This window comes from Anguilla anguilla, chromosome 6 (assembly GCF_013347855.1).
Source record: "Anguilla anguilla isolate fAngAng1 chromosome 6, fAngAng1.pri, whole genome shotgun sequence".
Taxonomy (NCBI): Eukaryota; Metazoa; Chordata; class Actinopteri; order Anguilliformes; family Anguillidae; genus Anguilla; species Anguilla anguilla.
The window spans coordinates 27170617-27242705 of record NC_049206.1 but is presented as its reverse complement, the minus strand read 5'-3'; the positions used below and the strand labels follow the sequence as shown (position 1 = coordinate 27242705).

Here is a 72089-nt window from a genome sequence, read left to right as displayed (position 1 = left end):
TGAGTCGATAGTCAAACATGAAATCCAGTCAGCAAACAAATCAGAAGGACTCAATTAGAATCGAAAGTCGAACAAAATACAGTCAAACAAGTCAATAAATAATCACTTTCCACAAGTACAGAGCACAAATTCAAAGAGCTAGTCTCCCCTGGTGAATGGCAAATGGTGCCTTTTTCAAACTAAGTAACCAGAGATGGAAACAGCCAATTTGATGATGAACTAGAAGAACATGATACACACATGCTACAGATGTAAACACGAAACACGAAAGTACAGAGGTCGTAACAGTGTCATATGTCCCCTTAGAACTATCTTCTCAGTCTGGTATAAATTTGAAAATTTGTTTGATTCTGTAAAGTACATATGCAATCATGACTGAGAGCTGTCTAGTTAAAGTTGTATTTCACCTCTGTGTTCAGCAGCTAAAGAGAGGTCAGACCCCACTTTGGCCACACAGGGATTCATCTTGACAGTTGCAGGACTGTAGAACAGAGGAACCAATCAGCTTGCAGATAGCCTGCACCTTCCCCTCTGATTAATTAGTGCTTGTTGGTACCACATAAGGGTTTAGTGCCCTTTTAGAATCAGGGACAGATGGCATCCTTTTTGCTGCATTGTAACCCCCCAAGAAAAGGAAAAACACTGGAAGCATGAACTTTACCTTTCACCCCAAACAGATCATCTCTCTCTACCATCTGCAATAATAAAATATTGATTTTCTAAATAACCAATATAAGTTGTTATCATGATGACCAATTCTGCGGGATTTACTCGCCAATGAATTATTCATATATCGTCATATTTGTTACTGAAACAAAATAAGAAAACAGACTGAGACCATTGATTTTAGTTTAAAGGTAACATTTCTTTTATTTCACGTTCACTAGCCATTACTGAGCTCTGTATCACATGAGGGTGTAGTCACTGAAGAAGAAAAAGACTGTATTTATCAGTCCTTAAAAGGCCATTCTGGCAGACAGACTTCTCCATGTGGAATCAGCGATGGAACTGATAAGAGTAGTAGTGCAGGGCTCCGACACCGATGCTGTTCACTGAGCCATTAGCGTTTGTTTCATGGGACGCTGTCTCTAACAGCTGTTCTGACAAAGAATACAGCATGTGATCCAGGTAAAGTCACGAAAGGACAAAATGAAATAGGATTCCTCGACCTAAGCTGTAAATGAACAAAATAGGACCATCATTTTTTCTCTTTTTCTGTGTGTGTGTGTGTGTGTGTGTGTGTTTGGATTTTGGGGGGAGGGCTTAAAATAACAGATAAAAGGGAGAATTAAACTGCAGATTGGTACACTGAAGAGCAGAAATGCCAGGCTATATTCTGGTAGCAGATGTAGCAGATTTGTATGGACCAAAGACCACATGCTGTGGTCAGTCAATGACCGGTGAAAGATCTGGTGAGCGTTTCCCTGCTTGTGTGCAGGAGTATGCGGTCACCAGTTTGTCTCCACTTGATTTCTCTCATGTACTTAAATGTTCTCCACCAATAAGAGTTCGACAGCCATTTTGTCAGTTATCCCAACTGCACCTCAGTAACTTGATAAAGTAATTACCACTAATTTAGCGCAAATGATAATTGATAGTAATGTCTACAAGTGACACCTTTAAAGGGTAAATTCAGTCCAATTATTTAGGACCAACGACACGCAGCAGTATTTTGAAATGTTGAACATGCAATGTTAGTTTTTGTTTTAAGCCGATTGAAATTCTCACTCCTCATTTTATCATTTCAGTAAGCTTTTGGAAAAATTTCAGTTGTGTCCTAGACTTCACTCAGTGACACTGCAGAGGAAATTTCTTTGTAAATAATTTGTAACATCTCAGATGAGATCTGTACTTCTTGTTGGAATGTGGAATTGAGTTTAGCGGGAGGGTTGTCATGTCAAGTCTGAACACTTTCTTGAGATCAAAATTTCAAAATTCCTGGCAGCCTTGAGAAATTAATGAGCTGCTTGACAGAAGTGTGGTGTATTTTTCAGATCAGTGCTGCTAATGCACTGTGAGTTTCTCTGCAACTTTGTTGACTGTTTTGACAAATTGGTGGCTGTTTTTTTGCCTGTGCTGTGCATCTGTTGACCCAGTATGTAATATTAATTTTCCATCTCCAACTGTAGTAACTCACAACAGTAAGCTGCAGCGTATTGGCAAATAAAATTTTCGTATCAGTTGCCATAGATGTTCTTCGAAGAACAAATAAAATATGTAAATCACAATTGTCAGCTCAAACTGTTGATTCGTCTGTGACCACAAAAATACTGTCAGCTGTTTTGATGAGTTCTTTCATTTTGATTGTATGCAAAGCAACAGCCTAGAGCCCTTACTTCTGGCAAAGCTGCACAGCTGATGGAATCATCCTGCAATTTATTGCTTGTTTAAAAGTCGCAAAATTTGGGATAATCCACTTTTTCAAGTGGGATATTTGCATTCATGAACCCATCTGTTAAATCTTAAATGATATTCAGCCACCAGCCAAGGTTGTCTTTTCCTCTGCAAACAGATGAACCCCCTCGGTGCATATCTTAAACCTTAATTGGCATTTGTTTGCTTTTGTTTGTCAGTCAATTGCTACCTTTTTTTGTGTAGTTTATTGTAAAGTAGCGAGTTGTGCAAATTTAATCTGTACAGGAGGACACTGCTACACTTAAAGACATGCTTAAGCCTAATGTGTGCATTTCACAGTCCATCCATGTTCACTTTTCTGTCATTCACTGTCCTAATATCAAATCAGCTAGTTGTTTTTGTAGAGTCTCTGGTGACTCAGTTATATAATTCATCACTTGATTGCACTGTTCAAATTCCTATAAAAACCCCTGGAAAATAGCAATTGAATATGATATGTAATATGATACAGATATTTTCATGATGACAGTAGAGCAAACAACACTAACCGTTAATGCAGTATTTTTGTCTCCACCAAGTTCGGTATAATTTCCAGAATTGCCCAACATAGGTGAGAATGGCACAATGGAGAGTCTATAAATAAATAAAAATTAGCCATATGCTAATTTGTTGTGGAATAATTCATTTTCATGTTTAACCCATACATACCACCTTTTAACTAAAATACAGATGCTCTCTGTTAATTTGGTGGCATGGCCAATGACCACATAATTATGAACACATGGGGCAGACAAATGGTCAGACAACATTTTATTTGATGGCTGTTGAAAGACCTTCTATACTCATGACAAATTATCTACGATAATATATAAGTATATATACTGTAGGTACAGTAGAAGCTCTAAAACATAAATGCATTGGAAATAAAGGCTGATCAGAACTGAGATTTTTATATTTACACAGATTTAGTGAAAAAGCCTCAGGAAATGATGTTGGCAAGACAACCATCAAAACTACAGGATGAAGATATGGCATTGTGGCAAGACTCGGTTTGCGGGAGGATTTAAAAAGTGTGCTTCTTTCCACAGTAGGCGTCTGAGACCAAGATTGCCCATGACGGCGAGCAAGAGCACGTACAGACAGAGAGAAGGCTGAAAAGTGACCTTGTATGATTTCATTTGTTTTGTCTTTGTTGTTTTAGTTTATTGTTTTTGTCCAGATCCCGTGAGAGTGACAGGCAAAGGTTTTTGCCTTTGTTTGAGATCGTGGGTGCTTATGCTCTCTCTTGCGATTCTAAACAAAAACACTGGAGTTATCCAGAAATCACGCGTCTCCATGTGTCCAGCTCTTCTGTCCCTACCACGGTGGTCACGGCGTGTGACAGGCATGCATCAGTTTAGTTTATATATTTTAGTTTATATACTTTGGAATTGTTGTTTGTATTTTTAATTTATCATCATAACTTGTGCTATTATAATTTATTAATTTGCAGCACAGTGGAACCCCATTATAACACAAAAGTCTGGGTCCTTGAGTTGAGTTAAAAGAGGGGTTGGGTCATTAAGAATTTCTGTGGTCAGTGCTAAAACCAGTGCAAAAAAGCTTCATATCTGAATGCCATTGGATCACACTTGCACAAAATACTATCATAGTGATATGTCCACTGATTCATCTACTGCTATTTACCTTTTTACATTGTAATCTGACCTCTTCACCTATTGCTAAAGATAGCCCTCTAAGTTTCTCTTCATTTTACCAGACTGTCCTGAAGAACTTCATACATAATCTCAAATATTGGGGAATTTCTTAGGTGCAAACACTGGTGCCCAAACTGTTACATAGTAGACAGATGCAAATATAGGCAATAGAAAAACGGCAAATAAAAAACTCTTTGAATGCTTTTCAACACATAAAACAGAGTAGATGGCATCTGCCCCGTATGCCTTATTTTTACAGAGTGTGTGTGTTTGAGTTAATTGGTGGACTGGGTGATATGAAAAGCAAACAAATTACTCAACACTGAGTTGGCACAGCACCAAATGTTTCTATTGTCAAATCTATTATTGTGCCTTCCAACCCAGGTTAGTACAAATTACTTCATTGCAGATCACCAAACTGGGTAGAGGAAAAAAATATTTGGTTGTGTGGGACGAAATTAACAATTCCACATGCGCCTTGTCAATATGTTCATAAAAATTGGACCCAAAGTCCGAAATAGGCTACCTTTATATTTTTTAATGCAGGCAAGAAAATGTGAAGTTATTTTCATTCAGAATTATTGCTTTGTTTGTTTTGGACACGCTTACAATAACAGATGTGATTAAATTGTAAATGGGGTGTTGATGACTCAGAAAAGATCCATTTTTATATGATGAGACACAGCAACATGGAATTCATTGTTGGAGGATTTCACAAAACAAGAATCATCTTCTTTACTGTCTTACTAAAAATCACTGCCGTCAGTGCCTATCAGTACAGTGCTCTCACTTTCACAATGACACGATGCTGTGTGAGTGGGTGACAGATGAGCATATTTTTCTTTGTCCCTGCAGGCCACGAAAGGTGTGAACCTGAACGCTTGGTTGTACCTCTATGGAAAGTAGTTTCTGATACCAAAGACTGCACAGTATGGACAGTACTGTATATTTCTTCTTTAAAATACACCTTAAAAATCAGTAGTTTCCAAGTATAAGAATACAAATCGAATGAATGTTTTATATTGTGCTTGGCTTCCCATGTTTAACAGCTTTGAGTACCATGTAAGATAATTATTCTACAAAGTCGTTGTCTGCATCACTAGAATACTAAATTAGAATTGAATCTGGATACAGTTGTGTATGCAAGTGCTTGTTAGACTGTAGCAAAATTATATAGTTGAATGCATTTCTGTTGGCAATTCAACCAACGTATGTGGTTTTAAATTAATTCACAGATAGGTCTAAGTCTCTCTGAGAGGTTTCTTATGTGTTCAATAAAACACTTGATAGAAATTTATGGAAACATGTGCTTGTGCTTTCCGTGCAGGTCTACATTGTTCTCTGAAACCAGCTTTGCTTTTTTCATCACAGTATACCCTGAGTGCTTTTCCCTGAAAATTTCCTTAGACTGCTGTAATCCATGTTGCCAGCGTCTATTGATTTGTGAGGGCTGAAGGGTTTAATGGCTGTATGGCTGTTAGGTCTGGAAAGGGTGTGAAAGGGATGCATTAACAATGACAGGATAAGGGTGACAAGATCTCTGTTTACAGAAATGTTTACAAATTTATCAGCTTGGCAATACAGAGTATAATGGTGTAGCTGTCAGGTGTCTCAGACAGGACACAAAAAGTGCACTTTATATCCTCCTAAAACCCAGCAATTCATTTTTGTCCCCTGTAGGGGATGAGTCTCTGGTCTTAATCTCAAGAAACATGAATTTTACTATGCAGAACCCTACACTACAAGGGGTATTCAATAAAAATAAAATGAATATTTTTGAAAATAATTTCACTGCAATGTGCTTTTGTCATCCAAGACCCTTGATTGCATCAAAAAATTAAGATACTTTCTTCCAGGTCTCAAGAGTTTGTATGAAAACAACTGAAAGTCCAACTGCACCACTAACACACTATTGATTATTGGGGGCTGTATAACAGTCCCTGAACTGTCTGTTTGGTACATTTTTCATATAGTCTGTAAACTGGTTTGTTATGGAATCTTTTTTGATTTAGACTCAAAGCCACTTACGCGTTTAGTAATAATATTGCACACACAGCATTACAATAAATCTGTAGTTGGATTTCAGGAGAGTCACACTCAAACCACCTCATGACTGGTGTACTTTATTTCAAGTTATTTTGTTTCTGTTGCTTGATTTCTGCCAGACAATGTGATTTGGCTCAGTGGAGACACCATCACTTGAACAAAATGTTTTTGCGTCAGCGGCCAACAATTTTCACATAAACAGTCATAGTAACATCAAAAACTGTAATTCTCTGATTACCTACAATCCCCTCACCAGCTTATGAAAATGAATTCCCACATTGACAGAAATCCTGCTGGATGACTCCTGATTATTTTGCTATACAGGTTGTGGGATCTTCCAGATACTAATGCATGAACATGTAGCACTCTACTTAAACTGAAAACTCACACACAGTCACACACACCCACACATACACACACACACACACACGGTCATATACTCAGGTATGTACGCATGTGCTTATCAGGCCAAGGGCATGTAGGACAGGTGGCAGAACCCAAGCAGCCTAGGGAGGAGTCAATGAATGAACACTGGCAGACTTAAAATGAATGAACTCAGAATACTGCACATTTAGACTCATTTCAATCACAGGATCAGAGATGCAGCTGATTGGACAATCTTATGCCATTTAAGATTAATTTCACCTATTGGTGTGGTAGTTATAATCTGTTATAATCTGCCTGAAATTGGCCCTTTGATAAGGGCTGGGGGGCGGGGGGGGGGTGGGGGGGCCCTCCTCCAGTTCAGATTTTCGAAAGTACGGACATGTCCAATTCCTGCCAGCAGGGCCCCAGGGAGTGAAGGGTTTAATTGGTGGTGTTGTCCAAATTTCTTCACTCAAGAGTGACCCCTCTGGTCAATCAGAGGTCTGCAGGCTGCCTGTGCTGGCAGGTCATGAAGTGTGCTCCACTGATGTGAGACCCGTGTGCTCAATTTGTGGACTGCGAGGTGAAAAGAACCGCCAATGCTTTAGCGAGGAAAGCAGACTCATCTGCACTCCCCTCAATTAAAAGAGGACAATGCAGTTGGCGAGTTGGGTTTACAGACGTAAATGGACGTTCCAAATTGAGAGAAAAAGAAATCTACTAAAAATGTATTTTAAAAAAAGGCTCCCTTTGTTAGGGGAAACACGGTGTGCAGTCATTCTGGGTGGCAACGGACGGGCCGAGGCGCTCCCTGTGACTCGAAACTATGCGCTTGATTTTTAATCACGGTGCCGGGAGGGTTGCTTTAGGTTTTCATTCGAGGCGTGAATGTTTTGGAGCGTCGCCTCTGAAATGAACCCCCTTAATTTATCGCGCCAGGGGGACCCCCCTGAGAGAGCGGAGCTTTTGCTCGGGCCCTTTATGTGCTTCTGTAGAGGGAGGAGCGGCACATTTCACCACAGTGGGAGAGAAGGCAAGCAAAGGACAGCTTTCTGAGGACGACAGCTTTAACAAGGTCTTTGTGTGGCCTAATTGCAGCAGAATGCAGGATTCAGAGCTTGCGCTGCTGAAATGGAAGTCTGCTTTTACTACGAAGGGGGAGCAAAATGACAGTGCAAACACACACAAGCAGATACACAGCAGTAGCCTACGCAAATCTGTAAATCTATGAAATCTATAAACACTTATCTGCACTCACACACATTTGTGGATACATGAACAGAAACACAGAATAACCCCCCACCTCTCTCTCTCATACACAGACAAACACACACACATAAACATACACAGTTTGACCATTGGATTCAGATCCATTTGGAAATGTAATGATACGTAATTAATTAATTAATTAATTAATTAATTAATTATATGTAATTATATATATTGTTAAACAAACTGTTATTCCTACAGTGACTGTGTGTTCCAGTAATTAATTAATTAAAATTATACTATATCAATGAACACACACTGTACGCAGGAAAATGTCCAGTGTTAACTCTAACAGAGTATGAGTCCAATAGGGACCATATGTACTCGGCAAGAGCTTGTTTAACACTAAAGATTTTTTTTTGGGGGATCTTGGGCAGTTCCCTTTGGCCTCCACACTTTCAATAAAAAAAAATAAATAAAAAAACAAAATAAAAAAAAAACATGTCTTTGTCCAAACATTCTGGAGCACACTGTATGCTGAGTTCGGTACCCAATGTTCTTTCAATGACTGTTGAGTGTGTACTTCTGGTGTTATCCTGTTACTATCCTAACCTACAGATGCTAAGTTAATTACCAAGAACATGGAACAAATATCATTGCATCATAAACGTTTTGTTAAAATAATTACAAAATGACGTCCATATGTGCATTGTATAGGTACAACTAACAGTGAAAAAGATCATAACTGATTATAAATATGTATGGATTTTTTTTTTATTGGCCCAAGAGCTTAGACCTGTTGGATTTCACTCCAGTCATGGATGTGTTAACGTTATTTTTGTCAAGGGTAATGCTGCTTGAAATTCATTTTGGTTATTGCTCTGCGGTTAAATGCAACTATAGCTTTGGCTCCGCGGTTAAATGGACCCTATCATCTGGGCTGGGGGCTGCTACCACTCGGTGACCTGCATAACTATGGTGTTCATCAGCTGTGACTCACATAACCATGACGTTCATCAGCTGACAGGAAGCTTCAGCCCGGCTTGGACGCTTATGCGGTGATGCTGTGGAACGCGACTCTCTTACAGAGAAGTTATTGCATTCAAATTAAAGCATGCTAGTCTTGTTTGTGTCCAAAAGGGCATAATAAAAACCAGATATATAATCGCAATTAAAATAAAGGCCAACAATGAATGGAAGTGTATCAGCCACTATTATTCTAAAACGGCAAATGCCATTACAAGAAGACTGTAGTTACTGTCATATCAATGCTAGAAATCAGGTAAATGGTGTAATACAGCAATGCGGACTCTCGAATATAAGTATGTTGCCAGAAAAGATGGAGGATAATCGAATAGAATAGAATAGAATAGAATAGAATAGAATAGAATAGAATAGAATTATTTAGTCTGCTATCTTAAACTGGACTGATGTAGCAGCATCATTTCGCCTGTTGAAAGAAGATTAAGCCAATTGTCTCTGGTCTCAAAGCAAATTTGTGACATTTGATTATCTGCGTTATAAAGCGTACCCTGTCTTCATAAAGAGCAATTATTTTCGCCCATTTAACATGACCATGTTTTGTATGAAAATTTGCAGGTGGGCGGAATAGAGTGAGGGTAGACCGTTGCCCAATTACACCGTAAGAAATTGGATCTTTATAGCATGTGGGTCTTATAATTACTGTTAATTTAACGCTCAGATTCCCCGTCATTGATTTTTACTCTTTCAAAAGTACTTTGGTTGCTGGACGACGGAAATAGATGATGGTGTAGCCTACGTGAGAACTTTCTGGCCATGTGAATGAATTAGCACAGACCTCACGGGCCAAATAACAAGACTCGCATCATTGATGCATTATTAAGCCATGTAATTGAACGACCGAGAGTTTGCATATTACTCTATTAAAATAATGTATTTTGCGTTTCCCTGTACACGACTGTTTAAGCCTTTGTGGCAAATTTGGTAATTAGGCTATTCGGATTACAGCCTAATTAGGTCTGCCACAAATAGTAGCCTATTTTCAATTGGGTGATTTTATTGTAAGGCGTAAAGATCTCTTAAATTATTTTTATTTTTAAATGTATGCTTTTTATTACATAAATCCATCATATGGAATCATATAGGCTTAAAACCTAACAAATGTGTGTTTTTCGTTTATAGCCTCCGTGATTCAAGTGAGATTCAAGATTTTTTTTTTTTAATTAGCTTATTTCAGAAAAAATTCTGGCAGCATAAATATTTAAATAGTTATTTATTGATGCTGGCTTTACATAAGAATTATACCTGCATATTAAACGGCACTTCTTTGCGCAGCCTATTTTTGGAAAATGCGTCCTTAAAACATAGGAACCCCACATTCTGGTGAATTCAGCTGCCTAAAATATTCACATAGGCCTCTCCTGAGGCTGAGGGTGAGCGGTTGGAAAACTATTTACTAACCCCGACCTCTCAGCTCCTAATGGCCTTTGCTTTGAGCTTTGTTCGGTCAGCGAGCCGTTTAAAAGAGTCTTTAGGTATAAAGAAGGGACGAAACCAGCTGTGACGCTGGTGCATTTACTCCTCTCTATAGCAACCGGCAGCGGCCCAGGAAGAATCCCCTTTCTGTGGACAATGTCGGATCCTTCAGAGCAACTCGCAGCTGCAGTATTCACGTACGCTCCCGCAAGCCATATGCATATGCTTCCTTGATGCCATTGATTGCTGGTGTTTTTTAAAGAAAATATATTTCGGCTAGAAACAAATCCATTTGGGTAATAATTCGCAGATATTGTGTAGGCCTGGTTAATTATTTAATTCACGTTTGAGAAAACTTTCGCCACGATGTATGGCCTAAATAAAGGTTGCATGCCCTCAAAGAAGAGAGGGGTCGTTTCAGTCTACCGTGGAGATAACGCCCAGTCACTGGAATGCAAAAATAGTTGGCTTCGCCCTTAATAACCTGTGATGTCGCTTACAAATATTTTCAGAAATAGTAGGCCAAAAATAATAAAATCTTAAGTAAGGAAAAATGAAAATATCACGTAGTGCCAATTATTTATTGAATTATTTATTTGCTTGTTTATATCTTATTCAAACTCTGAGGCTAAATACAAATGTATCCATTCATTTAACCGTAAATCCATTAGCCAGCGTAATGCTTTCAAAAACAACGGATTTAAGGAAGGTCCATTATTTTATAATTATTTTAGCCGGTAAAAAATTAAGTTTGTTTGTTCAAGCGGTGCTTCCAATTCAGATGATATGTAATATCACTAAAGTGTGATATTTTCTGGGGGGAAAAACGACAACTGAGCAGGCCTACACTTTGTCGATTCTAACTTATTAATAATAATAATAATAATAATAATAATAATAATAACACTAATAATAATAATAATTATTATTATTATTATTATTATTATTATTGTTGATGGTGTTGTTATTGTTGTTGTTTTAGGCCTACCAATGACTGATTAAAGCACAGGAAAAGGTTCAGAGTTAATTTGAGGTCACACGTCTAAAAGACGAATTAAATATAATTTAATGTAAATGTTACATTTCTAGAACTTTATCAAAATTTGTTTGACACAACATTTTGCTTTGTGGTGCTGTGTGGTATCGGAAAATAAATATTGCTGAAATTTAATTGTAAGGGAAAAACGCGTTGCGATTAGATTTAGCCTGATCTGGACATTCCTGCTTTGACTGTAGCTATCGCAGCTGATTGAATTGTTAAATTTGGTTAACACATTTTTAAAAAACATAAATCGGCTATGTCGTAATTAAATGTATTAGCCTATTTCTATTGGAATTAAGCACTTTCAGGCCTACTTAAAAAGTGTTCATTTACTTTTTATTTACTAAAACGACATTTAGCACAATTTCCAATGAAATAAGTAGGCTAAGTAAACAAATAAAATATGTTGCATGAAAATCTGGTGATTGGCCGCCACAGGTCACCGGCCTGTTGGGGTTGGGCATTTACACATTTGTGCAATGGCCGTCAGGTCAACAAAAGCGACAAATGAGAATTTTGCATATACACTGATGACGTCATATTTTATTATTTTCGTCAAATATTACATTAACAATATATAAGCTAAAGGCTATAGCCAACTTGTGTTTGGCTAAATCAATACTAGCCAATGGGAAACAAATAGCAAATTGAGCCATGGTACCATCTTAAAATATTTCGTACAGGTTCTCTCATACCCGCTTTTAGAGAACAAAATATATGATTTATAACATTTTATTGAATTCATCTTGAAACAATCCATCGATAAAACCCAATGTTACAAATCTCCACGTGTTAAATATACACCTGTTTTAGCTGAAAACGTGGTGAACCACTGTTGCCAATCTTAGACATGAAGGCATTTAACGCCAAGTTTGAGTGATACCACAAAAACGAAATCTGTTTCAATTTTCCACCTCAACCAAAAGCCCATTGCATGTCAAAGTAAATACTTGACCTGTATGCAGAAATAAAAAAACCTGTTTTCAGTTTGTTCATGTTACAACATCATATAAACCTTCAACCAAAGATACTTTTATTTTCCAATGAATGCTGTAATAAACGTTAAGTCACTAATCCAAATAATCGTGCACATCCATGAAGTCTGCGGGTTATATTTAATAACGTCATATTAGGATATTCTCAAGGCAGAGCGGTTAGCCTATTTTCTGCGGTTACGCAGCTACACACGTTTCTCTGCAGCTCATACAGTACCTTCCTGCGTCTTCGACTGATCCTTAAGATCCTGTAACCCTGTGTACCGTTCACAAGAATAGAGGCGGTTTGAAAAGAATGTCCAATGAGCGCTGTTCTCTCAGATATCAACACGTCTGTCAACCATTTCTAGCCAATAAAATACGGAGCAAGGCGGAGCTCTGGTGCGGGCATGGTGCCCGCTTGACAAGGAGGCTGTGAGACGCCGACGGGGATGTGTAACTCAAAATGTGCGGCTCCTTTAATAAGAATGATCAGACCAGCTCCGAGAGTCATGGCGACCACAGCATCTAATCGTTACAGTGCCCTCACTTCAAGCTCATCCATTGCGCACTCGGAGCCTGGGGGCATGCAGCAAGCAACAGTGTACAGAGACTCACAGACCTTGTTGCAAAGCGACTACACACTGCAGGGCAATAGCCACCCGCTCAGCCACGCGCACCAGTGGATAACAGCACTGTCCCATGGAGAGGGGGCTCCATGGCCCTCCAGTCCCCTCAGCGAACAAGACATAAAGCCCACGGTGCAGAGCGGCAGAGAAGAGATTCACAACTCTAACAGTTTGCAGCACCAGCAGCGAGCACCTCATCTGCCGCAAGAGTCACACGGGACACATCAGGATGCTGCAGCATGGAGAACCACAACAGCTGCTCACATACCGAACATGTCGACATCAAACGGGCAGACCCTTATTTATTCTCAACCGGATTTCGGTGCGAATGGTGTGAATCCGGGAAGCGGACATCACACACTCGGAGACACGAACGACGACCAGCACAGCCCACATCTCAGTGACCAAGGTCTCCAACCTTCGCATCAGCAACGCCTGGGACACCACGACCAATCCGACGAGGATACACCGACTTCGGACGACTTGGAACAGTTTGCTAAGCAATTTAAACAGCGAAGAATTAAACTTGGTTTCACGCAGGCGGACGTCGGACTCGCTTTAGGCACTCTATATGGAAATGTTTTCTCCCAGACAACGATCTGCAGGTTCGAGGCCCTTCAACTCAGCTTTAAAAACATGTGTAAGCTCAAGCCTTTGTTGAACAAGTGGTTGGAAGAAGCGGACTCTACCTCCGGGAGCCCCACCAGCTTGGACAAGATCGCTGCACAGGGGAGGAGAAGGAAAAAGCGGACTTCCATCGAGGTGAGTGTGAAAGGTGCTCTGGAAAGCCATTTCCTAAAGTGTCCCAAACCAGGGGCTCAGGAGATACATTCACTCGCGGACAGTCTTCAACTAGAAAAAGAGGTGGTTAGGGTTTGGTTTTGTAATAGAAGACAGAAAGAGAAACGAATGACGCCTGCCGGCGGACCGCTCCCTGGGACCGAGGATGCATATGAGGACACACCGCCCCACCATGGGGTCCAGACACCATGAGCAATCTATACAGTGGGAAAAAAAACACGAACCACTGTAACGGTTTTGTGTCTTTTTTATTTATGTGATGAAATCATTTACGGGGATACCCTGAGCGATAACGGATGTAGTGATTTTGTTTGAACTTCAAGGGGAGGATGGAGGCAACGCCGTGAGTATCATAACAATATATCCGAAACTGAGAGAAAATGGATTCACTGAAGAACGAAGAGAGTGTAGCCTATGTCATGTATGTAAATATGCTAAACACTGTGACACGGACCAGATTAATACAGGCTGGTTGTTGTAATTAAAGAAATAACCTCGATATTCTGTCACCCCATTTATGAATTCAACACACGCATACGCTTTATCTGCAAGAGACGATTGCACGTTGTAAAGCAGCAACGAGGTAAATAAACGCCATCTTTATGGTATGAAAGGGGAGGCTGGGGTTGAACATCACCTGGTTCGGGCGCATTCACCTGCCAGTCATTTGTCTCCAGTGACAATTCGATTAGCCTTACAGATGGGTAAAGATTATGTGTTTATTGCCCTGTATTTTATTGTTACACATGGTATTATTATTATTCTTCTTATTATTATTATTATTACTATTATTCGTGCCATGGTATTTGTTGCGCGATAAGAATTAATTAATGGCAATAGCAGACTTTCGGCAGGGCAAATGCCTTACACAAAGGCAGCCGACAACACGTGCCAACAGGTCATGGCAGGGCGGCGACAGAAACCTGGCACTTCTCACTTTTGGCAAGGTTCAGCCCTCTGACGCAGCTTGGCCAAAGATTGTATAGCCTCTAAAATGTTTTTTGTTTGTTTGTTTGTTTTGTCCCTTTCACACCGTAGTTTTTTAAAGTTACTGAATATTTCTTTATCCAAATATTTTAACGTTATTTAATTTTAGGATTGATGGCGCAATTTACAGTGCTTTTAAACCGGAATGAAAGCTTGTAGTTTGTTGTACAATATGTCGCCGGAGCTGCACCCTTCATATCATATGCTTTTTTGGCGAGAAAACGGTGTGCTAGAAGAAATGGCACAGTTGTTTCACTACCTTGTCATTTCATCTTCTATAGGTATTATGATCAAAGTGGATTTATTTTTTGATGGGGTGATGTTTTTTTTATCTTACATATGACAGCAGAACGATCTTATATTATATTGAAATGCAATGTGCCAGCGATTCCTTCACAAAATTAAATATTAACTACATTAAAATTGGAGAAGTCAAAGTTAATATTCCTTTTTGACTTTATAATACGTTTCACTTTATAGGATGATGATGATGATGATTATTATTATTATTATTATCATTATTATCAAGCCTTTTTTACTTTTTAATTGCGTGTGGGCCAAGGGAGAAACATGTCCTAAACTGACATTTTGCAGTAACACCTGCTGACTCTAACGGAAATGGACTGACACTCAGAGGAATAGGCCTAATGAGGGAAATATATGATGCACCGCCAACACAGTATAGTATGTATTATTTTTTATTATGGTATGTACTTTCAGTTTCTTGCCGAACGCCTATATATTTTCATTTCATTTAAGTTTTGTGCTGTTTCTTAAAACAGAAAATGTGAAAGGCAACAGGCATTGGTTTTCCACAAAGTAGCCTACATTTCATGATCGTATACTGTTTTGTTCGTGAGTATCTCTGTAAGTGAACTCAATATTATGTCCACGTGTGACATAGACCGGTTTGGCTCAAACAGAAAAGTGTGTTTCTTTCACAAATTGTTAAGGTTTTATGTACACGCGTTCTTGTGCGCATTAAATCGATGATCATCGTCCCCGTTGTATTTTGCTGCACTTGAATACAAGGTAAAATTATGGAAAGGTTAAACAACAGGGAAAGCTGTTAAGAAACAAAAGAAAGCCACCTGAGCTTCCGAAGTCTCGTGATTATTTATCGTGCAAAATAAGATAAGTACACAGCACATAGGCCATGTCAGTGTTAAGTGAATTACGTACAAGAAAGTGTGTACATTTCACACACACACTCACACACACCCACCCACCCACACACACACACACACACATATACACCACAGACTCCAGTATATTTGTGAAACTGACACTTTTCTGTCGTATTTGGGCATGACAGTAGCCTATAAGTAACCAACATATGAACGTGCTTCATGCACAGAGGTCATAACACAGTTTTGTAATGGTAATGCATTAATCCGCACAAAACGTTTTAAGTGCAATTTTGTCATTAAATGTCTGCTTTCGTTAATCGAAGTGTAGTGTCGATTTTTCTCATCTGTATAATAACTAAAATTAGATTCAATGATCATAAGCTGCGTCTCATTTCACATTTTTCATACAAAAAAGTACAGTCTCCGCGCTCTACACATGGCTGAATTGACATTTTGCAGTTCAGTTGCCTTCGATACTCTGATTAGTAGGCTAGATCAATAAATGTAAATGGCTCTCTATCTATCTGAGCATAGAATGAATGTGCTTTACTGCGTAGCCTTTTATTTTCTTCTTATTATTTATTTGTATGTGTCGTTATGTAATAATAATAATAATAATAATAATAATAATAATAATAATTAATACATAGGCTACACATGGGTTTATTAGCCTATAGGCTACATTTTATCTTGCGTGGAAGACAAATATCTACCTCTTCAGTGTTACCTAGAAGAATAATTAAAAAAATATATATTTATTAAATTTAACCTGAGCTTTACAAATTTTGTGTGTTGCATAAATAAACGTGAAGTTATTGCAGAAATTAAATAAGGTAACATTTTCAATTGTGCTATATGGGCAATGGCTACATAGTCATCGAAATGACGGTTGACAAATCATAGAAATGCTTCCGTCATGGGTCAGTAGAACAGATCTCTATTGTATTATCTCTGTAGCCTATTCAAGATTTGACATGCTGAATCCACATTAGCATCAGCATCAGCAAATTTCTAAAATTGAGAAGTAGCATACACACGCAATAAATTTTCCTTTGAAACCATGCTATAGCCTAACAGTCGTGTCACCAGATGTTTTTTAATCTGAATTGCCGTTCACTTGGTAGCCTATTCTAATCCTCTGAAAATGTATCACAAGACGGTTTTTCATCTGCACACGGTCTGTTGCATAAAGAGCTGGGCGAAAAAACAGCGATTTGTGTCAACGACAAGACCGACTGCACGATTAAACATGCAAACACACGCATACACACACACCACGGTTGCGCCAATCATTTAAACCAGTGTATTATTTTTTTTAATCCCACGGGCACCTGCATATCTGACTGGAATTCTCATAGACTCTCGAATGCCTTACACAATGGCGTCGCAAAGCGGTGGATAACTGAATTCTTTTCAACCAAAAAAGGACGGAACCGGAACCCCAGACAGAAACAAGGCTGCTCGGGCTGCTCACAGCCTCTTCAAAGGAGTCGGTAGGAGAGGCTGACTGCAGCAGCTGCAGCATCCAGAGATAACCTTACTGAGGTAGCGGACATGTTTGCCCCCATGCTAGACCGCGTTAACTTCACAAGCAATTCACCTTGAGTTCGCTGATAAAATGCAATTGATTCAAAACTGGATTAACTCCACTTCAACGAGGCTGCTGCTTCAGTAGAAACTGTAGTTTCTTGATACGTTTTGACTAATAGCTTTCCGGGGCATTGAGTCAGTGGTATTACCACGTTTTGAACAGACCTCTATTGAGTTTTTTAAATTAAAATGTAATACAATTTTGTATTTCTGTAAAATGTCTTGACCAAATATATACATATATATATATATATCCTTTCCACCATAATGTTGGGAACAAATGGATTCACAGGTGTTTCTGATTACTGATTAGTCAGGTGTGTTCAGTTGCTTCCTTAATGCAGGTATAAGAGAGCTTTCAGTATGTAATTTTGATTCTAGACTTTTGCCTTTGGAGTCTGTAATTTGCGTTTGTCAACATGAGGACCAGAGTTGTGCCAATGAAAGTTAAGGAAGCCATTATGAAGCTGAGAAATAAGAAGAAAAAAACTGTCAGAAACATAGGCCAAACCTTAGTTTTTCCAAAATCAACTGTTTGGAACATCATTAAGAAAGAGAGCACTAGTGAGCTTAGTAATTGTAAAGGGTCTAGTAGGCCATGGAAGAAAACCTCCACAATTGGTGACCAAAGAATTCTCACCATAATGACGAAAAAACCCCAAACACCTGTTCGACAGATCAGAAGCACTCTTCATAAGGCAAGCGTGGATGTGTCAGTGACTACTGTCTGGTGCAAAAGACGTTACACTGCAAGACGCAAACCACTAGTGGGCCACAAAAACAGGATGGCCAGGTTACAGTTTCCCTAAGAAAATAAAAGAATTGGCAGAGTTCTGGAGAAAGGTCTTTTGGACAGATGAGAGGAAGGTTCACTTGTATTAGAGACAAGAGCAAAGTGTGGAGGCCAAAAGGAACTGCCGACGATCGAAAGCATACCACCTCATCTGTAAAATGGTGCTGGTGTTATGGTTTGGGCATGCATGGCTGCCACAGGTACTGGCTCATTGTCTTCACTGATTATGTAATAATAATAATAATAATAATAATTATTATTATTATTATTATTATTATTATTATTACTATTATTAGTATTATTATAAACTTTATTTCAAACAATCTAGTGCAAATACAATATGCTTTACAGAAGATAAGAAGCAAAAAACGATTCCGGGGGCCGAACAGCAAGTGCAAAATGACGCTACATGCAATCATCCATGGTCATGACTGCTGAACAAAGAGGTCATGTTCCAAATGTCATGTAATCAGAGACTTATGCTTCAGGATAGGAATATTTTGAAATATTATGCAGAATATTACATTTTTTCATTGAATGTGAAAACCTTATTAGCGACAATGTTGTTCATGCTATTGGCAAGATTCAAAAAAATTCAGAAGAATATGCCCTTGTATTCAAAACATGACCAAAGGCCAAAGACCTAGCCTGGAATTAATTATACCAAGAATTAGTCCTGTGACTTAGCATTGTATGCTAATTTTCATGTACTGAAATATGGTTGGCTGTAGTTTTGCCGTCATTGAACATAGAAACCTTTTTTTGCAATTTATTTAAACAGTTCAACAAACAGTTGATGTTTGTTTTCATGATGGCAGATTTATCAATTCAAAGTGATAATGGTTAAATTAAGTGCTGTGGCATTTCTACTCTTAATTTCTTATTAACTAGGATACTGTAGCTAACCTACAAATGGTAAAATCTAGGCCTCCACTAAAAATTCTGATATCAAAATGAGACCAAGTTACAATAAACAATATTGGTTACCTTTTTTGCACATACAAATGAAACAAACTCTATTCCAAAGCAATGCTAGCCAGTTTTTCCCAAATTATTTCAAGTAACTTGGCCCTGTGTTTTGCCATCTTAACATCTGAAGAGAATGTGGTCATTCAAATGTTTGTCACACCAAAATGTCAACACAAAAATTGTCTCATGGAAGAAGCCATTTAAATGAATGTTTTAAACAGCTGCTAAAAACTTACACTTCTGAAATGATATGTTTATACTTGGTTGTCAAGTTAATTTTACAAAATGTATGTTACAAAAAGTTGTATATTTGCTATATAAAAGCTGATTGTAAATTAAATAGTTTACACAGATACATATATAGAATATTTCATTATCCCCATGGGGACATTTTTCTCATAGCACATAACAGTCCACATTTACTAATTAAAACCAATAATAAATTATAATAATAAATAACAAAAAGGGGGGGGGGTTGAATGTATAAATACATATACAAGTGCAGAGATAAAAATTACAAAAATCTTTTAATATACAAATAAATCAATATTAAAATATAAAAAAAATATTGTACCATGTATCAAAAGTGTTGTAATTTCTACATGGTGAAACAAATATGCATAAAATACAATTCAGTGAAAGTTGAGAATTTGCATTTTAACCACATGTGAATTGTTTGATTACCGATTACAAATCTAAACATGTGGTAGTACAGAGCCAATTCAAGAAAAAAATATGTCTTTGTCCCAGACATTATGGAGTGCACTGTATGATACATTTGATACCCAAAAAAACATCCTTGTCTCTTGGCAACAATGTCCAATGAATATCCAATTGACCGTTTTCTTCCTCAGGAAAACAGTGAAACTTGAATATGTCTGCTTTTGTTTGTTATTTGCATTCAGGAATAAACACCACTTTTTTCTGTAGCTTTGCAAATAGTGGAAAGAGAAGTGGAAGGCCAAAAATCATGAAGAGCATCCCAGAAGCAAGAGAAATCCCAGTGGTGAGCCTTGAAAGAAGTAAAAGGAGAGTGAGGAGAGACCAGATGCATTACTTCTTTACCCATTTTTTTTCTAAATTAAATAGTGAAAGTTGTTCACTATTTAATTTGGCCACATAAGCAAAATAAATGAATGAACAACACTGGCTTCATGTTAACAGTTGTATGGAACTTCATTCAAGAGCAAGTCCAGCAGTCTAACCGAGGTTACAACTAAGTTGCACTCATAATGAAGATGTGACTCAGAGGTATGCAGTGTCATTTCAATCTAGGAAAATAAATATGTCAATAAAATCTTGGAGCAACACATATTTAACCTTGCAATTTATATGAAATACCACAGTATACCAACACGGTTATCACAAAGGGGAAAAGTATGTATGTTGTGATAACTTGAAATTCAGACACTGGATACCATCAAAATGACAGCCTGTTAACGATGTCCACCGAATTAGGAGGGCCTCACCAACAATTCCAGGAAGTAAAAAGGAGAAAGACTGTAAATTGTACTGTACAATTGTACAATTACAGAGGTAAGTACTGTATCAATTGCTAGCTAGCTCACATTGCTGACCAGGTCATTCACATTCTCATACTGCATTTAGATTGCTTATGGTTGAAGGCTTGCTTCGAATACCTATACAAATATCTACTTGTTTATTATTCAGTCACTAATAAAGACAGATGTAATAGCTGATAGTAGACCATTTTCTGCTGTCCAAGCATTCAGTCTTTACCTTCAGTCTTATCTTCAGCGAGTGAAATGCTTGTTCAATTGTATTCAGGTTAGTGATTGACTTAATCAGTCGATAACATAACAGTTTTTGGCCCAGAAAAACTTCTTTATTGCTTTAGCTGTGTGTTTGGGGTCATTGCCCTACTGCAAGGTGAAGAGCCACCCAATGAGTTTTGAGGCATTCGGCTGGATCAGAGCAGATAATATGTTTCTGTACACATGAGAATTCATCTTGCTCCTGTCAGCAGTCTCATAATCAATATAGGCAAGTCAGCCACGTCCAGTAGCAGCCATACATGCCAAAGCCATTGCATCTCAACCAACCAAACAAGTTTTTTGATGTTTGCAGAAAATAGCCACTGCATCTGCCTTCCTGACAGACTAAGGATGGATGTTCCACCATAAGTGGATGAGGGCAGAGAAGAGCCAGACCGCAAGGAGTGGCTGCTGCATGCTAGAAGATAGTCAGCTGGAAATAGGATGCTGAATAAGAGCTCTGGTTGGAGTGTACGGTGCAATCACTGTCAGCTTAGTATGCCAATGTGAATGATTTGTTTTGAACGTAGGCAGTGAATGGAAGCCAGTAAAGAGTGTTTAAAAGTGGCATGGCATCTATGAATGAAGGCAGACTGAAGACTAAGTGGGCAGCAGCATTCTGGAATGGTTACCTTTAATAGTAAATCAATGTTACAGGACTGGGAGGTTTAGTAGACGGTTTAAAATCTGGTCCTGAATGGCCACAGGGTAGGCTGCTTTTTATTGTCATTCAACACATTAATTAAAGCTGATGACACTGTGAACTGACCTCACCTGGTTTCTTTTGTCTGAACTGTTTGGTAATTGTAGAGCTATAATTATATTTAAGTACAAACCAGCACCCATTGTGCAGTCCTCCAGAATCAGGGCCTGTACTACAGTAATCCAAGATTTAAACCTGGCCAGTTAAAGTCCATATAATCAAATGTGAAGTTCTGCATGTGGGGTAAAAAAAAGAGATATGAGTGTTTTATGCAAGAAACATAATTAAATGTGTTCATTTTGAAAAAGACTTGGGAGTAGTAGTTCATCAAAGTCAATCAGGATGTAGGCACTGTTCTTTAGATGTATAGCAATGAGTATAAATCAAAGGTTACTGTAACAAGTCCCACAGAACTACACAGGCAGGGACAGGGTACGATGCACACGCTTATTGATTCAGCGAACCACAACACTGTCACCATCACTGTCATTGTAGTCGTCATCGCCATTGTTGTTGCTGCTGATGCAGATGCTGTTGTGGTTCTTGTACGTGATCGTGTGCATCCCTGGTCAACCCCAGTCTCACTGAAGGTAGCACAGATATAGGTTAGAACTAATCACGTAACTGCCCACAGCTGCAACTGCTGGCCAGCTAAACCACTCCCCTCCAAGAGTTCCCAGTCCAAAAAGTACTCCAAAAGTACCAGAGATTCCAGTCTATATTTCTGTGTTCCTACAATGTAATTAAGGGAACAACTAATTCACAGATGGGAAAAATAAAAATAATACTTTAAAATACTAATATTTATCATTTTCAAAATTACTAATTTACTGGACAACAAACAGAATTGCTATTACATTTATGATTTAGAATTTATAAAGGTTATAAAATTACCAAGACCAAGACAGGGTTTTAAAGGGCCAAAAAGTTTGCAGTTTGATTGTACGTTTCAAGAAAAGTATTTGTGATCCACATTTCAAATATCCTTCCTTCACAGTAAGCTTCCTTGTGGAAAATTTCAGAGACCAAGGAATTTTTGGTCCTAATGAACACAGAATGTCCCTGAAAAAAAAGGCTGTCTGATCATGACCGTCATAGGTGCTTGTAAAGTGAAAAAATCACCAAAACTTTTTTAGATTTATTCATTAATCCTGTGTACTTTTTGTTTACCATTTAATGCCTTCAGATTTTTATTAAAAGCACAATATAGTTAGAAGCTTGTGAATGAATGAATGAATGAATGAATCATTGCATTTATATAGCACTTTTCCGAACGCTCAAAGTGCTTTACAGTGATGAGTGGGAACGCCCCTCACCCACAACCAATGTGTAGCACCTACCTTGTGTAAGTAGGTATTCCATTGTCAGCACAGGTCAACTGTTCACCCCTCTGTGTGGGTTTCATTTGGTACTTTCTCTAGCACATTAAGTTAGTTTAGCAAATTCAGGATTACTTTAAGTATGGCTCATTCAAGTCTATGGTAGAGCTGACCCTCACAATGATAGCCCTCTAATGGAGTTCTATTACTACATGCGCAACATGAGCAGAGTAGTAGTAAAATTTAAACTTTCAGCTGGGTTCATTTCCATTTACTTTTAGTGAGTATGCCAGTGAATCAAACGTGTGGGTGCATTTTACGTTTCTCTCAACACTGATGGTAATTTGAGGTTCCAGAAAATTTCTCTGAAAGGGGTTCCTCAGTATAATTAATGATGTTAAAATCGAGCACAAAATGACCAAAACAGTAACAAATGCAACATAATACATATTAAAACACACAATTCGGGGTAAAATTATAACAGCTATATTTAATTAAATATTAGTTAGTATCATAGAGTAATCATTTCCATACAGCCACTCATCTCTGGTTATGGTACATTCATAGGAAGTCAATTAGTACATGGTATCTTACAGTGATTTTGTTCATGTACAGTTTTACACTCCTATGTACATTACCCAGTATAGTCCACAACTGTCTAAACATACACAACATTGATTCTGTAATATGGCTTCATAAACTAGTGGTACTGATTTGTACAAGGAAATGACACAGTGGGGTCCCTCTCTGGACCCAGACTGCCATTTTTGTCAGGTGTGAGCAAAAGGACACTCCAGAATACCCTCCTCAGCAGATTTCCACAGCACAGCCCAGACAGAACAAAGCCAAGTTATGAGGTATGATAACACAAAATCTTTCCATTTTAGTTTTCCATTTACCTCTCGCTGCTTTGGGTCACTTTCACGATGGGGACCACAAACATTGAAACGGCCACGCTACTGGGTGCTCACGTTTAAATGCTAGTTTGCAACTTTTCGAGTGCCTGTGTGTAAGTGGACCGGGTCTGGTTCATGCGGTTCTGCTCTTTACTCATGCTTCAGCCTTTACTCAGAGATGGCTGCATGAGGGCAATACTCACCCCGCTGCCTCTCTCAGTCAGGAAAACCTAGCTAAGCTAAGGACCATGATTACACAGACAGACAGAGAGACAGACACGGACAGACAATGGTGGCCCTCCCCCTTAAACATGCACACACTGGAAAGTGAGGGGAGGGGTGTGAATCCTGCTCTGGCACAGTCTAGCACACACTCTTCTCCTCGTTTATTTGGTTGTTTCTGAGCGGTGGCGAATGTTTCAGAGGCGGTAGCTCCTTCTACTTGCATACTGGTGTGCAGAGAGCACGTGCGGTCAGGCGTTCTTAGCACTGGAAGAAAACACACCGAGTCTCACTCTGTTGGTTAATGGCTGGAAAAATGCATTAGGAAAAAAAATTAAAGTTCATTTCATTTGTCAAAAATAATTCAACAATAATTTTATCAACGGAAGATGAACAATTAATTTAAAATAGCATAAAGTACTGGCTCAGGCATAACGTAAACACAAATCATAATCATAAGGCGGTCCATAGAGTCATCTCAGCGATTTCTGATCTAAGGCAAACACATGCGAGTGAAGTTGGCTGGTCTCATGCTGGGAAGATATCTCACTGTTTTGGACACACAGCCACAGAGGGTTTGTAAAGCCACACTGTACACTCAGACAGCTACAGAGAGGGTTTATACAGCCACACCGCACACCGATAATGTCGCCGCACAGTCGACCATTAAAGTGAATACAGCCGCTCACCGTTGGGGCAGCAGACGCAGCACGGGTCTGTTACCGTTAGAAACAAGGTTAATCTGCAGGAGCACATGAGCTGAAGCTGGAAAACAGCGCAAGTCCTCAGCACATGGACAGGGACCTCCGCAGTGTGCTGATTCTGCCACTGGCAGCCTGATCAGGAACTGGAATTGCAGGTACTCTTATTATTCATGAGATCAGACCACTGAATCCCTCCCAGAAGGAGCAATCAAAGCACTGCAGGGGGTTTCTTTGAATAGCCATCATTTCTTCACATTTCAGGTTCTCATTTACGGTAGTTTTAATTAAGGCTAGCGCTCATGCTCCAGAGAGCTTTCTTGCTTCTGCAGGGCAGAAACGGGAAGCTGAGTGATGCCGAGCTCCGACTGCTTTCAGACACAGCTCCGTTGTTTCCATGGCGAAAGGATCAACTGTTCTGCTGCACCATATTGCAGCTTCTGCATACTAATGACAACACAGTGGACCTTTATGCAGTCAGGTGATTGAAACTCAATAACGAATGATTTTAACATAGCTTCTCTGTCGGGAATAAGTAGGACGCACATCGAACCAGGTTATTTAGAAGGTCGGGTGGGGAAGTCTCAGACAGCAGGCAAATAATCCTCAGGGCCCCTGTCCTCTGCAGAGTTCTGTAGGAATCAGCTACCTCTGTGTGGCTGTTCTTCTCACTGAGTCTGAGAGATTCTGTGTGGAACCAGCGGCGCTGTGATAAACTCTCTCTGAGCTGCAGGACTTCTGAACCGCTCCGGATCGCATTCGACTCAATCATGACACCATTAGCTAACAAAGATTATTTGTTAGCTAATCACTTGTCCAAAAAAAAAAACATTTGAAAAAATGTTTTTGTTTTTTTTAAAAAAAAAGGCCAGTGTGCTTTGCTCTGCCACATATTTGTGCGATTCTTCAGACCTGGCCTCGTGCAAGATCCTAAAGAACACCACTCTGGCCTCGGAGAATTACAAGCCATTGCAAACACTGACACACACAAACTGTTTCTGTCAGAAGGCTTCACACCCTACAAGTGAAGAATCTTCTTCAGTATTATCTTCCTCCTTTCGTTCCAAAATGACTATTAAAAAGAGCTGTCGGGTCATTATTTAATCACTTTTTAGAACACGTGTATTATTAGTGCTGACTAGCGAAACGTATCGCTCTCTCAGTCCTGTTCGCACAGTCCTGTAGCTGAAGGGATGATGGGAGAGACACATGTCAATCAGCCCCTACAGGGAATGTCGAGAGTGGACTGATGGGCAGAAGAGTGAAGTTACAGGAACCAAACCACTGAGCCCGTCTGTGAGCCTGATCATACACAGCCGCCTTTCAGGAGATCCACATTTTCACTGCCTTTACGCATTTCATTACAACATCAATATATTAAGCAGAGGAATTATTTCACAGCTGTATTCTGATGAGGATCCATATTGTACATCTCCACACTTCCTCTGCAGTAGTATATTAATATAATATTTGTAACGTTGGTATCTGTGGAGAGATGGGGCGCGTGCGGATGGAAGGGCGCGCACGCGGTGCTGCGGCAAGGGGCCACGCCCCGCAACGACGTCACGCCCGGGCACTCCCACCTAGGCGCGCGCTCTCCTTCCTCTTCCCCGGTGTGCAGGGGGGAGGGGGGGGCGCTGGGGGTGCCGCTGAGGGGTTAACACTTGAGCGACTCCGGGTCGGAGCCCTCCATGTCCAGGTCGGAGTCCATCAGCGAGTGCGCGGTGCACTCGGAGTCCGGCGTGCGCGAGTACGAGAGGCTGTTCCCCGTCGCGTCCTCCTCGAACGTCTCCGTCCGCGAGTACAGGCCGAACTCCAGCGGGCGCGACGGCGTGCCGCTGCTCTCGCTCGAGCCGTCGTAGTAGAAGTCGTCGATGTCCACGTACCACTCGGGCCAGAATTTCCTGCGGATCCGCTCGCAGTACATGGCCAGGTTGATCAGCTCACCTGCATGGTTCACAGGCAAAGGCGGCCATCTTTAAATTAACAAATCAAAGTCTGTGTCCTACCACAAAATGAAAAAAATAAATAAATAAAAATAAAAAAAAACTCCAAAATTAATGTACCTATACACTAAAATCAAAACAGTTGAGACATTGGTTGCTTTGCAGATGACAATGAGATATAAACCATAAAAATGGGCAAGCAACCCATATTACATATGAAATAAGTAAATAAAATGTTGCATATCCTTTTCATACAATGACTGCTTGAAGCCTGTGACTCATAGACGTCACCAGGTGGTAAATAAAGTACCTAACATGGGAACTTTTAAGTACATAACATTAATATGTCCCAAACATTATGGCTCCCAATGGGGGGGGGGGGGGGGGGGGGGGCTATGCATGAAAAGTGCTGAAACCCAAGTGTATAAAAATACACTATAATGAAAATTCAGAACTTGTACTTGAATCGTTTGATTACATTATTCCATTTCTTTTTGCTAAATGGGAATATACGTAATCCATTTAAGATTTTTTTTTAAAGAGTTGAAGTCGATGAAGTTTGTAATGAGCTGTGCAGTAAGCTGTGCTGTGCTTCTTCATTTTAGTGATTTATTTTGTGATTATTTGCAGTGGTTCAGTCGTAGTAATTCGGCTGATTTTATTCATGAAATTTGTATGATTTGATGTCAGGTCAGAGGTCACAGTCAACTCTGACAGTCAAACAGTCATCAAATTTGTTATAGGACAGTGAAAACAGCAGGCAGTCATAGACGGTAACCGTAAGATCCAATCAGTGAAACATGAATAGAAGTGCAGTGGAGTTATACCAGTGAGAGATGGAGTGACATCACTGGCAGACAGGAAGTGCGAGTGACCTCACCTTTGATGAGCTGTTCAGGCCGGGTGCCTGGCAGCGTCCACATGGCCTGGGCAAGGTGACCGAACACTGTGGCGTCCACAGTCGACATCTTCGGACCCATGATATACTTCTTATCACCTGCAGTTGTATATTGATATGAGAAAACAATGTCAAAAAGGAGTAATGCAGAAAATCTATGCTGGTACTCATAAACTGAATCAATTGAACTGACAATTCTAGACTGTACACAGCTATAGTTACAATGCATCATCTCTTCCTTGAAGTCACCACAGCAGTTAAACTGTTAATGCTGTGAAATGCTGTCTGCAGTACAACAATTCAACCAAAAGAGGGCAGTTTCTACACGGACAGGTCCTGTTCACATCTATGGTGTTTCCATTTTCTTAAAAACACAATGCAGTCCTAAAGGAGCATTATAGGGCAGTGTATTTTAACCACTGTAGAACCTCAGTGATGTGAATCTCACAGTTGTCGACTGGCCAGTCAACTGAATGGTTATAAAATTGGAAATATCGTGCACAATCATACCTGATAGAGCTCCTTACTATTATTGACACCACAATGTAAAAATATACCAAAACATCGCATTCCACTGATGAAAACATATATATTATCAAAATATTATCAAAATTAACAATATTATCAAAAGAAGGGGGGAAATAGAATCAAATGGTTAGAATCAATGACAGTGGGTCACTGAAATGTATATGATGCATTTAGAAAAACAAATGAATGTTTGAATGAAATGACTGGTGGTTTGATTATTAGTTATTGGACTCTTCAAAAGAGAAGGATACCATAGTGTAAGTATATTCTAGGGATTCAAGCTTTCTTTCTTTTTTTAATCCCCTGCTCCAGGTGACTTTACAAAGTTAGAAAATTTCAGTTCTGAACAACCTCCATTTCCAATGCATTCATAATTTGGAGGTTCTACTGTTGAACTGTAAAGAGAATATTTTGGCTGCGTGTGTGAATTTTAGTAGCAGCCCGGATGCCCCAGCATACCCAGCAGGGTGGCCAGTGTCCGCATGTCTTTCTCCATCAGGGCGTACACCTCCTCCTTGGAGAAGCGTCCGATGCCGTGACCGTACATCTCGCGCTTCACGATGCCGCCAGTCAGGTGACTCAGGATCCACTTGAGAAGGTCACTCAGGGGCCCGCTCACCGCCAGCATCTTCTGAGTCTCCTCCAGGTTATCCACCCACTGACAGTACGCTATGGTCCTGCGACACACAGACATACAGACAAACACACACACACACACACATACACGTGCACATGCACACACACACACACACACACGCGCACACACACACACACACACACAAACGCGTACACACATGCACACACACACACACACACACATAATGTTACTTTTCATTGATAGAAACAGCCTAGTTTGTTGTTGCTGCTGTAATTAATAAGAATAATAAAAACAAGTGATAATAATAATAATAATAATAATAATAATAATAATAATAATAATTGACAAAAAACCACTTAGTTCTGAGCTGCTCAAGCACCTCTCAACCCCATTAATACAACAGAGAGAGGCAATCTTCTCCAGCAAATGATAATTAAATTTGGATGCAGCGGGTAACATTTAGATCACTGTAACCTATGTGCCCTTTTCAGGAGCCGGCACATCACCCTCAGTAGGACTGACGGTGCCTATATGCTGCAGGGTGCAAGGGTCACGTCCACTTGGAAGTACGCATTTAATCACACACAGCATCTCGGACGGACTGAAATGCAAATAAGTATTCCTTTTCATTCTCGACACTGAAGATGGAATCAAATAATTAAACACTGCCAAAATATCAAGCTGTCATTATTTCAGGCTTCACTGTGCAATCTGGAGCCCGACCCACAAAAAAACATTTTTAAAACTGCCAAAACACAGCTTCATATGTCATCACTTCATCAATATTCTGGAGAAACAGGAACATGAAACCTGAGGAAATGAGGAAGGAAGGATTGATCACATACTTAATATTTTATTATTGCAAGGCTAAATCTTACAGTGCAACTGAGACAAAAATGCAGAAGCAGCTCAAAGGAGACCAACCACAAACACGACTAAACAGCAGCAGTCCTGAGAAGGTAACTTAATTTACTGATGTACCAGTGTACCAACCACTGATGATTTATCCATCTTACTATTTTTATGGAAGATTAGCGTGGATATCACATCTTCTGTGAAGAATTCATGCCACACAATGACGTTATTCCCATGCACCTTTTCTCAGTTCAGAAACGCAGAATCAACACCATTGCACTTGCTTCCTGGCACTCTGGAGAACCTTTCTGTCTGCTATTTTTCCCAAGGCATATGACCTGTCATACTGAGAAATCTTACCTTTCAATACTGTGGAATTTCCTTCCTCTGAATAGACAGTTGCAGTGCTTTTTTTCCATTTGACAAAGCCAATTTTTGTAATACATTGTAATTTACCGTTAAATTGAGAGAAATCCATTTTGCTCATTCTCCTTGTTTTGTTTGTGACCCTGAGCCATGGAACACCAACTCATGGAAGCCAACTTTTCTATACTTTATATTTCCACCTTTAGCAGACTGTCCTCTAGAATGACTTATACAGGTTACATTTTTGCATACATTGCATTTATACAATGGACACTTTTACTGGACCATTTCAGGTTAAAGAACTTGCTCAAGGATACAACCACAGCACCTCAGCTGGGAACTGAACCTACAACCTTTGCCTTACAAGCCCAGTCCCTAAGCATTAAACTACACTGCTAAATAAATTCCTTCCAGAGTACAGAAGGTCCCCATTTTGATATGATATTCCTACTTTCAAAAGTTAAGCACATTAGCAGCATTAGCCTTCACAAATGCATTTTGTATGGATTTATCAATAAAACTCTGCTCTTTCCTTCCTTTGGTACTGCCGTATCTATCCTGTTTCTCCCTTCCTTCCTGTCCAAATAAAACAAACAAACACATCATTGGCTACATAAAGGACAAGAGCATAAAAATGACGTTTACAATAATACTAATGATGACAATAAATCATACTATTTATTTTTACATAATAATAATACCAATAATAATAATAATTTTTTTTCACATATAGGTAAGCTGAAACAAAGGAGTATTTTCAATCCTATGGCTTCTCACTCTTCCACTAAGTATTCATGTCCATGTTTGACATCCAGATGAGATCCAAAGTAAAAAGCAATGCATCCTTTCCCATTATGAAAGTTATTGATGATATGCTCTACTGGACAGGCATATTTAAAGAAAGGTACTACTGTTTAATATAATAAAGCATTTAAAGATCATTAAATTTCTACCTGTCATACTCAATCACAACTGATTTGTAGCTAGGAGAGTAAAACAGTTATCTTAATAAACACAAGAATAACTGGTGTATAAGAGGCACATATTACATCAAGCGCCAGCAGTGTTATTCAGTTCTATTTACATAAACATAAGTTAACACTTCCAGAAGCTGTGGTAGATCATATCCAATCATGAGTCATAAATGATCCTATGCCAGGTACAATGGCAGGCTGAGCAATGGGTGTTGTTATGATTATGATGATGATGACGATTATCATTATTATTATCATTATTATTATTATTAAGACCGGGGTCCTGTTTCACAAGGCAGGATTGCTGAATTACCTGGATAACTGCGCTGAGTAAATCCCGAAAATCCCTCAAGTCTGAAACATGGACTGAAGCAAAAAGAGCTGTTCTGGGTTTTACTCAGGGCAGTTATCCAGCTAACACAGTAATCCTGCTTTGTGAAGTACCCCCCTGAACAAGCCATTCAGCCATTCAATCTAGGCTCGCCATTTACCAGCAGGCCAGAGAGTATCCAGCACTGCATCGAGTCTGAACGTAAACACTCTATGGGCCTCTGCCACTACGACATGACGTGGAAAGCGGTTCCATGGGTTGTTCCTCCCACCATACTTTTCTGGGAGCATGTTGGATTGCTGGTAGGTGCGGACGGGCGGGCGGGCATTGGCGGTTGGCGTTGCGGGCAGCCATAGGCACATGGGTGCCGAGCTCCTTGTCTCTGTGTGCTCCCACGTGCTTGTGGCTGCTCGTGATGCTACTTGTTGATGCTCGCTTGTCTGTGCTTACGTGTCTTGTATGTTCTTTTATGCTGCTCGTAATGCACCTCGTTAATGCTCAATAGTTTTACTCACTTGTCTGTGCTTATGTGTTATGTATGTTCTTTTATGTTCCTTAAACCATCAACCTGCCCAGGGATTACAGATGAAAATTAGCCTGTACGGCTAAATCTGGCACATTTACATGGTGCATCTAAGTTCTCATGTTTATTAATGTGCACTGCCCCTTTCTTAAATAAAATAAACCTTAAACCTTATATGTATGATTTAGGGAACAGGTGCATGATTTTTGGAACATGTATTTGATTTAAAGAACAAGCATACAACACATATATGGTTTAGTGGAGACACGTATGATCTTGGGGACATAGAAACAAGCATACAATTTAGGGACATGCATATAATTTAAGTAAGATCGGTAATATTAAGAGAACATGTATAACATGGGGAATATCGATAGCTTTTAAGCAACACACATATGGTTTACAGAAAATACATACAATTTCAGATTTAGGGAGATTGCATGAGATTTAAGGGAAATAAATATGACTGGAACATATGTAATTTAGGGGCAGGGCATACACACATATTCTCCCATTTCAGATGCTTAATTTAAAACCAGAGACAACTGAGGAGTGCAAAGTCTGCCAAATAAATGTAATATTGTCATTATAACTGTGTACATTGTCAATCAGTGGGGCTTTCCTGGTAAAATATAAATAAAGCATAAATAAAAATCAAGTTAATTTAGTAAACATAATTTAGTGAACATGCAGTTTTTCAACAGACCAGAGTGATACACAATGGTATCTGCATGTCATCCATGTTAGGTACATTTTACTAATTTTCTTACAGTCTTGGCCCAGGGCACACAGGATGCTAATTTGCAGCCTCTTCTACAAAAAGCAGCACGTAACCGCTATAAATAATTCAATCAATAGCCGCATATGGGATTGCAAACCACATCACTCAGAGATGGAGAGAGAAAGGAGACAGATACAGATAAAAGCCAGGAACACAGCAACGGCCAGTGAAAGAGCGGTTAACCTTAAATGAAAACCCACATTGGCAGCAGGCAATAATGCACCAAAGCAATCTTATAGTTTCCATTGAACTATATTCCAACCTAATCATAGGTGCACAAATCTGACATTTAAATTATTATTATTATTATTATTATTATTATTATTATTATTATTATTATTATTATTATTAATAATAATAATAATAATAATAATAATAAAAATCAATTCGCAATTAAACTTAAGCCCGAAAACTCCATAAACCACACCTAGAATAGCAATAAAAATACTCATACACAGTAACTCTGGATTGCAGAAGGTCTTACTTTAGCTCTGCAGTTATAACTAGTGCTACTATGGAAGATACATTTTCAAACAAGCTCTCATTAATTTGTTTTACCCGCTAAATTGGTTCTCCCAATAAATATATATCATCACATGCGTCTACTCCCCCATTGTCAGCTGTTTCCTGAAATCCCCCTCATCTCCACATCCATTCATGCTTTATTTTACTGATTGGTGATTATTGTTCTCTGTTAGTTGTTACTGTAAGCGCATGTCTCACCAGTAGAAGTGCTCCTCCACCATCTTGGTGACGGCGCGGGACACAGCCTTCTCCTGCGGACTCAGGCTCTTGTTGAGGTTGACTCCCAGCTTCTCCTCCAGGAAGTCGATGATGAACTCCGTCCCGGACACCTGCTCATTGTTGTACTCGATCCAGGGCATCTTGCCCTGCGGAGACAGCTTCCCATCAAAGTAATTCTGCAAAGGAAGCAAAACAACTGGTTACATTTACTTCAGCACCACAGTCGCATATGCACTTTAAGGCTATCATAATCTTCAGTGTAATCACACTGCATTCATTGTGGTCACCGATGTGCTAGAATACTGTCACATTCAATGTGCTTTAACCTCCTCAGACCAGGCAATTAATTTTTGTCCGCTGTAGAGGATATGAGTCTCGGTGAATCTCAAGAACCACATACTACTTTGCTGAAACCTACATTAAATAAAATATATTTAAAAATATTAAAAAAGGGAAAAAAAATGTTTTAAAAATATTTTTACTGCAAAATGTTTTGTCGTCCAATACCCTTAAAAAATGAAATAAATAAAATATTTTAACTTTTTTTCCTACTGGGTCTCAAGAGGTTAAAGTAAGTTAGTTTATGGGTTTAATATAGTTTCAGCAGTCACAAATAACATTAAAGTTGGTGACCCTAATCATACAAAAGTAAAACATAGTAATTGCAAATCTAAATATTTCACACATACAGTTTATGCTGTATGATGTATACAGTATTAAGTCCCATAGATCTAATAAAACCATGCAGGAAGTGCACCCAGTACCTATGCTACCAAATGCACACATAAACACACATCTTATACACCACCATACCAATGCAATGCAGAACATATAAAGATGGAAGCACACCTGGTAGGGTAGGTCAACCATGCGCAGGTAGGTCTCCAACTTCAAACAGAAAGGGGAGAGGCTGGGAACCCCACTTTTGGGCCGAGAGAACTGGTGAAGAATGATAGCATCTTTGGAGTCCATCTCCTGCTCTTTCCTGGGGAAGCAAGCCAAGAGTTAACTCTCGATTGACCCAAGATTCAAGGAGGATCATTCCTTTGAGTCTGCTAAGCAGCCATATTATACCATCCCATTTCCAACTCAAACTCAGGCCAAGCCATTCTCCAACACTTACAAAAGTACAATTGATTTGGAACAGAAAAAGCAAAGAGTTTGTGCTTGAGGACATGTTAGCAATTAAACATTCAATGCTAGTTCTAAAGAAAGTGACCTTCAATAATTGCCATAAGGCTCTAGAATTATGTTATATTACTACTGCATGTAATTTCCACATGGTGTAGTAATATTTCCATTTACTACATCACAAATTGTTGAATGAGGTGCTTCTCTTGCATAATCACTGACAGCAGTGTAGTAATATAGCAGAGATATTAATATCCAACATCAAATGGGAGCATTCAAAAATGTGCTTTCCTCATTCCAGGCATCATAAAACCAACTTCCTGCTGACAGTCCCAGCTTCTGTCAGTACTTTCCTATTACAGGACTCCCTCGCCTTTCACACTTAAAGTGAAGGAGCTACCCTTTAACTGAGGCCCACAGGAACAAAGTCAGCTCCACAGTAAAATAAATATGGTGTTTGCCCATGATAACAATGCTGAGGTTTAGCACTTAATGGGTCTTGTGGTAAAGTCATTTTGCACATTGTTCATCTACTTACAGAAGGACCCACACAAAATTGGCAGTAACGCATTGTATGCACTTCAACCCGCACTTCAACCCACAGTGAGACAAACCAAGTCTACTCTACAGTGAGACAAATGTACACTACATCAAGGGGATAAATATTCTCTTCTCTGCTTACGCTACAGTTAAACAAACATACTACAGGTCTGTCTACTCCACAATGGGACAAATAGCCTATACAAACAGAAATGGGCCCTGCAACCCTGGTCCCAAAGAGCCACATGCTCTACTGCCTTTTGTTGTTATTCTGTACTTAATCAAGTAGAGAAGTTGATTACACAATTAACTTACTTCACTTGGTTACTTGGATCTGAACTGGGTGCTGACTTTGAGGTGAAAACAAAAACAGGCAGAGCTTGTGGCTCTCCAGGATCATGGGTGCATTATTGCTCTAAAATCTACTCAACAGCTATACATTCATACCTCATATATTTCACTCTTTCTACTCTGTAATGGACTATCTATAAAACTGTTGTTAGACCACAGCTTGGGAATCAATGTTGCAGTTTACTACTTTATCAACATGAAAACCTTAGTTGCTGCATCAATAATCACCGTAGAAGCATTCCAGTAACACAAGGTAATTCAACAAAAAAGGAACACGCTACTGACAATTCACATAGACAGTATGCTGAAATATATAGGCTACAAGAGGCCCACGCTGCCGTCGGACTGAAATAATATGACATGGCGGCGCTATCCACTCCACAATGGTACTGAACTGTTATGTACAAGGTTCGTCTATAGTACACGTCTTAAATATCAAGTTCAGACTTTTGGTGCTACACTATAAAAAAACAGATAGCATGGCGAAGTCAGCAACACAAGCAAAATATACAAAGATGGAATTATAACTTATAATGTTCCATTCAAAATTTCAATCGGACAAAAATGTGAGAACTCTCAAAAATTTTATTCAATAGAAAAATATTACGACAACAATCTTTTTGTTCACACTAGCAAAGCCAGCGCTAGTTTTTCGCTTTTCTAATTATTTTAGATGTATTAATGTTAACACTGCTTTCCCAAAACTCAATACGAAGAAACACATCTTATCGGGTTATCGGGATTTTAACGAATCATCACAAATGCAGGCATTAGCGATTACAAAAATAAATATTGTCCATGCCTGGTCTACATGCATATTTTCAAAATACCAATATATTTGGCCTACTGTGATGACATGTTTCTAGATTGTGCCAGATCACAATCAGAATGAACTCCCCACTCTGTCTATAATCTAACACGGGATTCAAAACATAGGTATCACGGAAAATGTTTATTTGAGGTCACTGACATTATTAGGTTACATTACGAGATGGCAACATTGCTCATCATTAACTAGCACACTGATGTATAGCCTACAGCCATCTATTCCATTCAACTGCTTTTCTTCTCTCTTTAGGTCTTATCTGAGCTCATTCATATTTGGGTTTTATCATACTTCACGTGCTAAATAAAGGTCATTCTATTACAACCGCAGTATTTTCTATATCTACCTGCCTTCAAAGACTCTACGGTCATTCGGCAGGCCACACACTGATGCCTGGTTGCACATAAACACCTAAGGTAGCGGTTGACGTGCCCTTGAAAGCTGAAACAAAACAAACGACTCGAATATTAACATGACTCATGCATCCCTTGGAAAATATATCATACAAACGGGACTTTTTGAAACTACTTTGAAAATGTACATAAACGCAATTTATATATCTGAAACCAAACCACTGTTTAGGAAAACGATTCCTGCACATTCGGTAGCAGCAACATAGAATATGGACGGCCATGAAGCTTGCACAATATGTGATGCCATCCTAGGGGCTCCTTCATATGGGCAGTTACATCACAATTCACTCACGAGCCTATATTCCCAGACATTTTCGCATTTGCATTGGTAGACTACACCCCGCCCAATATTCTCTGATTAGGTAACAAACCATCATAAAAACAGCAGTAGGCCTACAGAATTTTTTTTTAATTTTATGTCCGCAAAGATAATGTCGTCTATGTTTTCTGCCCATAAGAAGACAAGAAAGACATTAAGCTATCAGACATAGCCTAGTAATATGACAAATTATAACAATATAAAACATTAAGAAACATAAGTGGTGGAGTGTTTGTGAACCCCCTCCGTTTTAATATTACCTGATAGCTAGCAGTTCGTGCAGAAGATAGGCAGCGGCGGCGAGCAGAGCCCCACCGGTCAGATAGAGGGTTTTCTTCCACCAGGAGTCGGACCCGAGACCCGACATGATCCCGCCGTAGTCCTGCAGAGGGAAGGCGACAATGTACCCATAAAAGGAGTAGTGCTCATTGGAGCCACAGAGCCCGAAGGAGAAGCTCTGATTCCGGCCAAGATCAACCACACATGACCGGGAGGAGGCGAAGCCAACACCCCAGTACATTCTCCCTCTGAATCGCCACCTGCTTCCGCGCTCTGGTCTTTTTCGGCTTCATCAAAATGGCTGAACCGGGTGTTAGCCTAATGCAGGACGATCGGTAATTTTAGGTGCAAAATAGGAAAAGGGAACATTTTTGCCGGTGGTGGTCCCGGTGTAGGACTCGGCATCCTTCGCTGCTGCTCGCCGCCGCTTTGTCTATCCCAATGGCGACGAGTGATGTCACGAACGCTGTAGCTACCGGTGAGCGTTCTCCTCCCCCTGGAAGCGCAAGAAAACAACAGGAACACAGTGTGAACACCAAGCGTAATTGCAGGATTTTAATACCAATCTTGGATTTACCTATTCGAACAACGCATTGTTATAGGCCTAATATGCTATTGCAATATCAAACACAATAACTATAATAATAGTAACATATAGGCCCAATAATCATAATACCTCGTTATTATTATTATTATTATTATTGCTGTTGTTGTTGTTGGTGGTGATGTAGTTATTATACTAAAGCGCTAACCTTTCCTGCAAGTTCACAATGGATACTGATATTATACCAATTTAACCTGTCATGCTGTAAATTTAAATAACGATAACAACTGAGCAGCGTAAGTGCAATGGAGGATAACAAAATCAGTCAATGAAAAGGGTCTAAGCAGCATTGAGCAAATGTTATACAACTGCAGTCTTATGTATCATTTGTCAGGATGTAATGAATAACACCAAACCCCTGACTCTGATCAATCTTGGAATGCGACGATTTTGAATGTAGGCCAAGTAGGTGAGGAGGTGAATATTATGAAAAATACATGCTTTATCTGATAGTGGCACTGTAAAGAACAACTATGTGTACTCGATATGCTTTGTGGGGTTCATACAAACATGAGAATGTAAATTTAATCCAGATGACACGCGTTATTCAGTGGCTACGCCTCACATCACATTATAATAATAATATATAATATACATCCTTTTTTACCCATAGGTTGTTTGCCACAATTTTTAAAAGTGCATTGTGGCCGACCGCTTTGGATTACAAAAAAAAAAAAAATATATATATATATATATATATATATATATATATTATAGCTTACAGCAGCATACTCCAAAGTCATATTTCGTGAATATTATCCCACCGGTCTTAGAGGAGTTTATTTTGGCCATGGAATGCGCTATTTTAAATCAGGGGTTCCCACATCACTCCTTGAGTGCCCCCAACCAGATCCAGGTATTTGATGTGTGTTCCTCTTCAAGCACACCTGATACTGCTAATTACGGGTTTGATTAGTCACATCATGTGTACTTGATATGGAACACATTAAAAACCTGGATCCGGCTGGGTGTACCTGAGAAGAGGTTTGGGAACCACTGTTTTAATTCATGGAAAACGACTATGGCAGACATTAAACAACTGTATACATCTAGTTCAGCCTTCTTGACCCAACATTTTAGCCAAAGACTGCCAAAATTAGGTCAAAATAAATACACAAATGTGCGTTACCTTAAGATTGCGCTATAGATCATAAACAATGTGGTCAAAATCCCTCGTGGCCATCAGCCAAATACATTGGTGAAAGTTTTGTCTCATTCACATCACATGCAGCGTTCAGGAGCTACGCCTCACTTGGCAGAAATTGTAAATAATTAATGGAACTGGATTCTGCGTGACTAAAAAAAAATACCAGAGAAGATCATGGGGCTCATTCACAAAACGTGTATGATCGTAAACTGTGTGTAAGAACTTTTCCATTTCAGCATTCATATATTTTTTTATTTATCTTTATTTGTTCATTCCTGTTTCCTTAATCACACGAATAGGATTGCGCATAAAATTTACAAACAGTCAGCATTCATCATCTCATACACCTGAGATATGCACAAGAACAAAGGTCTGCACATTGTCGTGAATCCCATATTGGTTTTTCATCTGAATATTTTTAAGAACAAAACTAAGAATAATTTAAGAAAGGTTTTAAGAAAGGTGGACAACATGGACGGGATTTGGTGACCAAATTTGGTAGCTCTATGCAGGGCGGTTACTGACATACAGAATACAGATACTTTAAGGGCAGTAAAATAACCATGGGGCCTCCTAAGAAATTGATAAGCATATATGTGCGCTCCTCCGAGCCTATTGTGGCCAGCTCAAATAGTGTATGATGACGGACATGATGTGAGATGAACACAAGAGGGCACCAACCTCCTACCGCTGTCTTTTCTATTTTACTGCACATGCCAAGATTTTTTTCTACTTCTTATTCTGGGTGGCATCCTGTTGTTATTGTTTTATTATTATTCATCTGTTGTAGGTGTCTATGGCAGCACCCATTTTGGCTGATTTCTTCTTTTTTGTTGTTGTGTAACTTGGTATACTAATAGAGGGCCAAGCCTTAATCCCTTTCCCCCAATTTCAGGTTGATCAGTCTGTGCATCACCATCAGGGCAAATTTGCTGTTTTCAAAAGGCTGGTCCTCCCATGCCATGTGACATACAGTCATGAAAATAAATTTGCTGCAAGAACCCAAAACTTCTTCCATGATGGATTTTCCACCATGTTTGAATTTTCTGAACTTTTGTGAACTAGTTCTGGGTTTTTTGTTCAATTTGCACAAAATTTGCTTTGCTGGACAGTGTTTGTTGTTCCTCAGACAGTGACCCTATAAATAATTTCTAAAAACCTGAAAAAGTTAAACCAATATGGCCAACACAGACTCAAATGTAGCAGCAAACACCACCCTAAAAACAGGAAGTAGGTGTATGTCCTAAACACTTTGTCCGATTATCGTCAGTTCAGGCATACACTCTGAGGCTATGCCCACTTGTTTGTACAGAATGAACACTGCAATCATCAGCTGTGCATATCTCTGACACCGTCATCAAACTGGAACAATATGATGTGTCTTTCTATCCCAATGGGACTGACCAATAGGGTTCATTCCAATTGCTTATTTTATCTGTCCTCGCCTTTTCGGTCCTCATGTGACCCGGAATTTGATCGAGGTTCATCATCTTTAAGAACATGCAAATCGGATAAATCAGGGGGGTTAATTCCAGTCCTAGAGGGCCTGTGTGTATGCAGATTTTTTAGTTTATCAGTTTATCAAAGGTTACTCTGTTACTCCGGCTAAATTATCTCATTGGCTGTACACACCAAACTGGTTCACTTGTAGGTCATAATAAAATGTTTCATACAGTGACATTTATGTGCTTAACAAGAAATGTAGCTAACACGTCAGGTGGGGTACATTTTCGGGTTAATTAAAGGCATACTATGCAGGATTTTTACCTTGAAAATATTATACATTAGCCATTCTAAGAAATATCTGTGATGCAATGGCAACCTCTGTCTTTACCTACTTTCACCAAATTAGTGCACCTTTAGCTGTAAAATTGCGTTTGGGACATTTCTTGGCGTGGCACTTTCTTCTGATCACTGCTGTTTCATCCAAAGTCCGACACTTTCACAACTTGGTCCCACAGAGGCACTATTACGACAGCAACAATTGTGCTGTTCGCAACTATTATTATTATTATTATTATTATTATTATTATTATTCATAGCAGTAATATAACTTCCAGCAGGACCAGATGTTTGCTTATCAGCCCAGCCCAGGGCATTTTCCAGGGCTATGGCACAGAGGAAGGAAGGTAGCTTAGCCTAGTCGATGAATATATGGTGTGGGTTATATATATATATATGTATGGCTGCATGGTTACAACATAAATTCAGGTTGGGGCCGGGTTCCTCCCAAAATTTCTTCCAATCTAGTTTTTTCTAGCCTTTTCTAGCCTGTAACTGAAAACTGAGCATGCACATATGGAAGTTCATTTTTCTCCTCCCCGGAGATACCAGCCAACATCAATGTGTACCATTTCAGTTCACTGTACTGCACTCTACTCTATCACCTGACTGTCCTAATCAACCAGATATAGTTTTTATGGGGTGATGTAAAAGATCACCATGCTCACAGGGAAGAATTCGCTTTCCTGATGCAGCTGCACACACAGCTGCTCGAAATGAATCATGCAGGCCCTCCTGAGTATAAGCATGTGCACAAAGTGAACACAGATGAATTCTTCTCTTTTTTTTTTCATTGAAAATGTGCAGCGGACAGTGTGGACACATTGGCGCACAAGCTGACTTCTCACACTTCGAGAGACTGGCATACTACGTATGTTTTTGAGCCTTTTTGGGCATCCTCACTTTTGCCTACAATGTTATATGTTGTATTTCATGCAATTGGTTTCCCTACATTTGCCTGTGGTGGTAAACGGCCTGACGACTGAGTGGACCCTGGTGTTGAAACTCCATGGTGACTGAATGGCCGGTGTGCTGAACACCTCAACAAGACTGAATCGGCTTCAAGGAAGGTCAGAATTCCTAAGCCTATCCCCAGGGAGGTCTCACTGATCGAGGTCCATCTCAAGACAAAATATAACTGCCACTTGAGTGGGAATAGCTTCTGCAAACCCACACTTCTAATTAGAAATTCCATGCAAGCCAAACTTCAGACAGTTTGCAGCTCAATTAAGAATGATTTAGCTTTCACATAGCCACTCTAAAACATAATACCAATAACACATAAAACACAAAATCAAAAGTACTTATGAAACGAAGTTATTCTGGAAATGTAAATAGTAAAAAATAAATATAGAAGATAAAAACCTGTACTTGCACTTCAAAGAATTGTAATCAAATGACACATTGACGCCCGCATATTTGACGTCACACCACTAATGATTTTTTTGTTGTGAATTGACTGTATCTGCATCCTTTAACACCACCTCTTCTCTCCCCACACCTCCCTTTAAAACCTCAAGTGTTATCTGTTGTATTACATTAAAGTGTAGTTGCAGGGGTTACTGGCAGCAACCCTGATGCTTCATTCATTGACTTTAAGATATAAATAATGCAAAAAAACAAAGTAGTGGAATTCTAAAAGGCTCCCAAATTTCCCAGCAGGCACAGTCATCGCTGCATTTCCGATTACCTACCTTAGCAACAATTCCCGCCTCCTCATTATAGCGGCTGTTGCACAACGAGCTGCCATTAGAGACGCTGCACTGGACTATCTTGGGAAACAGCGCCTCTGTGCATTTAAACACAGGTGGGAACAATTATCTAATCATGCAACACTGAAGTCATCTTTCGGGCAAGGAGTTCAAATGAGGTTGTGACTTGCCGGTTGTTAGTTTCCGTAACACTTACTCTCCACTTACCGCTTAATCATCCCCAAGTTTATTTAAGTCCAGTATCTCCCCTCGTCTCCATCCCGGCTGACGGGCGGATAGCAAACCCAATTAACACCCAGGTGGGTGTCAGCAAAATGAAGGACCCAACCCACAAGTAGCCATTCAATTACCACAATGGTCATTTATTACCATAGATTAAAAAATAATAATAATTCAAGTAATACTTAAATTCATGTTTAAGTGGTACTTGGAACGAGTGCACACAAATTAAAATGAAACTGTAGAGAAGCAAAAGTGCGTGAGAGAAACCAAGATGTCGATAAACTGAAAAGCAACGCAAAAATAACCCAACGAAGAACAAAGTTTTTTGTGACAATCTTCCCGTCCGTGACTGTACTCAATTCCCGCTGGGTCTGCCTGTCGGAGGCAGGGCAGGCCAAGCGTTGTCAAGTTTTGTTTTTTTGTTTTTTAAAACCAGCAGCTTTATTCGTTAAGGCATTCAAGCACTCCCTCTTACATCAGAGTACTTGAGAGTAACTTAAACCCATTCCTGCCTGCATCTCGCGTAAATCTCAAACGCGTACGGGGAAACGTAGCCTACGCGCTAAAGCAGCGCAACGCCTGATACACAGACAGGTGTGCGCAAGCGCCGTGCGACTGGCTCTTCTCCCAACAGTGGCAAAGGCCTGAAAATGGGAATAGGCCCAAATGCCGCCATTTTAGCATTGTATTCGCATTGCTGCGCATGGCCAGTCGCAAGTGAAAATACAGTTCATCGTTTTATAATCGGCAGCAGACGTCATTACTAAGGCTGCTTTGGGAGCCATGGAAACACCTGTCACAGTAACATATACTGCCAGCTATCCTGTGCCGGCACTTATGTGCTCTCTCTCTACAGTTGGATTAGGGTGGGGGGGGGTATAGGCCAGTGCCATGGCAACAGTGACAGCCGACACTGGATAGAGGCGACACTCATACTGTTATGTTGCACTCAACACCTTTTTGCTTCCGACTGGTAAAAGTGATTACCATAATTACATTTCCATTATGGTATTTTTTTCTAACTAAAATAAAATCAAATAAACACTGTAGTGGCCCAAAAGGGGAGCCAAAATCATGATAAAACATTTCTGAGTCCAGTGGGTAAACCTTGTAATTCATGATTTGTGGGATCACTTGAGTTGGACACTTTGGATTCTTTAGCACTGTGCTCTGAAAACAAGATGCAATAGAGGACAAAGTAATAAAGCAATCAAAATACACCTATTTACAAACAGAGGAAAAGGAAAATAGTTTGCTATAACGGTAAATAAAGATTTTTGTTTTAAAACTACACTTTACCTCAGAAATCCATGGTCAAAATCACATGGCTTGAGAGCACAATGAATCCCCACCCATGCACACACGCACGCACATGACTGGACAGGCATGTCTACTTACATCATAACACAGGCAGTCACAACAACCAACCCGTTATTCACTAACTGACTGACTCACTTACTCATTGACAGACTAACTCACACGCACACACACACACACACACACACACAGCTTTGCCCCACCCCACCAATAACACCCACCCCACAACTTCAAATCCACACACTGCCTCAACATCATTAGCACAAAGATTCACACCATCAACCAAGATCTCTAATTACAGCTCTGTGGGGCTTTTCAAGGAGGTCAGGATCATAGACAGGTGCTCCCCTGCGAAAGCATTGCACAGTGTACTGCGACTTCCTCCCAATGCACATGGGTAACCAGGCAACACAGAGTCAGAGGACTTCCGTTGGCAGTAGCCTGGCAACACACAGAGGCGGAGGGCTTCCCATTGGTCAGTGGCTGTCGCCTGAGAGTCGGGTGGCCTCCCGTGGATTGTGCACGTGCTACAGCGCTTTGAAGCGGAGACGGTGGGGCGTGGTCAGGTGTGCACACAGGAGGAGGCCTCTGGGAAAAGGGCGTGTCCAGCGGTCCGCAGCCCCGCCGTCCCTGTGCTTCCAGCCCTGCGGCGCCCGCGGCGCCTACGATTGGCTGTAGGAGGAGTTCTGGGTCCCGTTGGAGCTCTGGTCGTTCTCGCTGCGAACGTGAATAATCACAAACGGCCCGTCAGTGAGAGCGGAATTTCAGCACGGACCCCCGATTTTCCCCACAATCGCAGATCGACCAATGGAACTGGAGTTAAAACTTTGGGGGCGGGATTTCGATATGTGAATGCGAACTGTGAATCTAATCTCAGTGAACATAGAGGACCATAGGCCAGAGACAACAGGTTAGCAGGATTTTTGTATTTCAGACCACAGTAAATAGGCATGAAATAAGCAGTGGCAGGCTGCACTTGTTGATTGCGACAGGCCACTCAAAATTGTGAGAAAAAGAATGATGATAAAACATGATGATAAAATGATTCTGAAAAACAGAAAAGCAACAACATAGATGGGCGCTGTAACCTGCAGGGACAAAGCTTCTGTCCATTTACCATGAACGGCATTGCATTCTCAATCTCCTACAATTAACATCATCTCGTAGCTTTATGTAATGACCGCTACTACGGTTGTGAAGCGAGCAGCTTAGCGCCATCTCTTTTTGCATGTACTTTTGGAAGTCCCTGCAGATAAGGGTGTACCAGACTAAATGTAAAGCAATGGAGAATCCCCACCTGTTTGGCGGAGGTTTGGGCTTTGGCATCTTGTTGAGGACAGCCGCCATCTCCTTCCTGTCGTCAAAGTTCTTCCACTGGTCGTAGAGCTTCAGGATGACGCGGATGATCTCCAGGATCTGCATCCACAAGGCTCTGGGTCAACATCAATCCGCATCCCACGGGCGCTTCAAACGCAGCCAATCAAATGGTTTGAATCCCATGTCACGGTCTTACCTTCTCCATGTCCACGGAAAGCTCGGCGAACCACTGCCTGGCGTCCTTCTGCTGTACGACGCAGGCTACGTGGAGGCAGGCTGGAGAGAAGTGGGGGGGGGGGGTGGGTTTTCAGAAAAACACAATCAGGTCTTATATAGGCATGGTAAAGCAGTGGTTCTCAAACTCAGTCCTGGGGGTCCCCTATGTATGCTTGTTTTCATTCCAACCTCAACAGCAATCCTAAAATTTTAACAAGCTGCTCATTTTTCTTGATTAGGTGCTTTTCATGTTTTAGAGCTGGGGTTCCAGAAAGGGCCAGCGTGGGTGCACACACCTGATTCTACTAATCAATCACTACAGTCATTGCTAAGCACCTTGATTAGTAGAATCCCGATCAGGTGTGTGCACCTACACTGACCCTTTCTGGATAAGACTGGGGACCCCAGCTCTAGAACATGAAAAGCACCTCATTAAGAAAAAATAACAGCTTCTGGGATTGCTGTTGAGGTTGGAATGAAAACCAGCATACACAGGGTTCCCCCAGGACCGAGTTTGAGAACCACTGTGGTAAAGCACAGTCCTCAGATTAAGGGAGAATAATGGTCAAGGAATGTGAGGTAGGATCCTTTCTTTCTAATTTACACGTCCGCTAGACTTCGTACACTCGCTGAACAAACCCCATACAATGTGCATACTGTGCAAACAGATGGGGATCTTACCAAGGGCAATCATGAAGGGCGGGTAGAGCAAGCACAGGTCGGTCCTGTACGTGTCGTTCACAATCCTCCTGCAGGGAGAGACAAACGGACAGGCGTGAGGCGGCCGGCGGCGCGTGCTGATGACATCACGCGAGGTGCGGAAGCGCCGCAAGGTTACCGCACCATGCCAGCGGCAGCAGCATGTCCTCCTGCCCCATGTCCTGCACGTACTGCAGCAGCGGTCTGTAGGGGTGGTACACGATCAAGCAGCAGTCCTGCGAGAGGGCAACACAACCAGCCAGTCAGTCAACTTCAAGAGACCAATGCAACCCCTCACCATTTCATCTTTAAACCATTTTTCTGCAAGTAGTGATACTTTATCAGACGTAAAAAAATTATCAGACATCATTCTGAAGCAGCCGAGGTCTGTGAACTTATAACGCAACATAACATAACATAACATGGGGAGATATGGAAAAAGGCATGAATAGCTACATTTGCGCTCTACTTAAAAAAATCTAACTGCCCAAAATACCTTAAGGCATTGTTAAACTGTCAAATCACGAACCTTAAGGGCCAAGAACTACTGGTTTTCCACCCTCCCTTTACCTGGGACACAGGTGTGAAGATAGTCTGGCCAACCAGTAGCACTGTTCAGTTCAACTGTTCAGTTAATTATGTGAGAAAAGAATACCAGGGCCAGATCTGGATTCTAGGGGCAGATCTGAGTACCAATGCCTTAAGGCAGGGGTCCCCAGTCTTACCTGAAAATGGCAGGTGTGAGAGCAGGGTTTTGTATTAACCCAGCACGAAGACACTCAATACTATTCACCAAGGTCATGATTGAAGACCACGATTAGTTGAATCGGGTGTCGTAGTGCTGGGCTGAAACAAAAACCTGCACTCACACCGGCCCTTTTCAGATGAGACTGGGTACCCCTGCCTTAAGCCCTTTATGGCGCAAAGACAACATCAATCTACATTTTACACAACACACTTGGCGACCCATTATTTTCTTAACATCACTGCCTCATTTTCCCAGAAAGCAATGCTTTCTACACTGTTGCAGGCAAGACAACCTGAATGGTGAAAGACTGCAAACATGGGATAAATTCCCTTTCAAATGGGTGGTACCTGGAATTCCTAGGATCCCAGACTTCATACAGGGCCCATACCACTTTCAAATGGTGACACTCTAGCCAAATTATGAACAGCATTGGTTAGCAGAAGAACTTCTGCAGACTTAATTATCATCAGGAGATTTTTTATTATCCAGTCAAGTTGGTTCACAATTACTGGTCAATTATGTGTGTGAATGAGCAGTCGCAGTGACATGACTTCAATTAGGCCCTGTGCAATTTCCACAGAGGACAGGTCAGTATGCATGGAAAAATGTGGTAACCCGATATTGAAAAGCCCACGACCTGTATAAACTGACAGAAGGCAAACTCAGGCATACAGAGAGCCTATAGCACGAAATTAGTTCAGTCTATTTTGTTCTCTGAGCCAAGACAGAGGACAAAACAGTTCCAACTCTTGCTGTACTCACCATGAGCTCCAACAAGTAGAACTCGCACTCTAATATCTGAAAAACAAAAAGTGCAGGTTAGCTCTCAACTTAAAAGACACCCCTTCCCTCACCCCCTGTACAGAAAAGTAGGTGTGGATGTCAGAGCAGAATGTTTTTCTACATGGGGAGCTCCAGGGAGAATCTTCTTTAACTGTTCTACGTCCACCGCAGGCTATGAATAACGGGCAACACAACTAGCACAGTGATGTCATGCCAACCTACCAACGCGGTTCAACTGCCTTAATGGAAACCAAAAATAAACAGCACGCCGGCCTCTCTCACGTCTCCCCGGACAGCAAATTGCTTCGCAAAAAGATGACAAAAATTCAGCCCGTGAAGGGGAGAGCTGGCATCCTGTCTGCACATCACTTCCCACAGCCCTGAGACTCTCTCAGCACCCTGTAAACAACGCGGGGCACCAGAGCCCAAATGGCCGCCCTCTAGACCCCAAAACCCCATCTCTTCCACACCCACACACTGCGACCGACGCGCCAGCCCAAGGGCATCAGACTACCGTTGGGCTGAAGTAGCTGCTGGTTTGTCACATTCGAGAGATTAAATTAAGTCCCTGATTGGCTGGAGTCCACAGCTTGCTTCCAAGGCCCAAAGTGGCTTCTGACTGAAAGCCCCAGGCACCACTGCCCTCTGGGATAGCAGTTTAGCACGCCTGTGTTACACTGACACAGCGGACCGTCGCATTATGGACACTGACACTGTGGAAACTGTCACGTACGTGTCTGTTCCTGTAGGCTCGGCTCTACTTGTGAGTCACAAGGCCCTAATTACGATAATTATATTAATAACTATTATGAGTGACCAAGGTAACGATTCCGGAATTTACAGTACTTTCCATCCATATAAGCTTGATGGAAGTGCTAATGAGCATACTGTACAGAGACTCATTGTTACTTAATTTAAGCATACAGTAATATTGCCCATTATTATCCCCGAGTCAAATCTAACGCACATTACCAGTTTTACCCCAGTGCAGGTTGTACGTCACAGTCTGTGTGCATGTTTGCTTTTTACATGCGGTGTGCATTTCACATAGTAATAATCTGTAGAGCTCATTTCATGCAGTGAAACAAGCAACTCAAAGTGCTTCACAATGAAAAGCAAAACATTTTAATTTGATCAGATGAAAAAATACAACATACAAAATCAAAACACAAACTGAATCAAAATACATAGACACAGATAGTCTTTGGGGTGTATACTTACATGGTTCATTCTATAAGGAAATTCCTTGGGGAAAGCATAGGAGAATCTTGTTTTTACTGAAAAGAAAAAGTCATGATTTAAAATGGGTAAACACAAAAGTGCGCATTCATATGGTTTGGAAATCAGACCACAATTGCCCTAGTTATATCAGTACAGCTTCACATTACAATCAAAAGTTCCCTTTTTTATTAAATAAAAAAACATTTTGACTTCTGAAAGCTTTCATCAAAACAAAAACTACTTCAAATAAAACCGTAAGCGAGTTCCTTAAATTTCTTTTTCCATTTACACGTTCCCCTGATTTCAAAGAGCTCCTCAGGTGGATTATTTTTTGAATACTCATGAAGCTGATGTAGATTTTCTTCAATTAAAAAATGTAATTGGTTTACACTGAAATGATGACGACATAAAATGCGGTGTCATAACTTACACACAGACGTAGCCGCTGAGATCAGCCGAGTATTGGACACCACACCAAATTCCTGGAGAGAATGAAAAGCCAGCATCTTTCATCAGCAGAAAGAACATATATAAATAAATAGAGTACAAACTCCAATTCTGAATGGATGGTAGAGGAGTACAATTACCCATTCCTGAATGGATGCTGTGTATGTTGGGTTATATTCAAACACAATTATTCTGGATTTTTTTTTATTTTTTTTATTCTATATGTCAAAGCTCAGTCGCTCCTATGCTGGACCACAGAAAAATATTTTTTTCCATGGACACGTAATGACTTTATCAAAGGAATTTGGGGATAATCACATAATTAATAGCAGAAGTTGCCATAAGCTCCCTAAACAGATTGGCAGTCGTGAACCCCTGCAGTAGAATAAAGCTGTTTGGAGTGAAGACACACGCCTCTCTCACCTCCACTTTGGATGCCAGGAATACGCAGGTAGGGGCCATGAGGACTGGGTCTATGCTCTTCAGCGAGTACCTGCGGGCAAATCACAAGCCAATACATCAGGGCTTGGCAAACCCTGGACCTGGGGGCCCACTGTGCAAATGGTTTTAGTTCCAACCAAATAGTCAACTCTTTTTTGTAATGAGCTACTAATTGCTCTTAGACACTTTTAGTCTATCGATGGATGATTTACTATCTTAAAGCCACATTAGGCCAACAATCACTGTGTATGCCCTAAAAAATGCTCCATATTCAAATCCCAGGAATTTAGATCAAATAAACTTATTACTTCATGTACTGTGCTATATGTGCTACGTGGAAAATTATTTCAATTGAAAAACGTTGAATTTTTAATTGAGTCAATTACAAACTGACAGGTGAAATCAGCTGCATTTGTTGACAGTGGAAACCTGAAACCATGCCTGTAAACTCCATTCATTTTATGCACAGGCCCATGTAAAACACAATTCTACTTTCCCAAGATTTAACATTTTGGTTAGTGCCATGCTTTGCAGAAAATTCTCAGGGGTATGCAAAATGTACAATTTCTATCACCACATAGTGAGATAAATTATTTAAAATGTGCACTTGACACTGGTCTGCAGTCATAACACTGATCACTTACCTGGCATAGAAGCGCTTGAAATATACTGTTGCTGTGGCAATTACTTGCTGCCTGAGCTTCAGGTGTTCCCCCAAGGCCTGTATTACTGTAGCAGGAAGACAAGTCAAACTACACACTTCTCAAACTAAATGCATAAGCAAGCCTCTACAGGTATGCGAGTGCCTTTTGAGCTTTGCAATTCTGTGAAAAAACTTTTGTGATTAGCAATTCGAAAACATGTACCCTTTTTGAGAATTAAATGAGTTGGCTTTAATTGAAATTTCAAAACTGTCTTCAAGCAGAAATAAATAATGTAATTTATGAATAATGTTGGCAGCCCACCAAATACTTTAACTTATAGCCTACTTAATTTGATAAACAAGACCTATTTGCAAATGTCCCTCTTGCAAATGATTTGATATTCTAAAACAAATCAACAAAATAATGTATTATTTATGTAATCTACAATGGACATAATGTGTCTATAAGTTTAAAACCAAACTCTTCAATGTGGAAATCCTCCCTGCTGAAAATTCCATTTTAAACCAGCCTAAACTGGTCAGGCTGTTTTAAGATGTGTTTTCAACACTTTTATTTGGTCAATCAGCTGCTTGCCAGCTGACCAGTCTATATGGTCAGCTAGTCCACCAGCCTCCTCTATCACCATAACCAGCTTTGACCAGCCACCGATCAGTTACGACCAGCTACAAGTGTGGAACGCACAGCTTAAACTAGTTTAAAATACCAGCTGGCTTTAGCTGGAATTTTGAACGGGGTTATTACGTTCACATTTCTCTGTGCGGACACGTGTCACCGGTAAGCTTTCTTGCACTCTCATGAGGAGTATGCATAGGGTAATTGAAACCATAAAGTTGTCTTCAGTCTAATTTTTATGCAAGAAATACGAATGCCCTCGACAAATGCACGGCGCAAATTAATCTAGTACAGCATTTCGAAGTCAAATCGCACAAAGTGGCAAAGCATTTTTTCCCCCTGTGGAAGCCTATTGTCTACTACCAGTTTAAACCCAATGTCGGCTAGAAATCCAAGCTGACTATGCGTATAAACGACAGTCCGTAAATGTGGAGTTGGCCATGCTGAACAATAGCTGTTGACTTTCCGTGGGCACCGCTTCGTGCATTATGGTAAATGACCAATTTAGCCAATTTTCCGTTTTTCTTTTGTTGGTTGAACAGTTATCGACGACTGCGTTTTCCAGAACATGAATTAAAGAAATAAACCAAACGATGCAAGAAGCAGCAAACGCTCGCTGGACCCAAAAAAGAGCGTTTCTGTTCTGGAAATTCCACACTGTCGCACTATATTGATTCACATTTTTAATTGCATGGCTTGCGTCCAAATCATTAACTGCTAAGTGATAAGTCTTATTTTCCACCCCTCATCTACCGGCACTTTCATTAGTCATGCTAACGCACTAAGGGGCTGATAAGCAAATGCATTTAGACTGCACTTTAAAGTTTTGAATCCACCCCCATTTATTTCCTCATTGACCTTTATCTGGATAGACTCACTGTTCCCACAAAATGTGTACCGTTAGCAAAGAAGATCTGTAGTTTCCAATACTCTTCCTCCGTCAGAAACTTGAGATCTTTCTGCCGCTCCTTCATCAGGTCCTGCCTGTCAAGGACCCACTGTAGACTGGCCACGGGGAAGAAAACTCACCAAGTTAAGCAACCTAAATTATGTCCAGTAGGAACAAGTCAAATATTGAAATATTTTCTGTTTTATTCCCGTAGTGAAAAATGTATTAAAGATTGGTAAAACCGTTACAGTTAACACAGCATAAAAAGCAAACAGAAATATTCCAAAATGAATAATACAAATAAAAAGACGGTCAATTTATAATGTGCGTCAAGTTCCCCATTGCAGATAAATACAAGTCAAATACATATCCCAATTCGCACGGTACATTCTGTAAACCCATGAGTGAAGAAACTTATCGGTGTGCCCCGATGATTCAATTGGGCTGTATGGGGGATCTGCACTGCCCAGCAATCAAACAGCATTTCTGTGTTCCCCAGGTTTTGACGTAATTATAGATAATATTTCTTAAGTTAGTATCACTTAGTCTACATCTTTCGTGTGGAACACACATAAAAATACAGCCTTCACAGAACTGGAATAGCCAAGTGTCGGTTCCGTCCTTTGCATTTAAATAACTAGATAACTGAACCAGTAGTCCACCAATCTGAAATAGCTATCCAGCTAGTTGACGATACGTTATACATAAAGCTCGATACAAGAATCCACCTTCCATGGTAACTTAGCTAGCTAGCCGTAATAGCAAAGCTACGTGGACAACTCTTGGGGGTAATGCAGCCAAGACTGCAATCTCCCCTGTTCAAACCGCAAATATTTAAGCGTGTAATTAACAAGTTAGGTTGTTAGCAAGATATCTTAATTGAGCTCTGTATCAAACTCGCTTCTTCGCTGATTGATTTTCACGTTGATAACGGAAAGCGGTTCGGCCAGAATTGAAAACTAAACAATGCTAGCCAACATCCCCAACAAGCAAGAACAGCCACAGTCACCAAGTCGTATTTTTATCCAGCAACAACCTCGATAAATACATATCAATGTGAATAAGCATATTTTCTGCGATAGCTGTGTATGCCAGTACTATAATTTGCAAGCTTTGAAATACTTCAGCTAGAAAACGGTGGCTAGCAAGCTAGGCCTAAAACAAAAGACCCACTCGCCAGAACTGGTGGTATTTGAATTACTTACTAATGTGAGCTCTGCCAGAAGTTCCCTGCCATCGCATATGAGTTGAGGTAGAATATGTCCCTATATTGTGCGTTTATAAAATGCGGTAAAAATCAGGAAAACAAAGTAAACACTTCTATCCAACAGAGATCCAACAGCACAGCAGCCCCGTGAAGCTAGCAACAATCAGACTTCCTGTATATAAGTTCCGGTCAAAACTTCCGGTGAGTTTCTATCAAAATGAAAGCACAGAATTAACGTTAATAGCGTTAATTAGTCCCGAAAAAAATAACCACGGTTTCTGAGCTTTGATAGAGACTTACCTTTATTTAAAACAAAAACATTTCAGATACAATTTTTACACAATCGCTAGCTACTGGCTTCTATCCTGCTATTTGGCTAGTTTAAATGACTAGCTACTTCCTTGCTATTTGGCTGGTTTAAATTACTATCTTGCTGTTTGGCTGGTTTAAATTAAGCCTAAAACACCAGCAACAATTGCTGGGAACGTGATTTCACAAAAATTACTACATAATGTTATAGGTATGAGTCTGTAGAGTAAATGAATACCCCCTATCATTTTGTAACAATTTTTAGTTTTGGCAGTAATCTGGTAAACAATGAGCCAGGACTGAACTGACAATATACAGCAATGCATGGCCGGGCTACACTAAAACACCAGCAACAATTGTTGGGAACGTGATTTTCCAGAAAGGACTGCATAATGTTAAAGATATGGGTTTAGATATGAGTATATAATGTGTAATTATAGACAACTGCATTAGTTACAAGAAAAAAGGACAAAATTGGACTTATGAAATCATTGCATTTTCCGAGCTTTTAGTTTGAAATCCTCTAACCGGAAGTTTCCAATTGTACCGAGCAACAACAGCCAGCTTCACGAGCTCAGCATTGCTCTCTAATTTGCTGTGCTTCAAAGAACAGGGTCCCCTTAGGATGAATACACAATATATCGTCAAATGAGGTTCCGAGTAGGGATACTTTTTTGTTTGGTTGTTTTTAGCTACTTTATCTATTTTTCAAAAGGCTGTCGATCACAATTTCATTACATACACTTTGGTCTTGAATAAAAATACAATATGTGATATCGTCAAGGTGGTAAAATGTGATTTTATCAAAATAAACGTAACCCTATGTCATAAAATTAGCCTGCCATGGCCCTACTGTATTATTTTTTATGTGTACCCCAAACAGCTAGTAGTTAGCATGATGTTTCTTAATAAACAATGTATTCTTTGTAATCTTAAAGCTGTAACTACAAGAAGGCTAGCCCTTTATTGTATGGCTCCTTTCGAAAAAAGAAGAATACAAACACCAGCTTGTGAATTCTGGGAAATTATTTCCAGTTTCACATTTTATGGATATATTAGACTACATGGACTATTATATGCACTGGTCAAATTATTTTAACCAAATGGCAATTGGCCACAAGAATAGAAATGCTATGCATACATGTATGCTATGTGTGTACATATTTTAATCTGTGTAAAATTGTTTCTTTTATATGTTCTATATAATCATTGACACATATTGTGTTTTTATGAGGAAGGCTAGTTTGCCAGCGTGAGCATTATATTACCAAATGTTTGTTATGTCCCCTAATTCTTACATCTGAAATACATTCGTGGGAGTATGTGTTTTTTTTTTTTAATTTTTTTTTTTAGAAACCCAGAACAGCCTTTTTGTGAGAGATATCCATCCAAAGTACCCTTAAGTAATAACAGCTTTGTTTCATTATGTAAGCAGTTAAAATGTAGGAGGGCACCATTCTGTGCAATGTGCCATTTGAGTGTTCAAACTAATTTAGGTACTTGTTCGCATTGCTGAGAGACAGTGACCTTGTGTAACTGCCACGTGTGTGCAAGAGGTGAGATAACTGGAATGGATCTCCAAGTACAACACATGGGTCTACATGATCATCAGACCTCTCTGAAGGGGATGACTTTGAGTTTCCTGAAGCATGTTCTATATCACTATGTTTTTAAAAATCTGCTTATGGGTGTGAGAAGACATGTTTGGACGGTGAGGCCGATGTACTGTATATTCCCCTTTGTCATATACTGTGGTTAGATAAATGTGTTAAGGATAGGTTCATTTGTTGACATATATTTCCTATGGCAAATGGAACCTTAGACCTGAGATTAGACTATCCAGTGACAAGGCCCCTGAAAGTTTATGAGCAGGCCAGTCTGTGCTAGCCATTTTAAAGTTGACTGGTCCTCTGAAACCTCTAGACATATCTATAATATCCTTCTCAGCACATAAAAGCAGTCTGGCCCAAATAAAAACATTCATTAAACATACATATTATCAAACCTCTACTTAAAGTGAACTATCTCTTTAAGGCTATATTCCCTTTCTAAGTATTCACCAGTACCAGAAAGCACATTTACATATTAGCGGTCAATCTGGGCTGTACTGCTGAGGAGATGCTATTTATAATCATATTCAGAATTTTATAAACATTTATGCCATTGAAATCACAGATTTGTAAATACAGTTAGTTCTATCATTTGTAGAGACATAGCCTTCCTTTGTCATAATTATCATCGTCAAAATTAGTAAGTGTCCCAAATGAACTGCAGAACCTGTATGATTTCTGTGTGATTTAATTTGTTTTCAGGAACAGTATGATATAAATATGTATTGCCAATTGATACATTTGATGGAAAATAGCTCATTTAAAATACAACATATTGGAATATGATAAGAAAAAAAAATCATAGTGAATAAATATTGGTTAAACATGTTTCTGAATGATTTTCTTTTTATGCAATGCCACTTAATAATTTTAAATAATTTGTTACTTTATCTGCAATTTTGGAAAATAAATATTGTAGGTGGTTGGGACTTTCCTGTAGGGTTTTTACAAGATCATTTCCTTGGTATATCACAGCTCTCTATAGCCAGCACGCGTCAGTGAAACATGAATCACTCTAGTTAGCATGTGGACGAGAGAAATGTAATCTAAAGATCGTCTGCTTGTGCGAGTGAACCAAATGGGGTACACTACAATGGCTCTTCAAACTGATGATGTCAACACAAATTTACAGAAATATTTCCAAATGAAAAGATTTAAATAGCATGTGTAGGCCTGCATATTTTACAAACATATAAATATGTGAGTTGCTTATTAGGTGCATTGTATCTTGTACTTCATAGTACAACTTATGGTTAACATAATTTGCATTCATTTACATGAGGATAGCGAATACATGTATTACAGTTACATAAACATAAATATTCTTCACAAAATTATGTTTATGAATATTATTTTTTGTTGGATATATTTCCTATGGCACATTGAACCTTCAATCACTGTGCTTGACGAATGAAAATTAATATGTTCACAAGTCCACGGACTGCTCTGTTTCCCCTTTGACTATGTGCATTCAGATCTCCCTTGTTCTTGTACATATTTTTTTAAATAAAATTACAGCAATGTACTCTTAAAATAAAAGGAGTAGCAGACTGGAATGTATGGGACATAGGTTCCGTGTGAACAGATAAAAGAGAGAAAATGTGGATACTTTTTGAATGCCTAAGTAGAGAAGTGCACACATTTGTGCATGTGGGTATAAAGGGGATTTTGGATGAATGCATATGTAAAAGCATATTGGGTGACTGATCTACAGTAAAAATTGAAAAATGTACTTAATCCTTTCATACATTATCTGCACACACACAAACACATACATATATACATATATTTAAAAACATATATTAGTAGATAATGAAGCACCTTTAAATATGCACTGTGCAATGCAAAATACAACATTTGTTTTGTCAGCTGTACCATGCTTCTTTCTCCTGACAAATCATTTATGAAAATCAATGTTTTATCATCGCACAAAAATTCTTGGTGCAGCAGTATTTCCACTTAGCACCTAGCATGAAACGCTTAGCATTTTTCAGTCCATCATCTCCACTGTACTCAAGGCCTTCAGCTATTCACATAACTTTGACAGATTTTTATAGGGAGGGTCAGCCTCCTTTTGTGTGGAGGTTCAAGATTCCAGAGCTGATGGTCCATGTGCTTGCTGGAGGAGAGGGGTATAAAAGGCCAGCCAGTCCAGGGAGCAGTCAGACCAGAGCTCAAGCTCAGGGGTGTGAACATCTCCAGACAGCAGCCGGCAAGGACGAGAGCAACCGCCACCATGAGTCGCAGCCCAGAGAGGATGTCTTCGTACCGCCGCCATTTCGAAGACGGCATGACTTCGTCCTTCCAGGTGCGGGTGTCCAGCCCCTCGCCTCCCCGCGTTCGCCACCGCTCCGCCAGCTACAGCCGCAGTGCCGTGGCAACCACCATGCGAGCTGATAGCATGGGCAGGAGAACCTTCTCTGGCACCCGCAGATCGCACCTTACCAGGTAGGTCACTATAACTCTTCCCGGCCACAACTATCGATGGCTTCTGTGGTCCTGATTCAACTATCCTGCATTTACAATAAGACATATAAAGAGACATTTGCTTTATCTTACTTTCAATTTAAGAAAGTAAGATAAAAAGTACAAAGTACAACAAATTCCCAAAAAACAAACCACCATGTGGCTTTCTCTTTCTTTTATATAATCTGACCACCATCAGCCAAGTCACTGGGTGTGTGCCCTCTCTTTTGGCATGTGCCAGTACCCAGGAATTTCTCCGAGGAAGATATGTGTTCAGCCAACTACTGCTCTCATATTATTCACTTTGTGGGTAAAAACGAATACAGTTGTTGGTAACAGTGCTGAAGAGGGTACAACCCCCATACTTTAATCAGCCTAACTAAATTGTCCAGCAAAGACTGTTCACATTGTTAGCTAAGATAATACCATCTTGACCATATTATTTTTTTCCTTTGTTGAAACATATCTCTTTCTTGGTTAACAGCTGAACTATTGGATTTGGCAAAAATAGTCATTGTCAGTAGACCCATAATAGACCCATAGTCAATGTTGTATTGTAGGTATATACCATTTGTTCAGGCCGTATTAAAAAGATTCATAAACAAATCATTTTGAATATTGACATAACTTTTAATCATTGGCTTCAATGAACATAATCTAATCTGAATTGAAAATGTTTTGGTGCTGGGAAGGAGCATTCATAGAGCATAATGGGGTTCATCAACTGTCTTTCTAGTGCCCGCAGCATGGGGGCGCTGTGTCTGGGTGTTGGAATGGGAGCCACACTGGATCTGGATGCAGCGGCTGCAGAGAATCAGGCCTTCCTCAGCACGCGGACCACTGAGCGCCAGGAGATGGTGGTGCTTAACGACAGGCTGGCTGCCTACATCGAGAAGGCAAGGCTTTTTTCCCCATCATATCCTCCCCACCTTTCCACCCTTTTCTCCCAACCTAGTCACATTCCCTGTGATGGTTGAATGTAATCATAATCACAGCATTGAATTGTAATAATAATTTAATAATAAATTGGATTTAATAATAATTACAGCATTACCATGTACACAAGTTGAGACATAATAAAATGCTATCAACTTGTGTACAATGCTAGAATACTGTATGAAAGTAATTGTATGGCACTTTTCATTCTTTGAAATATTGAGGCTATTGAACAGGTATCTGCATTGCATTGGGACTGTTTTGGGCATCTCAAAGAGTCATCAGTCTCACTGTTGTTTTCTTAAAAGGTCATATGGTTTGCATTTATTGTGGCGTTTAATAGATTTCAAACAAGAATGAACTACATATAATGTGCCCAGCACTTCTGGAAAATGTGCTTTTAACTTTCTGAGCAGTCAGTGGCAAGCTGCGTCTTATCGGTGCCAAAGGCCACTCACCATCTGTTTCCCTGCTCCTCGAAAGGTGCGGACACTTGAGCAGCAGAACAAGCTGCTGGAGACAGAGATTGCAGCCCTGCAGAATCGTTATGTGAAGCCCTCAGGCCTGCGAATGCTTTATGAGGAACAGCTGAGGGAGCTGAAGAGGATTGCTGATCAGATGCTAGTACAGCGGGTGAGGAGACTTTATCCCACGTCCCCCATGGCTTGCAAAGCCACATGAGCTGCACATATTTGACTTGCGTCTCATCCTTTCTGAGTAGGACTAGAGCATCATCATTAACCAGGAAGTCCTTCTTTCTGTTATAGAATATAGCTATTGCTGCAAAAGAGGCCATGGCGGCTCAACTAGAAATGCTGAAAGCCAAATACGAGGAAGCGGTGGAGGCCAGGAAGAAGGCCGAGCAGGAGATCGAAGCCTTCCGTCCAGTGAGCACAGTCGTTCAGCTGACCACAATATCACTGTGTACAAAAGATGCTTTTTGAAATTCTAACGTCTTTTTTTTTTTTTTTGCCTGGCCGGCGGTATTCAGGATGTTGATGCAGCCACCTCTGCACGCATTGCCCTTGAGAAGCAACTGGAAAACCTTGAAGCCGAACTGCTCTTCCTCCAGAGGGTTCAGAAAGAGGTATATTAGTCTTCCTCAACTGAATGTAGTCATCTTGCACCAATGTCTGTACCATCACTTTTTAAAAATGTCTGACTTCCTTCCCCTATCCAGGAAATCGAGGAGCTGATGAAGCAGATTTACGGTGCGGTTGCTAAGACTGAGGTGTCCTTCTCCCTCCCTGACCTCGCTGCTGCTCTCAAACTAATACAGTCCCAGTATGATGAGATTGCTGCCAAGAATTTACAGGTAACCCATAGTGTTTTCCATATGGAACAAAACAATGAAAATGCAGTAAAATGCACAACGGGGTAAGCTGGCGTTGTTGGTGGGTCTGTGCACTGCATTTGAAATGAGTCCTTATCTACACTGCTGCTTCTGACATATATTGATGCCTCTTTTTTCAGGAAATGGATGCTTGGTATAAAACGAAATTTGAGGACTTGAGCAACGCCTCAACAAAACACGTGGAAAGAGTTCGAAGTGTCAGAGAAGAAATGGCAACCTGTAAGAAAGATGTAGGTATCATGCATCTTTTTTTGTTGTGATGCTCTAATCTGTTGCATTGTCATGACGATGATGACATCATGTTGAACCTGTCCTGACTTTCAAGCTGGTTAATTGCTGGGCCCTTCTGCTCAAGAATTGAATTGTGTGATAGCTGGCTGGGCACGCAGGGACTTGATGTTGGCCTTTCAGCTGTGCACTGAAGAAATGTAACCCCAAGCCAAGCCATTTACTTCATGTCTTAGTCAACAGCATAAAACATGCAATAACTGATTTTATTCAATTGCTTTTTTGTGACTGCAGATTCAGAGCAAAGAGCGAGAACTGGAGGCGCTGAAGACCAGAAACGAGACGCTGGAGATACAGATCCGTGAGGCACTGGAAAAATACAAGAAGGAGGAAGAGGATCTTAAGGTAAACAGTATAGAAAGAATCAGAAGTAATCAACAGGCAGATGAAGGCACAGATCTAATTCCTTGACCTCTGCAGGCCCTGCTGCTTTATGGGCAGACAAACCAAAACTGCTATGTCAGGACACTTTAATTTGTGTGAAACTATCGGCTTCTTTCATTCAGGCAAGGATCGAGGCTCTTACTGTTGAGCTGAAATCCATCAAGGGGAAAATTGCACTCCACCTCCGTGAATATCAAGACTTACTGAACATCAAGATGGCCCTTGAGATTGAAATCACCACATACAGGTAATGGGTCCATGGACACAGTATTTCAGGTCACTATTGAGCTGTGTCCTGGAGGAAACTGTTTTTAAATGTCTGACTCCACAGGTTATAAATATATCTATATCAGTATCAGTGGATAGTCATGCATCATCACGTCCTATTAAAATGTGCAAAAAATAATACTGCACCCATTGCAGAGTGAACTAAAATGATTACAGGTTTTCCTTTGGTTAAAAGCTTGTTTTTAGTTGGCTCACTGGTGATTCTTGATTGTTGGTTTAAAGCTTGTGTCCAGTTGGCTCACAGGTGATCTTTGGTGCTTGTTTGACAGGAAACTGATTGAGGGGGAGGACTTGAGGCTGAGCAGCATGGTCCGGAACCTGTCCCTCATGAGCAGCAGTATGAGCACCACATCCGCTATGAGCGCCACGGCAACGATGAGTACCGCATCAGCCATGAGCGCCGCATCAGCCATGAACTCCATGGCGGCAGGGAGCTCCATGGCGTCAGACAGCTCCGTGGTGGCAGGGAGCTCCACGGTGGCTGGGAACTCCACAGTGGCTGCTAGCACCACAGCGGCAGAGAGCTCCACAGCAACAGCGAGCTCCGCAGAGGCAGTGAATGGGGGCCTGGGAGGCGGCCTGGGCGGGGGCGTGGAGAGCGACCTGGGCGGGGGCCTGGAGAGTACTCTGGGTGGGAACCCGGGGAACGGCACTGAGGGCAGCACCCTAGATAGCCAGCTGGAAGCCACTGAGAGCATTTCCTCCGAACAAGCAGTGGAGATGACTGAGAGGAAAACTGTACTCATCAGGTAACAGCCATTTTGTAAAATGCAGACTAAAGGAAACTCATAAATAACCTATATTATTATTGTTATTCTTCTTATTATTATTATTATTGTTATTATTATTATTAGTCATTGTAAAATGGTGTGATATTATTGTTACATTCTAAAGCAGTATAACTCGTAAGATATTACTTAGTGCAGCTGATTGATTCTGCTAAAGCCATGAAATTTTTGTTTTTATCGTAGAACAGTTAAGACAGATGATGACACTACGCATAGCGACACCCAGGAGCGAACGATCATCATTTCTGGTGCCGCTGATGAAACAGAAGACGATTAGAGCAGGTAGACCACACGGCCACTCGCCTTAAACCCCCTAGAGCTTAGCACTGATGGTCCTAACCTGGTCCTTCGCCCAGACTGTTGAATTGGCTGACAGTTGGGATTGTTCTCCCAAAGTAGCACCTGTCTTTTCTCTTAAGCATTGAAATTCCTGTGTGTCTTACATTGCCCTGATTCCTGCAAATAAATAACACAGCATCATATTGTTGTTTCCTGCAATTCATTGAAACTTCAATACAATTCAAAATGACCTATCTCCAGTAAATATGGATACATAACACTACTGTGGAGTGACTGAACATGGTATCAAAATATTTAGAGAGCTAAGGTGACTAAAACATCCACCTTAATTCAAGCAAGATATGTACAACCATGCACATCATGACATCAACATCAACCATTGTACAGTTAAGTAGTACAATACAATGATTACAACTATCTTACAGTGAGTTAAATCAACATCACAGCAAACACAGTAAAATATCAAAGTGTACACTAGCAAACAGCACTGTTAAGCAAGAGGTCTACTTCCTGAATATGTGCACAAGTACACAAGCAAACATATTGATGGCCAAAATTCCATGCACCATTTTAAGCAATGCTAGTATTGCACATTGCATTACACTACATTGTGGTGTAATACTCATAGCACACAAAACTTTGACAAATGCATATGGATTGATGTGCGCAAAAAACTGTAGAGCATTATTAATTGCTAATTCAACTCTACGTAACATGTAAAACCCCCATCTGATGAAATGTACCTCCTACATGTTCGTAAAGGGATGAAATTCAGCCCTTGATGGATGGTGAGGTTGTGAAATAGGAAGCAGAATGACTACTAAGGCTAAATTCCTTTTCAGTTCACTTCAACTGCCATAACTCCCATGGCTCTGAATCACATGACTATATGCCTGCACCAGCTGTGCCAGAAGTATAGTACTCCCGTCCAATGGCTGCTCAGCTCAGCAGCTGGACTTGCAGAGTGCAAAGAAGCAGCAGCTGGCTACACGCCCTTCACAGGATGTATACAGTAATCTGCTAGCATGTGCTCTCCTGAATCGCTACACGCCTTTCACAGGATGTGCACAGTAATCTGCTAGCCTGCGCTCTCCTGAATCGATACACGCCCCTCACAGGATGTGCACAGTAATCTGCTAGCCTGCACTCTCCTGAATCGATACACGCCCCTCACAGGATGTGCACAGTAATCTGCTAGCCTGGGCTCTCCTGAATCGATACACGCCCTCACAGGATGTGCACAGTAATCTGCAAGCCTGCCCTCTCCTGAATCGCTACACGCCCCTCACAGGATGTGCACAGCAATCTGCTGGCCTGGGCTCTCCTGAATCGCTACACGCCCCTCACAGGATGTGCACAGCAATCTGCTGGCCTGCGCTCTCTTGAATCGTGGATGACGCCAAAGTAATTGGAAAGGCTTATAAATGCATTTGGGTATTCCAAATTGTGTGAGCAGGATGAAAAGTGTATCCAAAAATAAATCCATCATTCCAGTTAGTATCAAAGCAAATTGTACAGTTGCACAGATAACAGCAACATGTGAAGTTACAAAACACAAATACATTTTAAACAAGGGTCTTTATTTTCTCATGAAACTAAACATAGCAGCAGAGGTTTACAATGAACAGCTGTTTAGGGCATCTGATTGGATGGACAGTCACAATAGGAACTATTGTGGGCATTCTGAATTAGATGACATAATTTGTTGGCATGTTTCAAGAAAAAAAAAAAACATACATTCTTAGAAAATAATTAGTACATTGTTATTTCCCTATCAAAATGGCAGTATGTAAAAAAATGGTAGTATGTAATAATTGGATACATTAGGTTAGTGTCAGTTCCTTCCTGGTCTTACTCATGAACACACAAATAGTCCTTCGGTGTGTGTGACCCAGCATTAATTCATGAGAGTTGAAAAATTAGTATTTTCATGAATTACATACACTTGAGACAATATAAAGAATTTGGTGCAAAATATAAAAAATGGTAGAAAGCGCTAACACAGTGATTAACAAAGTGATATTTCACTTCACTGGAGTTTTTTTTTTTCCAGTTTAAGTCTATGTTTTCAACTGGTCTAGACAAGTGCAAACACAAACTCTTGAGTACAGCACACCAACCATTTTTGAGCTGAAAGGTCATTGGAACCTTCTTTATCTAAAATATGCCCCATTGCACACTAAACCTAGGCCAATTGAAAAACCACACTCCGAAACTAAAATTATAACCAAAGAAACTCAAGAAAGTGATATCCCCATTTAACCTCTAAATTTAAGGGAATGAGTGTCAAGTGTGGAGAGGTCGCAAGACAGACAGCACAAAAGGAAGAGCTTGGATATGCATTTGATTTTAAGGTCAAGGATATAGATAGAACAGGAGACTCACATTCCAAAGAGACAGCAGATATGAACATGAAAGCCATTCACATTCCAAAAAGAAGATAAACATGATAGAGTTTGAACCTGATTGCATAGACAGTGTACAGCACCACCGAAATTCATTGTGAGAATGTGTGTTGACTGTGTGTGTGTGTGTGTGTGTGTGTGTGCATCTGTGTGAGATGAATATCAATGAAACGGTTTTGGCTCCTCTCCCACTCCCCCAGCAAGTTTGTACACGGCAACGCTTACTTCATGAGCCAATTTGTCAGCATTCTCCTGGAAAACACACACACACACACACACACAAGAAGCTATTAGCATGAATCACTCACTGGCTTTGCTTTACACACAGCTCCTCACCAATGTCAGTCTAGTCCTTGCTCACCGTGTGTAAGCTAATATGCGTTTTATCTGTTACAGCACTGACAGCTTTGCCACCTGTGAGTTGCATTATGATCATCATTTCAGTAACCTTCAGTACTATTTCATTTGCCTGCATGTTGTCCTAGCCCAAGTGTGCGTAGCAGAATTTACCTGCATGGCGTGCTTACCTGAGTGTCAGCTTCAGCGTACACTCGGACCACGTCTTCTGTGCCCGAAGGTCGGACAAACGCTCTGGACTTCTGGTACTTTTTCACCAGCGTGTCGATGGCCTCCTGCAGTCCCGCCGGGCTGACCGCTCGCCTCTCTGCATCTGTCGTTTCGATCACCCTTCGATCCGCCACCTAGCGCGCATCCCAGCATTCACCATTAAAGCCCCGCCTTTGTGGCCAGACGCATGTCAGTCGACGCACACATACATACATACGTTCATAAATGGCGCACCTTCACTTTCAGCTGTCTGTTAGGCAGGTCGGTGTAAATGGCGTCCCACTGCTGTACGGTCATGCCCCGGATGGCCAGCACGGCCTCGATAAGGAGCATATCTGAGATGGCGTCACCCACCGTCTGTTGAGGAAAGAGAGCCATCGTTAGCATTATCCACAGAGACACACGATGCAGACACTTCCATGGCTTATGATGATAGTGGGTGAGTGATGATGTCTGGCCTGGTTAATGAGGTTGACAGTGTTCTCCAGGAGGACTGCAGCACTCTTCTTCTCATCATTAGTGTTCGGGTCTGCAGTAAGCTGCTGGATCCTCTCCTCAGCTGCCTTACTGAACAGAACCTGCACAGAGAGGCAGGACAGGTACAAACAGGACAGGACTTTTATATGGGACAAAACCATGCTACTGTTACTAAACAGGGCTGTAGAAAGATTTTCTGCTCACTGTAGCCATTTTTATGAACTTGTGTTAGGGGAGTGTATGCGTAATTATGTGTGCATGTGTGTGTGTGTGTGTTTGTACATGCATGTGTGTGAGTCTGTCTGTATGTGTATGTGTGTGTGTGCATATGTGTACATGTATGCAAAAGTATATGTGTGTGTTTGTTTGTGCGTGAAGAAGTGAAAGGTTATAGGTGTCCTGTAGCTCTGTTGGCAGACTCACTGTGCCGTGTCCGTTGGCCTCAAAGTACACGCCGATGTCAAACTGCTGTGCAGCGTGGTGCAGATGCTTCACTCCCGTCTTTTCACAGCGAACTGTAACCTGGGGTCGAGGTTCAGAGGTCAACAGAGGTTTTCCTTTACCCACTTCACCAAAGTTAAACGGCGTTGATAGATTACAGAAACGACTGAAATGCACGTAGATAGGCAGCAGGTGTGCAGAGCATGGTGCGTTTTCCTGAGACGCAGGCAGACTGATAGCATGTGAGTAGAGCACGATGTTAGCCCACCTTCATGGTCTCCTCGAGGAACCGCGTGGAGCTACCGTTAGCATACGCCGTCTGCACCACAGCCACCTGCAGGTCTAACCCGGCCTGGAGAAACCACGCAGACACAAACACAAACAGTCTGAGTGACCACACCCCTTTTTAGCTTTCAAATACATGATAGCTCCTTGTGGCTTATGAAATTTCACATCATTTGAAGCCTCATTTCGGTTTTACCAGTAACTCAAAGCCTATAAACCAAAAATAAAAAGCAATACTGAGGAAGCCGAATGCTTGGTGACTCCAATCATCAGCAGTGTTGAGTGACCGACCAAACTTTTTGTTCTTCTTAACAGAGAAATTCCTACTGAATTGAAATTTAGTTCAATTATTTAAATTATTTTGACTGCACCATTCAATTATTTTGGAGAGAAATAGATGCACATTTGTTCATACAGTGAATTTATCTACTTTAAAACACGTTTTTAAAAAGCCGTCAAAGGTAATGTGTTAACAAGCGTGAAACACGTAAAATGTCTTTTTATGCAATTACCACCACAAGCACGTTATTCATTTTATTAATGTTCTCAGCAGCATAGCAGATATCTTTCCATGGGAAGAACTTAACTCATTTTCATAATTACATGACACGCATTTTTCCTAAGCCAGTAGCTTCCATCACTTTTTAAACTATTTATCATTACTGGTAAGTGTATGTATCATATTGCCGTATTAAATTAATCGTATTGTAGTTGTATTAAATTAGAAACTAACAATAAATAATTTATTGACATTCTAGTAATTGCCAGTGCAAGCTCAGTGGCTTACTGCCTCCTTTGGTTGAATGCTATTGCACTAAGGAAAAAAAAGAATAGCAAAAGTATTCCTCGGTCAAACTGGATGAAGACATGTGATTGTGCAGGGGGGACATGTGGTTGTGCCTTACTTGAGTGAGCAGCTCTTTCAGATACATGCTGATCAAAGTGGCAATTTTGTCTCCATCTAGTAGGTGGAACCTCCCGGCTGAGTCGATGAAGTAATAAACAATTCTGTCAGCATCCCCGTCAAAGGAGCAGCATCTTTCACCCGCGCTCATCTTAATGCCTGAGATAGGGACAGAGAAAGGAAGGGAACAAGTGAGACAGTGTGAGTGTGAGAGAGAGAGAGAGAGAGAGAGAGAGAGAGAGAGAGAGAGAGAAAGAAAGGAAGCAAGCGAGTCAGGGTGAGAGAGAGAGAGAGAGAGAGAGAGAGAAGGGAAAATGAAACAGAGGAAGGGAGATGAAGAGGGGTAATATGAATTTACTTAATTAGAAATGCAATCAAAGATCTAAACTTATGCTTCTTCATCATTATGCACAAGAACGGTTTTCCTTGAAGGAGCCATAAATGACAATAAAAGTTTCATATTAAAAAGCAATATGACCCCACAAACCAGTAGTCTTCTCTGAAAAAGAACAATCTTTCCACATAGACCTTTCCCATCCAAATCCAAGCAATTAATTATTATTATAGTTATGGAATATATTCTAAGAAAAAAAAGATAACACTGCCATTACAATCAATATTGATTTTGTTAATTTTGTTTCTTTTTGTAAGATACCTCTAAAAGGTAGGTACACATCAGTTTATGGCTGACAGGTTCATACTAGTCTAGCACTCCCTAGTGTTAGATACCTGTGCATACGTGATCACGAAATAAGAGAATGCACTCTGATCATGACTTACAGTAGGTGTGTGCTGTCAGTTAATTATTCACACTGATTACCTATCTGTGCCTTCACATGTGATAAAGTCCTGTCCTACCCATTTTATAGCATTAAATAGTATTTTTGGAGAATAATCCATTATTTAGAAAGAAACTAAATACAAATATCAGAAAATATTCAAAAAATAAACATTAAATACTTTTTGTAATTAATTGAGGAAATCTCATTGCCAATTCCATAAAGTAATTATAGATCTAAAAAAGTAAGCATAAAATACGTATTTTAAGGACAATTATGCATATTTAAATGTTCATAAAGTACAGCAGAATCTCAGATTCTAAAAATGGAACATTCTGGAAGTGAAGTCAAAATTCTGCAGTTTTATTTTGAATTATTTATTGGAATAGAATGGCCTTATTTTCTTTAAAAGGATGTTATTTGTAGATAAATTATTTGAATAGGTTCATAACAGCCTCTTGCCCAATGCATGCTGGGATAGGCTCCAGCACCCCTCACAACCCTGCCCAGGATAAGTGGGTATAGATAATGGATGAATGGATGGATGGATGGTTCATAACCAGTAACCAAATAAGCCACAAGCTAGACGCTAGACCTCATAACATTATAATTTTTTTTCTAGTCAGCAATGATATGATGGAGCATAATAATACCTTAATATTGTAAAAATAAATATTTGTTTGGGTCAATATATTTGTTTGAACGTTTTAAGAATTTACAAGAGGTGTTACAAAAAAAAATAAAAAATAAAAATAAAATATTTTGCGTCTAAGTCCAGTCCTACCTTCAGGAGGTTTCTGCTGGACTTTGACATAGTCGGCTCCGCACTGGAAGTTGAGCTTCCCCTGGCTACCGTCGTTATGAAGAGAGATCTGCAGCTCCTTCTGGAGGAAATGCTCCATCTCCCGCATTTTCAGAGCGCCGATCCCGTTAGCCCCGTCAACCAAGAGGTGCTTCTGGTCATCTGTGCGGTTTGAGGCCTGTGGGCATGGATGTGCGAACACAACACTGAATTATGCTAATGCCCCTGCTGACCTGAGACCTGTTCTTATCAATCTTTACATTGACCCTCGAAAATTTTTTTTTTTTTTTTTGTTTTTTTTGTTAAACCTGCGTTCAAAAATATACACAGCATTTACAGCCCAATTGAGAGACTACAGCAGTCTTGGACACATTGTGTATATCGCCCCCTGGTGGCGGAGGGTAGTCTTACATGCTTAGTCAGCTGAATGAAAGCCCGGGACAGTTTCTTGTAGTAGCCTTCCACGGTGGCATTGCCATAGCGATTCTGCGTGTTCTTACAGCACACCATAAAATGCAGCTGCGGTGTGGTCAGGAGTCCATAGTCTAAGAAAAATAAACAGGCCATGATTCATGAGGAGAAACTGCCTGGCTGGTCTTTCCTGGTAGCACAAGAAATGGCTGCTCCAGTCTACAGGCAAAGCGAGTTAAACCATCCAAAGCATTCTCAAATCCAAGATACACAAGAAGGGTAAATAGGACAGCACTGCACAACCCTGACTTGTATGTCCATGTTAATTACAGTCCATTTGTAATAATAGTGCATCTGTAATCTGGGCAGTACAGAGTTTACATAGCTAGCAGAGTAATGACAGAGTTAGCACAGTGAGGGTTTTTTCACACTTGGTTCATTTCAGCCTCTCAGACTGATAACTCAGCATTTTTGTGAACACGCTGAATTAACTCAGAACCCTCTGAAATTAGCCAAACTCAGACCACCTCCGAAGGTGGTCTCAACACGGTTTGTTTCTGGTTCTTTTCTAGGTTCACTTAATTTGTGCATTTTTAACACAAAGCAAGTCCGAGTCCACTTCGCGTTTTTTCGTACACTTGTACACAATAGCTTGAGACTCGCCATACATTAATTCTTTGCAGCAGCAGTGACCTCTGAGCATACTTGGCTGAAAAGAAATAGCAGAATGACTGCTGGTGGTGTTCGGAGGATTTTGTGGTCAGAATGGTTCCCTTTAAAAGAACTGAGTTTGGTTCATTTTAAAAGAACTACATGTGAAAACACCCTAAGCAGAGCAGTGATGGGGTTAGCACAGCTAGCAGAGTAGAATAGTGACCATAGTTAGCGGAGGACAGTTAGCACAGTTAGGAGAGTAGAGCAGAGTTAGCACAGCTAAATTTGAATGTGTGAACGCACCACAACCATGACCACCCAGAGAGGAGACTCCATCCAAAACAGCCTGGGACAATGTCTCACTGCTGGGCCTGCACAGAGAGGAACAAGGGCCTGGTCACTCCACATTCAGTACAGGGTATCAGCGAGCTACTTCAGAAAATGTCCTGTGATTCTGCATGACCAGTTCCCTCATCTCTCTAGGCCTTGAGGCCCACCCAGCCAGCTGCACTGACAACTTTTTAAGAGTGAAAATAACTGACCTGGTGTCTTTCCCTATGAACACGCTGGCATCCTGGTTCAAGTTGATTGCCTCCATCTCAATTATGTCATTCAGGGCCATCAACAGGGCCTCCTGCTCAGCATTAGCCAGCCGCGTCGCATGCTCCTCCCACGCCGGGGTCACCATTTCTCCCATGGGGTCAATGAGCTTGACCCCGTTATCCTCCTGTGTTAAATCACACAGTAATTTCAACTCCCGACAGAGCTCTGTACCTACCCAGTAAAAGACTGGTTGTTCTTGAACAGGCCCCTGTAGGTCAGGGGTAGGTGACCTATTCCTGAAAGACGATACCCCCGTTTCAGGATTTCATGCCAACTAGGGAAATTGGGGGAATAAAATACCAGAAACAGATGTGGCCCTTCAGGAATGATGTTCTCCAAGCTTGCTGCAGAAGACCACAGTGTGTAACAGTACGTAAGAGCAGAAGCATGCACACTCACCTCCGGGTTGTGTGAGGCAGTGACCATCACTCCGATTGTAGACTTAGTCTTTTTGGAGCGCAGCGCTGCCAGTAAGCCCATCCTGAACATGATGTGGTCCAACTGCTTTGCATTGGTCCGGAAGCCGGCAGTGCCATACTGCAGAACCAGCCCGACTGGCTTTGGGTGCAGCGCAGAGGACTGGGAAACCTTCTCAAGCAGGGCCATTCCTCAAAGAAGACAATGGACGGTTTTTAATAGAAATATTCTACTTTCATTTACCAATATACTACAAAATACAAGAGTAGTATCACAGAACGCTAGATATTAGTGTTCACAGGTGACTAACTACCTAAAATCCTGGGCATTTAGGCCTTCCATGGCTAGAGAAATGAACGGTGGTAATATTACAACACGCCCAATTTTATAAGCATTAGTCAGGAATCAACATAAAGGGTAACCCACAACAGTACAGAGCAGTTACCTAATTGAGTAAAGATCAATATATTTCACAGCTAATCCAGTGATCACTATGAACTAGAGATTCCAAATAAGCATAGCTAAGCAGAAAAATATATTACACATTTCAGCAAGATCACCACATTCGTAAAATGAGGAACATATCCATATCTTGCACCTAAGCATTTAGCTAGTCCTGCCAGATTCTTCAGAACAGACACACCTATCTTAAGCCTATCACAGAAAACAGTGAATTATGTTGTCAGAGGCTTAAATGCATCTTCGTAACACGCTAACCAATTCATTCATTGATTCATGCAGTGAACACGCCAGTTTAGAAACTGTCAACGGGATATCGCCAGCTAGGTTAGTGTTCCACAGATTATCTAGTTATCTGTCTCTCAAGATAAACTAAATTCGTCTCCGAAGTCGGGACGAATAGCAGATATAAAGGTAAAATACCCTACACATTGTTCAGACTCGCAGATGCTTTGCTTTCAATTATATATATAAACCGGTTAATTCACTTACTGCTATCCGCAAATTCACTACACAACCTCTCCGGGGTTCAGTATTGGCGACGTGGCTGAAGTTCCGGGTATATGACTCCGCCTACCTAAGCCTATTACTGGGCAACCGTACTACCGTAATGTTAATAAACTGTACGCAACATATATAAATACGAATCATTGGTAAAAGAAAAAAAAAAATATATATATATATATAGGCCTATATATATTTTTTTTTTTACCAATGATTCGTGCCCCGAATATTTTCTTCAAACAGAAAATTCTGATTGTAAGACACGAATCTAACTTAGCTGTATGATTTAAGCGTGTCGTTAGGCTGCTGCTCACTAGCTAAATAACAGCTTGGACAATTTTCAACATTATTCACTAGTAACCAACTCTGGAAATGAATAGATTATACATCATATCTATCAGATTTATTTTAGTTCTTGTGTTTCGAAAGACAACGCATTAAAGAAAAAAAAGTTAAATAAAAAAGAAATATCATAAATTCTTCTAAAAGCCATTAACTCTTGTGCACTACTGCTACATATTCTACTGTTATCAGTAGCCTACTGCTGAGACAATAAAGCGATACC

General features: G+C 40.4%; 5 protein-coding genes across 7 annotated transcripts; 2 read left to right on the top strand and 3 right to left on the bottom strand.

Moving 5' to 3' along the window:
- The first annotated feature begins 12567 nt into the window (after window positions 1-12567).
- pou3f2a (POU class 3 homeobox 2a) lies at window positions 12568-20194 on the top strand. The gene is made up of 2 exons (XM_035421201.1): window positions 12568-13537; window positions 19976-20194. Exons 1-2 carry the CDS (start codon window positions 12599-12601, stop codon window positions 19985-19987), a joined length of 951 nt encoding a protein of 316 aa, XP_035277092.1. The 5' UTR covers window positions 12568-12598; the 3' UTR covers window positions 19988-20194.
- Window positions 20195-23312: 3118 nt separating this feature from the next.
- On the bottom strand, window positions 23313-37592 carry faxca (failed axon connections homolog, metaxin like GST domain containing a). 2 transcript variants are annotated; one of them, XM_035424292.1, is made up of 7 exons: window positions 37046-37305; window positions 34055-34190; window positions 33185-33381; window positions 28493-28710; window positions 27488-27604; window positions 24650-26608; window positions 23313-24227 (listed from the first exon to the last, which is right to left on the bottom strand). In XM_035424292.1, exons 1-6 carry the CDS (start codon window positions 37303-37305, stop codon window positions 26319-26321), a joined length of 1218 nt encoding a protein of 405 aa, XP_035280183.1. In that variant the 3' UTR covers window positions 23313-24227; window positions 24650-26318. The 2 variants fall into 2 exon arrangements, with proteins under 2 accessions (XP_035280183.1, XP_035280182.1); XM_035424291.1 differs by having other exon boundaries at window positions 23313-26608; window positions 37046-37592.
- A 5052-nt stretch (window positions 37593-42644) lies between these two features.
- Window positions 42645-53278, bottom strand: ccnc (cyclin C). The gene is made up of 12 exons (XM_035423414.1): window positions 53092-53278; window positions 51896-52002; window positions 50365-50449; window positions 49703-49772; window positions 49263-49314; window positions 48833-48888; window positions 47591-47626; window positions 46225-46316; window positions 46063-46130; window positions 45362-45441; window positions 45146-45264; window positions 42645-44565 (listed from the first exon to the last, which is right to left on the bottom strand). The coding sequence occupies exons 1-12, from the start codon at window positions 53121-53123 to the stop codon at window positions 44511-44513; spliced, it is 852 nt and encodes a 283-aa protein (XP_035279305.1). The 5' UTR covers window positions 53124-53278; the 3' UTR covers window positions 42645-44510.
- Window positions 53279-57121: 3843 nt separating this feature from the next.
- Window positions 57122-61998, top strand: ngs (notochord granular surface). Of its 2 annotated transcripts, none has more exons than XM_035424310.1 (11): window positions 57122-57460; window positions 58215-58374; window positions 58898-59047; window positions 59182-59301; window positions 59406-59501; window positions 59595-59729; window positions 59888-59998; window positions 60291-60401; window positions 60563-60687; window positions 60998-61477; window positions 61705-61998. In XM_035424310.1, the coding sequence occupies exons 1-11, from the start codon at window positions 57123-57125 to the stop codon at window positions 61706-61708; spliced, it is 1830 nt and encodes a 609-aa protein (XP_035280201.1). In that variant the 5' UTR covers window position 57122; the 3' UTR covers window positions 61709-61998. The 2 variants fall into 2 exon arrangements, with proteins under 2 accessions (XP_035280201.1, XP_035280200.1); XM_035424309.1 differs by having other exon boundaries at window positions 61700-61998.
- Window positions 61999-63375: 1377 nt separating this feature from the next.
- pgm3 (phosphoglucomutase 3) lies at window positions 63376-71594 on the bottom strand. Its single transcript, XM_035424311.1, has 13 exons — window positions 71513-71594; window positions 70544-70752; window positions 70084-70268; window positions 69845-69912; window positions 68888-69021; window positions 68459-68654; window positions 66897-67054; window positions 65975-66058; window positions 65689-65787; window positions 65247-65366; window positions 65023-65145; window positions 64749-64922; window positions 63376-64473 (listed from the first exon to the last, which is right to left on the bottom strand). Exons 2-13 carry the CDS (start codon window positions 70748-70750, stop codon window positions 64384-64386), a joined length of 1638 nt encoding a protein of 545 aa, XP_035280202.1. The 5' UTR covers window positions 70751-70752; window positions 71513-71594; the 3' UTR covers window positions 63376-64383.
- Between the last annotated feature and the right edge of the window lie 495 nt (window positions 71595-72089).

Coding starts and splice junctions, on each gene's coding strand:
- pou3f2a (XM_035421201.1), top strand. CDS start 12,599: ATGTGTAACTCAAAATGTGCGGCTCCTTTAATAAGAATGATCAGACCA.
- faxca (XM_035424291.1), bottom strand. CDS start 37,305: ATGTACTGGGGTGTTGGCTTCGCCTCCTCCCGGTCATGTGTGGTTGAT. Junction 33,382..34,054: donor TGGTTGACCTACCCTACCAG/GTGTGCTTCCAT, acceptor CTTCCTTTGCAG/AATTACTTTGATGGGAAGCT. Junction 27,605..28,492: donor GACACTGGCCACCCTGCTGG/GTATGCTGGGGC, acceptor ATACAACTGCAG/GTGATAAGAAGTATATCATG.
- ccnc (XM_035423414.1), bottom strand. CDS start 53,123: ATGGCAGGGAACTTCTGGCAGAGCTCACATTA. Junction 49,773..50,364: donor TTCAAGCGCTTCTATGCCAG/GTAAGTGATCAG, acceptor ATTTGCCCGCAG/GTACTCGCTGAAGAGCATAG. Junction 45,442..46,062: donor GCCCTTCATGATTGCCCTTG/GTAAGATCCCCA, acceptor ACTTCTCTCCAG/CCTGCCTCCACGTAGCCTGC.
- ngs (XM_035424309.1), top strand. CDS start 57,123: ATGTGCTTGCTGGAGGAGAGGGGTATAAAAGGCCAGCCAGTCCAGGGA. Junction 59,048..59,181: donor ATCAGATGCTAGTACAGCGG/GTGAGGAGACTT, acceptor TTTCTGTTATAG/AATATAGCTATTGCTGCAAA. Junction 60,688..60,997: donor ATTGAAATCACCACATACAG/GTAATGGGTCCA, acceptor CTTGTTTGACAG/GAAACTGATTGAGGGGGAGG.
- pgm3 (XM_035424311.1), bottom strand. CDS start 70,750: ATGGCCCTGCTTGAGAAGGTTTCCCAGTCCTCTGCGCTGCACCCAAAG. Junction 65,788..65,974: donor TCCTCGAGGAGACCATGAAG/GTGGGCTAACAT, acceptor CCTCGACCCCAG/GTTACAGTTCGCTGTGAAAA. Junction 65,367..65,688: donor AGGCCAACGGACACGGCACA/GTGAGTCTGCCA, acceptor CTCTCTGTGCAG/GTTCTGTTCAGTAAGGCAGC.